This window comes from Odocoileus virginianus, chromosome 30 (genome assembly GCF_023699985.2).
Source record: "Odocoileus virginianus isolate 20LAN1187 ecotype Illinois chromosome 30, Ovbor_1.2, whole genome shotgun sequence".
In the NCBI taxonomy this organism is placed as follows: Eukaryota; Metazoa; Chordata; class Mammalia; order Artiodactyla; family Cervidae; genus Odocoileus; species Odocoileus virginianus.
Genome location: NC_069703.1, coordinates 43,033,180 through 43,104,170, shown reverse-complemented (window position 1 = coordinate 43,104,170; position 70,991 = coordinate 43,033,180). Strand labels below are relative to the sequence as shown.

The 70,991-nt window shown below is 48.6% G+C and overlaps 1 protein-coding gene and 1 long non-coding RNA gene across 3 annotated transcripts; both read left to right on the top strand.

Annotated features, from left to right (window-relative positions):
- Positions 1-15,591: 15,591 nt before the first annotated feature.
- Positions 15,592-52,088, top strand: TRIM62 (tripartite motif containing 62). 2 transcript variants are annotated; one of them, XM_020896038.2, is made up of 6 exons: positions 15,592-15,689; positions 16,120-16,643; positions 31,110-31,205; positions 36,232-36,488; positions 37,560-37,675; positions 49,578-52,088. In XM_020896038.2, the coding sequence occupies exons 2-6, from the start codon at positions 16,236-16,238 to the stop codon at positions 50,126-50,128; spliced, it is 1,428 nt and encodes a 475-aa protein (XP_020751697.2). In that variant the 5' UTR covers positions 15,592-15,689; positions 16,120-16,235; the 3' UTR covers positions 50,129-52,088. The 2 variants fall into 2 exon arrangements, with proteins under 2 accessions (XP_020751697.2, XP_070315212.1); XM_070459111.1 differs by lacking the exons at positions 15,592-15,689; positions 16,120-16,643 and adding an exon at positions 17,119-21,697.
- A 3,193-nt stretch (positions 52,089-55,281) lies between these two features.
- Positions 55,282-62,730, top strand: LOC110138704 (uncharacterized). Its single transcript, XR_002314274.2, has 4 exons — positions 55,282-55,728; positions 58,695-58,817; positions 60,730-60,878; positions 62,328-62,730. It is a non-coding gene; the product is annotated as an uncharacterized lncRNA (long non-coding RNA).
- The last annotated feature ends 8,261 nt before the right edge of the window (positions 62,731-70,991 follow it).

The window sequence follows — 70,991 nt, the reverse complement described above, 5'->3', positions numbered from 1 at the left end:
TTGTTTCCCAATACAAAATCTGCTGTCATCATTCTTTGTTTTTCTGCATGTAGTGTGTCTTTTATAAAAAATTATTTTATTTATTTATGATTTTTGGTTGCACTGGGTCTTCATTGCTGCATATAGGCTTTCTCTAGTCACAGCGAGTGGGGCTACTCTCTAGATGTTGTTCAGGGGCCTCTCATTGCAGGGGCTTCTTTTGTTGCTGGAGTACAAGCTCTTGGCAATCTTCCCAGGTAACACTAGTGATAAAGAACCTGCCTGCCGAGGCAGGAGATGCAGCTTCAATCCCTGGGTCAGGAAGATCCCCTGGAGGAGGGCATGGCAACCCACTCCAGTATTCTTATCTAGAGAATTGCACAGACAGATGAGCCTGGCAGGCTACTTACAGTTCAGGTTCATAGGTCGTGAAGAGTTGAACACCACTGAAGCAACTTAGCATGCACACCTGCGCAGGCTCTAGGCACTCTGGCTTCAGTGGTTGCGGCTGGCAGGGTTTGTTGCCCCAAAGCATGTGGAATCCTTCCGGAGCAAGGATCAAACCCGTGTGCCCTGCATGGGCAGGTGGACTCTTGACCATCAGACCACCAGGGAAGTCCCAGCAGTGTGTGTTCTTACTCTGACTGCCATGAAGATTTTCACTTTATCGCTTGTCTTACGCAATTTGATATGATATGTCTTGTAATTTTCTTTATGTTTCTTGTGTTTGTGGTTTATTGAATTTCTTGTATCTGTGAATTTATAGTTTTCATCAGATTTGGAAAATTTTCAGACATTTCTTCAAATTGCTTTTGGTCCCTCCTCTTCTCCTCTCCCTCCAAATACACATATGTTAGGCTGCTTTAAAGTTATCCCACAGCTTGTTTATGCTCATTTCATTTGTTACATCTTTTTTTTCTTTGTATGTTTTATTCACAAATCTTTTCTGCAGTATCAAGACTGTCATTAATTCCACTCAGGCTATTTTTCAACTTAAACATTGTAATTTTCATCTCTAGAAATTTGATTTGGGTCTTTTTTATATCTTCCATGACTCTACTTAACATACTTAATCTTTCTTCTAGCTTCTTAAACATATGGAATTCAGTTATAATATGTGTTTTAATGTCTTTGTCTCCTATTCTATCATGTGTCATTTCTGGGTAGTTCTGATTGATTTTTCTCTTCCTGATACATTGTATTTTCCTCCTTCTTCACATGCCTGGTACTTTCTTATTGGATGCCAGACGTGAGTTTTACCTTATTGGGTGTTGGATCATTTTTGTATTCTTATAAATATTCTTTAGCTTTGTTCTGGACATGGTTAGGCTCAGTTCAGTTCAGTTCAGTTGTTCAGTCATGTCCGACTCTTTGTGACCCCATGGATTGCAGCACACCAGGCCTCCCTGTCCATCACCAAATCTGGAGTTTACTCAAACTCATGTCCATTGAGTCAGTGATGCCATCCAACCATCTTGTCCTCTGTCATCCCCTTCTCCTCCTGCCTTCAATCTTTTCCAGGATCAGGGTCTTTTCAAATGAGTCAGTTCTTTGCATCAGGTGGCCAAAGTATTGGAGTTTCAGCTTCAGCATCAGTCCTTCCAATGAATATTCAGGACTGATTTCCTTTAGGTTGGACTGGTTGGATCTCCTTGCTGTCCAAGGGATTCTCAAGAGTCTACTCCAACACCACAGTTCAAAAGCATCAATTCTTCGGTGCTCAGCTTTCTTTATGGTTCAACTCTCACATCCATACATGACCACTGGAAAAACCATAGCTTTGACTAGACAGACCTTTGTTGGCAAAATAACATCTCTGCTTTTTAATATGCTGTCTAGGTTGGTCATAGCTTTTCTTCCAAGGAGCAAGCGTCTTTTAATTTCCGCCTACAGTCACCATCTGCAGTGATTTTGGAGCCCAAGAAAATAAAGTCAGCCACTGTTTCCCCATCTATTTGCCATTAAGTGATGGGACTATATGCCATGGTCTTAGTTTTTCTGAATGTTGAGTTTTAAGCCAACTTTTTCACTCTCCTCTTTTACTTTCATCAAGAGGCTCTTCAGTTCTTCTTCACCTTCTGCCATAAGTGTGGTGTCATCTGCATATCTGAAGTTATTGATACTTCTCCCAGCTGTCTTGATTCCAGCTTGTGCTTCATCCAGCCCAACATTTCTCATGATGTACTCTGCATATAAATTAAATAAGCAGGGTGACAATATACAGCCTTGACATACTCCTTTCCTGATCTGGAACCAGTCTGTTGCTCCATATCCAGTTCTAACTGTTGCTTCTTGACCTGCATACAGATTTCTCAGGAGGCAGGTCAGGTGGTCTGGTATTCCCATCTCTTGAAGAATTTTCCACAGTTTGTTGTGATCCACATAGTCAAAGGCTTTGGCATACTGAATAAAGCAGAAGTAGATGTTTTTCTGGAACTCTCTTGCTTTTTCAATGATCCAACGGATGTTGGCAATTTGATCTTTGGTTCCTCTGCCTTTTATAAATCCAGCTTGAACATCTGGTTAGGCTACTAGGGAATAATTTGACCCTTTCAAAAGCTTTGCTTTTAAACTTTTTGGACAGGATCAGAGTAGTATTTAGCAGATTACTGCGGTAACGCTATTTTTATTTCTCTACTCAGATTCCAAAGAATTATGATATTTTCCTCTCTAGTTGGTGGAAATGGCCTTATTACTAGCTATATGTGAACTCTGAGAATTTTTTCCTCAAATCCTTCTGGGAGGTCCTTTCCCCTGTCGTGGGTCATGTCCTCATATGCGTACACTGATCAGTACTCAGTACTGGGCATCTCTCCCCTAGTTGGTACTTTGTCCTGTAAACTCTAGCTTCCTTGGCCTCCCTGGACTCCCTTATCTCAGGGCTCTGTCTCCTGATCTCAGGAAGTCCTCTAGAGTCTGTCTGAGATCCCTCTCCTGGCACTGTGGCCTGGAAACTTTCTCTAGGCAGTAAGGTGGGGCAACTACAGGGCTCAGTTTGTTAGTTTCCCATCTCTCAGAGATCACTGCCCCTGGTAGCCTCCTGTCTTATGCCTTGAGAACCATCACTTCATACATCTTGTCTAGCTTTTCTTAGTTGTTTCAAGCAGGAAGGTAAGTCTAGTTCTTGTTATTCTATCTTGACTGGAAGAGAAGTCTTTTCCACTGCGTTTAATTTTCTTCTTTTTGAAGTTCATCCTTTGTAAATTCTTGGAGCAAAATTTAAGACAAGATTCCCTTGTCTCTCGGTCTGTGAATCTCTGAAAATTTCTTTACTTTACACTCACATTTAAATGCTAGTTAGCTGAATGTAGGATCCTAATTGTTTTTCTGTTCACTCTGAAGTTTTACTCCACTGGCATCTATTGTTGCTGATGAGAAAATGGCTTCAGGCAGAAATCATTCATTTATGGATAACCTCCTTCCTCTCTAGCAGTTTTTCAGATTTCCCTCTTTATCTTCATTATTTTCCAGTTTCTTTACAACATCTCTGGGAATGATATTTTAAAAACTACTCAGAACTCAGTGTTTTCATTTTAGGGGCTCATTTTTCTTCATGTATAGAAAATTCTCATTATCATTTCTTGAAATGTTTCTTCTTCCCTATTGTCTCCATCTGGGGCTGATTAGATAAGTGTTGGAACTTCTTGCTTTCTCCACCATGACTTTTAATTTATCTTTCATATTTTCCTTTTCTCTGTAATATTAGATAATGTTTACTGAGTACTTACTATGTGCTATAAGAACTATAACTCAGTGATAAGAACCATAAACTCATTTAATCCTAATGGTAATACCATGAGGGCTTCCCGGGTGGCTTGGCAGTAAAGAATCTGCTTGCAGTGCAGGGGACCTGGGTTCGACGCCTGGGTCGGGAAGATCCCCTGGAGGAGGAAATGGCAACCCACAACCCAGTATTCTTGCCTGGAGAATCCCTTGGACAGAGGAGCCTGGTGGGTTATAGCCCACAGGGTCACAAACAGTCAGATACGACTGAAGCAACTTAGCATGCAAGGCCTTATAACTAGAAACAGAGTTGAAATTTAACCCCAGGTGTGGGGTTTCAGGGCCCTGCACTCGGCCGATATTCTCTGCTAGCTGTCATAATTTCATCTCTTTGTGCTGCTTTGTGCTACAGCCTGGGTGATGTCTTCAGGCCAATTCAAGTTTACTAATTCTCTCTCCAGCCTAATGTCTAGTCTACTTTTCAAAACACGAATGAGTTTTCAATAGTTTATTTCTACTATCTCTATTTGGTTCTTTTTTTATTAAAAAAAATAGAAGGCTGTATGCCTTCTATTCCTAATTTTATCTCTTTAAACATACTTCTATTCATATCTTTCAGACCTTTCTGTTTTGGGCATGTGCACCATTCAGAGCTCCCTTCATTAAAAAGAAAAATTCACCCCATTCAACCACAAGGGGTGCAGTTAGCTGACAACCTGGGACTATTAGTATCTTTACGACCTGCCTGGGCTTTTGAGTTGAGACATACTCTTTCTTGACAGTCTCCAAGCAATGACTGATTAGAAATAGGGAACTAGTGTCTTACCGTTTTTGTTCAACATGGGACTCCTCCAATGTGTAATATTTGCTCTGTAATTCCCCTTTGGGTTAGCAGCCAAGGCTTTGTCAAGTCTGCCTCACACCCAAGGCTCTCACTGCCCAGTCTTGCTTCCTCCCCTCTTATCCTTCATAGGCAACACCCCAACTCCTAACTCCAATCCTGCCTTTATTTTCTGGAGGACACAACTAACACAGCATGTGAATTATCCAAGTTGTTTTCATCTTCTAACTTTTATCTCCTAGAAGTCTTTCTCTTCTTTGTAATGTTTTACTAGTAGGAGCTGATTCTAAATAAATCCTATGTGCCCTAGATTGCAGAGGAGTACTTTGGGTAGTTTCACAAGAAACTCATTCGTTTAACCTCCATTACAAATTTTCTTTCAATTTCTTGGTTTTCCCCTATCACCGACACGACCACCATTATATTATTAATACAAACTTAACCCTCACACCCACACTATAGCAAGCTGTGATTACAATTATTCCCAGGTGACTCTTTTCTGCCTACAGCTTTTTATCTCAGCTATATTTGAAAATACATTTATTATATTTTATCAATCATTTCTATTTATTTACAGTAGGAGGTGAAAGGGACTTTTTCACCGGAGTACCCCATACTTACTGAAATCAAACCCCAAAACACACAGTGAGTATATGTAGTTGGTTAATTGCATGTGACTGGTTTCTCTAGTCATCCTATCTATTTTTGTAACTTTTAATTTTGAAATAATTATAGAGTCTCGGGAAGTTGTAGAGAAGTCTTGCATGTTATTCCTAGTTTCCCCCCAATCAGGAATCTGCATTTTAACCAAATAATCAGATAGATGTAGATGCTGTCAGTTCCACATGTGTATCTCTTGGACCTTTCCTAGCATCTGTCCGTAACCAGTGATGCTCAGAGTTGGTATATAAAACACCTCGTGGGGCTTCCCTGGTGGTTCAGTGGCTAAGACTCTGAGTTCCGAATGCAGGGGGCCTGGGTTCCATCGCTCATCAGGGAACTAGATCCTACATGCCACAACTAAAGATCCCACATGCTGCAACTAAGGCCTGGAACAGTCAAATAAATAAATATACTTTTTAAAAAACCCACCTGCCTTACCCCTCTCATGGGTTATTTCTGAAGAACATGTTTTGTACCATTTCCTAGAGTTTCCCTGCTGGATGAAGCTTTGATTACCAGCTGTGATAACTGGTTGTCTTCCTTTCCTTCATCACCTCCCACTTCTCTCCCAATGCAACCGACACTTCCCAAATAAGTGAACTGAACTCAAATCCTTGTCAAATCTGGACAGTCTGTACCAGGAGTGGTATTAGGAATCAGATCCTTAGGATGGAATTCTAGAGTTGGGTCACCTGCCAGTCAGGGGCAACAGGACCCCATTGTTGGAAGTCCTTGATGTGCCTTGAAGTTGGTCACCTTCACTATAACAGGTGACCAACTCCTGTTATAAGGACTCTCATCTGTGGTGAATGGGGGACTCGGATACAAGTGTAAGGGGGTGTGATGGTTTATATAGCCTCTCTAACATTTGAGAGATATGGAGGCCATGTAATTAAAAGAACTTATGGAATTTGTTGGTTAAGTACCATTGATGTGATGAAAAGAAGAAAATGACAGGCTGTAACTAACTAGCCAACTAACAATCTAGGGCATAGCGCAAGAACCAGAAGACTTCTATGACAGCATTTAATGATCTCCTAATCTCCTCAGCTGGAGGGAAAGCCAGGACCAGGACCCAAAGATTAGAGTGGCAGAAGTGTCCCACTCCCCTTTGTTGGAGGGTAAGAGGCTCCCTCTTCTTGCCTAGAGACCAGGCAGAGGCCTCACCTGAGGCAGATATGTTGCAAGAAGGATGCTTGCCCTCTCAGAGGCCTGCTACTACTTCCTCTCGTCACTTCTGGGCTAATCACTAAGGTCCAGTCCTAGCATAGCACCACTGAGGATGTACTACCTCTGCTTGAAGACTTCTACCAAAAACAAACAAACAAAAAATGCTAATAAGTAATTAGCATTGTTATCTGACTAATAAATAACAACAGCAGTCTGAGAATGGATTTTGAGGGAGTTGAGTTAGGAGCAGAATGGAACGTGGCGCTGGATTACAGAAGTTTGTTGAGATGGAAGTACTTTCCTGGGTCTCTGGATCTGTCATCCTGGCAAAGGCGCTTGGAGCTAGGATGGCTCCTTGAAACTTGAAAAAATTAATGATCTGGGTTCAATCAGGAGACGGAAACCTCAACTCTATTTTAATAAAATCTAGTATGGATAGAGGAGCCTGGCAGGCCACAGCCCATAGGGTCACGAACAGTCAGAGGCAACTGAAGTGACTTAGCACATTGCATACACATAAAGTATTAAGTAGGTATAGTGATATTAACTAGATAACTGGAAAGGTAAAAAAAGTGATTGCTAAATTGTCACAAAGGCATAAATTACAACAGCAGATGCTATGTCCAAGAGTCATGAAATAAGGTAAGAGGGTGGAATTACAAAAATTGAAAAGCTTAGAGGAGGGATTCCAAAAAACTGAAACTCAGACCTCCAAGGAGAGGAACCAAAGTGTTGCAAACTTGCTACAGAGTGCTGGAAAAACTGCAAACTAGATTCAGCGGTCGCAAAGGCGCTGCTGTGCTAGAAGGAAGAAGTCAAATCCCTCCTTTGTGCTTTAGCCTTGTCAAAACCCTGCTGCACTCCTTATTGGCAGGGCATAACGGGGAGCAACTGGAGATGCTGACATATGATTTTCTGAATCCTGGCTCCAGTACTAGACAACAGGGTACAGCATTTATGGTGTAGTGGTAAAGAATCTGCCTGCCAATGCGGGAGACACAGGAGATGCAGGTTCAATCCCTGAGACAGGAAGGTTCCCTGGAGGAGGAAATGGCAACCTGCTCCAGTATTCTTGCCTGGAAAATTTCATGGACAGAGGAGCCTGGCAGATTGCAGTCCATGGGGTTGCAAAGAGTCGGAGATGACTTAGCAACTCTGCAAGCAGGCACATGTAGCATTTAGGCAATAGTTTAACAACTGACAAAAAAATAGCTACAATCAGCCATAAAGCAACACATGAACTGCCAGAACTGGAGGAAACAGTTAAAAGGTACAGAGAAGCAGGCTCCCTAGAAGAAAAGCATTACCTAAAACAAGAGGACCCTCTAGCTGAGATGTTCCCAATAAGCTGCTTTCACTGATACTCACTGGAAATGAGCTTATGAAGGGGACACTGGCCCCCTGGAGCAGCTCAGTGGTGGCTGTCCTTTCCAAGCTGAGGATGGTACGGGAGGATGCTATGCACCTGGACTCTGTAGTGTTTATATTAATGGTGTGACAGTGGGATTCCAGAACAGCAGAAAAAAAAGAAAAAAAAAAACAGCAGAGGCCAGGTGGCAGCACTTAACCATCAGAGGCAAAGTGGATGGAAGGTCTCCCAAGGGCCCCTGACCCACAGGGATCTGAGGGATCGCTGATAGACCTTGGAGTTCTAAACTTGGTTCAAAAGTGGAGGTGGCCTGCGCATAAAAGTCAGTCCTGGGCAGTGGTGACGGTTTGGTTGGTTAATCAGGAGCCTGCAAAGGGAGAGACTGAAAACTTGGAGTTATGGAAATCTGGAGAAGCAGCTTGTGGATTGACCTCGGAGAGAAGTTACAGAATGTATGGATCTCAGGCTCCTTTCAGTGTCTACTGGACAGTGCCCACTGCAGAGGAGGCATGGAATAGGCAGGCAGAGAGCACAGTTCACCGCATAGAAATGAGCCATCCTCTCACCTCAGAGCATACACAATCGGCCAGTGAACCAAATAGCCACGGCAGCAAGGGTGGAAGCCATGCATGGCCTGAAGGCATGGGCTCCCTCTCACCAAAGCCAGTCTAGGTACTACTACCTGTGCTCAATCTGTCAGAGCGAAGACGGACGTACTTGATAGGGTACCACCCCTGAAGGAGGGCACATGGCGCCCTGGAGGGCTCCATGTAATCAACATGGAGGTTGATTACAAAGAACCCAACCATCCCAGAGGGGCCATGATTTGTCCATGACTTCTTGGGATTGATGCAGTTTTGTCTTCTCCGTTCATAATCTCTTGGCTAGCATTACTATCTGAAGGTTCCCAGAGTGTCTAATTTATCATGATGGGATTCCCTCAATAACATGACCACGGAGGAAGTGGGCATGACCATATTAACCACTGGTCCTACTATATACCATATCAACCAGAAGCTGCCATCTTGAGAAAATATTGGGATAATCACTTGAAAGTATAACTAAGGCATCAGCTAGAAGATAGGGTCAAGATGCTGTCCTTGGTCTATCCTTCAGCCAATAGCCATTACATAAATACATGCTGTATTCCTGATCAGTAGACTATACAGTTCTGGGAACCATGGAAGTGGCCCTTCTCACCTTTATTCCTGGTGCCCCTTTTGGCAAATTTATGCTTCCTATCCCCAAACCCTTAGGCTCTGCTAGACTAGAGATCCTATTTCCTAGAGGGTAAGAGAACACTCCTACCAGAAGCCACCATAATGGTTTTTACTAAATCTAAAATTATGTATGCCTCCTGGCAACTTTGAGCTTCTCATGTGAGGAGAAGTGCAGGCAAAGAAAGGAGTTACTGAACTGGCAGGAGTAAGTGACCCCAGCTGACTCAGGTGAAAGGCGTCTAGAATGGGTGGCAGAGGGACTTCCCTGGAGGTCTAGTGGTTAAGAATCCTTCTTGCAATGCAGGGGATGCAGATTCAATCCCTGGTGGAGGAACTAAGATCCCACAAGCTGTAAGATCCCACATGCTATGGAGCAACTGAGCCTGTGTGCCACATCTAGAGAGTCTGTATGCCACAATGAAGAGCCTGTGTGCTACAGCTAAGACCTGACACAGCCAAATGCATTTTTTTTTAATGGGTGGTAGAAAAAAATAAAAAATAAATAAAATGGGTGGTAGAAAAAAATAAAAAAATAAAAAATAAATAAAATGGGTGGTAGAGAAGGAAGCTGATGAGCATCACTTTATCTCAGGACCAACAACAGCAGTGGCATTTTGGCTTGTTCTACTAATCCTCCTATTGTCTTTAAAAAAAAAAAAAATGACTCGTCACCATCTTGAAGAAGCAGGGGCAAGACGTGAAACTTGAAGTGGGGTGCTAGTTGATCTGAGGGTGTGTAAGAAGGAGGGCCGTCACAGATACTACTGTTGCCGTGTCCTTATCCTTCAGCCCCGTCAGTGGGCCAGCATGTGTACCGTGGCTGAGGGGTCTTCTCTCCAGAACTGTAGGAAGCTGCCTACATACATCACAGGTCACAAGTACTGGGGAGCAGGCTCAACACTCAGAGATGGTGTATAAATGCCCAGCTCCCTCGTCCTTGGGGTGCGATCACTGTGAGGCATGTTTTTTCCCACTTCCTAGAGGCTTCCCTGCAGGAGAAATTGACACTTGCCCTCTGTGCTAGCTGGCTTAATAGTACAGCCATAGGGGGCTTCCTCCTGCTCCCTGTATCACTTTCCCACGTCTCTGTAGTGTTACTTAAAAACACCTCCCAAATAAACTATTTTCTCAAAGTCAGCTCCTGGAAGGCCCTATGCTAAAGACACATTGTGGCTCAAGAGAAGAAATGATTTAGAGAGTGAACTCATTTCTATTTTTAAAAAAATCTCTCTTAAGAATTACCTTAATTTAAAAAAATCTCCCTCTCCCCCTCCCTCTTCCCTTCTTCCTCGTGTGTGCATGTATGCATGTGTATGTGTGTGTGTTTATGTGTGATAAACGCCTATGAGGATATAAGCCAAGTATTAACAATAGTTCTTTCTGGGTGGTGTAATCATGAATATTTCAAAGTTTCTCTTAATTTGTCTCTGTGTTTTGTTTCTCTGCCACAGCAGCTATGTATTAGCAGCTATCTTTAATTGGCAATTAGGAGGTTATTAGTGAGTTCAGTGGAATGGTGGGGAGCAGGGCCAGGCTGCCGTGGCTGATGAATGGCAGGGGAGGGTGGGCAGACAATTCTTCCAAGAGGCTGCACTAGAGAAATGCAAGAAGAAATAAGGTGGTCGCTCAAGACAGGGGAAGTGGAGAGAGGGCTGTTTTAAGAGAAACTCCAGCCTGTTTATAGGCTGAGAGTAAGTAGTCAATGCCAAGGCAAGAAATGAAAATACAGGGTTGAGAGGCAGAGAACTGATGGAGTCAGATCCCAGAGGAGACCTGAGAGGATCCAACCCAGGCCTAGGTGGAAGAATTAAGGCAACTTCATCCTCAGACTAGAGGAAAGGAGCTGAGGATGAATCAAGTTATAAATGCACTGACTTCATTCCAATTGTTTATTTTACACTCAGCTTCACTGCACAAAGGATGGATACAGGCTGAAGGGGAGTGGATGCTAAGAAGGCCCCCTGGAGGGACTTTTCTCCTAGTATGGGATGCAAGGTCCCCCACTGAGAAAGAAGCAGGGGCATGTCTATGGGACTTGAGGAAACAGGCAAAGGTTTGGTGTGGTGGGGAAGGGAAGAGAAAGGGAGGCTAGCTGGATAGCTTATAAAGACCAAAGGATAGAGCTATGGGCCCAGATGTGACCCAGTTCCAAGATGCACAACTGTGGAGTCTTCTCTCCAGTATCTAGGGGTAGAAAAGTCTGTGCCTTTTACTTGCTCTGGTTTGAGGCAAGTCACGTCTCCCCTTTGAGCTGCAGTTTTCTCATCTGCAAAGGGGGAGAAAAAGGACAAGTCTGGAGGGCTGTTGCGAGGATTAAATAAAAGTCATGGACACCAAGCACCTGACACACGGAAGCGGCCCAGTCCACGTTCATTCTCTCGCTGCTCCCCCTTTGACAGACCTGAGCCAATGTTGCTTGGTGTGCTACACATTCTCTGAGCTCCGGGGCTCAGTCGTGTCCGACCCCGTGGACTACAGCCCACCAGTCTCCTCTGTCCCTGGGATTTTTCCGGCAAGAATGCTGGAGTGGGTTGCCATTTCCTCCTCCAGGAGATCTTCTCAATCCAGGGATCAAACCTTCATCTCCCGCTTTGCAGGCGGATTCTTTACCACTGAGCCACTGAGGAAGTCCTCAAGCCAATGTTACCTGGAGGGAAAGGGGCATGGAGTTTGGTACCTCCTATTGATGACTGCTGTTAGACACAACTTTAAGCACAAGTGACTCTTGACATTCACATAGTTATGTTCCACTAAGTCACTGCAGAGACTGAAATAGGGAATGCTGAATCATTGCCCCTTGAGGAAATACAGAGGCAGGTTCCTGGGAGCGTCTGGCCGCATTTTTGTCAACCAATCAATACATAACCTTGTTTTAAGTGTGTTTCTGTTTAAAAATGCCTTATTTAATATATGTTGTTGATTCACTAACGTTGAACTCATGGCCAGCAGCACTATAACTTATGCCTGAATGAAGCTTATCAAACACACTCCCCCAACCGCCTCCAACCCCCAAGGCCCATCGCAGCCTTGGTGCACTTGAGAACACGGGACAGCACTTTAGTGCCATGCTTGGGAGTTATTCTAAAACAGCAAAATCACCAACAAAAAGACCCAGAAGTGAGAAAAAAAAGTGGCACTGAAAAGATCATAAAAAGTTGATAGTATGAGAGCTGAAACAAGAAGACTGGTTCCACCTCTGTTGTGTATCAGACAATCTAAATGTTTGCTACCCTGGGCCTGTGTGTGTCCACAAATGACAATGAAAACACCTCAAGTGTTGACTGGGGGGCGGGGGTTACAAGTAAATTTGAGGGGCAGGCGAATTTGCAAATACAGAAGCCATGAAGATGAGAATCAACTGTCTTTTTTTTAATTGAAGTATAGTTGATTTACAACGTTATGCCAATCTCTACTGTATTGCAAATCTTTCTTTCTGATTATAAAATTAAACAACAAGCAAACAGAGCTATACAGTGTCATAATTAAAGTTCCCCTCACCCTAGCCTACATGTAAACACAGTTAGGATTGCTATAGTGGTCTACAGACTTTTGCTATATAAATGCCTGTGAGCATGCATAGGGCTGCATGTGCCCATGTCCATGTATCTGTGTTTATGGGGTCTCCTTCTCCCTTTTTTTTTTAATCACTCAACAACATCTCTTGGATAGTGTGAAAAATAATTTTAACTCCTGATATTATTCTTTAGAGTATGAATAGAAGTGGGTGGCATACCCTGCAGTCAGGATCACAAAGTCTTGATTGACCTCTCAGCCACATCAGGTTGGAGAAACATATCCAGAAAGAGCAATGACTTGCCAAACAAATATAACTAACAGCCTTCAGGAGTGTAGTGCCCAGTATCTTAGTGGAAATGGGGGTAAATTCAGAAGAACAACAACTCAAAGGGCAAAAAGATTGAAAGCTGGAAAGAATTGTGATGGGTCTAAGAGACTGCAACTTTCAGCCAGAGAAAACCATGTTCTATACTCTTTAGAAGAGACTGGTGCTAGATTAAGAGGAACTTAGCTATTGAAAAGATTTAGACAATAGCATAAAAAGTACCAAAGCCTCTTCTAAAAACAGCTATAGGATAGCATGGGGTAGACTAAGCTGCTACAACAGAGCCCCCAAAACAAAGGCTTCTAGAAAGTGGAAGTTTATTTCTCACTCTCTGGTCCACATTGGTGGGTGGTCCACTCTACGCAGTTGTTCAGGAGCCCAGGTTCCTTCCTCATCTTTGCTCTGTCAGCCTTACTGGAGCATTACTGAAGCTGGGTTCCTTACACGTCTGCGTTTCAACATGAAAAGTCAAAGTGGTAGTTGCTCAGTCATGTCTGACTCTTTGCAACCCCATGGAGCCCACCAGTCTCCTCTGTCCATGGGGTTCTCCAGACAAGAATACTGGAGTGTGTTGCCATTTCCTTCTCTGGGGGATCTTCCTGACCCAGGGATCGAACCCAGGTCTCCTGCATTGCAGGCAGATTCTTTACCATCTGAGACACCATGAGGGAAGAGGAAATGGAACACAGAAGAGCACGTGCCTTAGGACCATTTCTATTATATTTTATTACAAAGGATTTAGTCACAAAACCACACTCAGCTGCAAGAGCAGCTGGAAAATGTGGTACCTAGCAGACTCATCCTTTCTCCAGCTACTATATTGCTATAGAAGAGGACAGATTACATACTGAATAAATGAAGCCCACTGCTTCATCCATCATCAAGCCTTTTTTCATTTCAAATGCTTCAATAATTTAGACCCTGCCCTCTTTGTAAAAAAAATGAAGGTACATATCAGTGGATCATTTGGGATTCTTTTGTTTGCCAAGAGAAAGCACAGTGCTATTAAACCTGCTTAAGCAATAAGACGGACCATCTCATATATCCAGAAGTCTAGACTCTCCATCAGTGTACCAGCTCCTCTTCCCCAGCATTCTCCCTGCCTCTGTCATGTATTGACTGCATCCTCAGACTGGGAGCAATTCCAAATATCACCACCAAACACATACAAGTCCATCCAGCAAAAGGGGCAGACTGGTTTTGATAGGGAAGAGACGCTTTGCAGAAGCTGTCTCCTTGCTACAAGATTCCCCTTTGGTATTTAAGGCCAGACCTGCATCATATGTCCAAACCTAAGCCATCACTGGCAAGAGGAATGTAACCATCATGATGGATTTGGACTGAACAGGACTTATTCCTAGAACAGGACTGGGGTCAGCCAACCCTTGGTCACATGGGGAAGTGGGGGGGGCACCTGAACAAAATCAGGGCTCTGACTGCAAGGAAAAATCCATCAATAGTGGTTACATGAGCTACCAATTTATTTCTGGCAATGATGGAGACATGAAACCAGCTAAGGATGTGATGGAGGACACATAAACAGCAGAGGGGTAAATGTCAAGCTTTTTCTTAAATTGTGCTTTGATAAAGTTTAACGCCAGTGAAGATGTTGCTGGAGGAGCCAGAAACGGGGGAGCCACCTTCATGCCTCCTTCTTTCTCACTCCATATTCAATCCATTACAAAATTTCAGAGTGTCTATACCTTCAGTACCCTGTCTTTCTCTCCTTACCCACTGTCATGGCACCAATTCAGGTCTCATCACCTGCAGGCATGACGACATTAATCTACTGCTGCCCAGTCTCTCCTCTTGAAATCCACATCTTTGCTACTGTTACTAAGCTATACACCTTCACTGTCCACAGAGCACTGCACATATGCGGGCAAATCAGAGAGTCCGCTTTCATCTTGCCGACGGGATAATAAGCATCTCCTTGACTTCCTGAAACCCACATCAGACCAGGTCAGTCCCCTGCTTGAAAGCTCAATGCTTTCAGAAAATCCTTCAGCAAGACCCTCAACGCTCTCCACCACACTCTAGCCCCTTTTCCACCCAACCCCAACAGTAGAGAATCATTCACACTTCCCCAAAATTTTCCTTCCCTTTCACACCTCCATGCTCCTGCAGATGCTGCCCCCTCTGCCTAGAAATCCCTTACCCCTCTCCATCTGGCATGCAGACCAGCTCTCCTATTACTCTTTCTCCCTCTTCACAATACAGCACTCATACTATAGCACTCCAGAGATGCTTGCTGAGTGGAGACAACTCCTCGGGTCAGATATTAGTCAGGGCCAGGACTTTCCAACTTCCGCCACTAGCACTGCTTATGAAAGTGAAGAGGAAATGGGACCCCAGGGCTTAGAAGTGTGAGGGTCTTGAACTTGCTCTAACCAAGCAGGGTATTTCTAGAGTTTTATCTTTACATTTTATGCAAAAGTTGTATTCTACGCAGATTAAACAAATACCTGTATTTGTTTTAATACAAAATATTATTTTTCACCAATCTTCACATTGATGATCCAAAAAGATCCTATACTCCTTATCCTCTCAAATTAGCGGGCCCACTTCTCCCGCCCCCCACCCCCATCCCCCACCTCCGCCGCAGGGACGCCAAGCGAGACCTGGATGTTGTTCCAAGTGCAGACCCTGAAGGAACAGCTGGCTTTCGCACCCCTGGGAGCTGGAGAATGGTGGGGGCGGGGAGGGGTTTCGCAGGCTGGAGTCCGGGCCCTGCCCCTCTTCTCCCCCGCCCGCCGCGAGGGCGGAGTCACTGGGTCCCCGCCCGCGGGGGCGGGGAGGGAGCCGAGGCCGCCGGCAGCTTTGGCTCGGCTGGTTCCGGGTTGAGAGACTGCGCTGGGACCGAAGCAGTGGCCTCCGAGCCGGGTAAGAGGCCGCGCGGGGACTGGTCTTGGGGCCGGGATCGAGCAGCTGAGCTTGCTCACACCCCTCCTCTCCTCTGCCAGGCACAGCCGAGGGACGGCTCTTCCCCCTCCTCGAGAATTCCTCATCCCCAGCTTCTCCCCCTCCCCCCACCGCACCCATCCTGGCATTACAGCCCCCCAAGGCCTCCGCCCCCCTCCCTGATCCTCTTCTCCCAGCACCCATCCCTCGGGACTGCCCCCTTCCCTAGACGCTGCTTGCTAGGAGCACCCTCCCTCAGACACCCACGGCCCCCTCCTTCCAGCACCCATCGCTCCGGGTCACCCACTACCTCGAGACCACCTTCCTGGGCTCGCTTCTCGGATAGTCTCTACCCCGGACCTCTTACTCGCATTACCCCGCTCCCGGACAACACCTCTTCCTTCTCTTGTAGCTCCTGCTTCTCCGGGCCTGCTCCTGGCACCCATTCCCAGGCTGCCCCCGACAGCGCCGCGCTCTCTCCGCTGCCCCCTGCATCTCGGGGGGACCCTCTCCACCGCCCCTGGCGCCATGGCATGCAGTCTCAAGGACGAGCTGCTTTGCTCCATCTGTCTGAGCATCTACCAGGACCCGGTGAGCCTGGGCTGCGAGCACTACTTCTGCCGCCGCTGCATCACCGAGCACTGGGTGAGGCAGGAGGCGCAGGGCGCCCGCGACTGTCCCGAGTGCCGGCGCACGTTTGCGGAGCCCGCGCTCGCGCCCAGCCTCAAGCTGGCCAACATCGTGGAGCGCTACAGCGCCTTCCCCCTGGACGCCATCCTCAACGCGCGCCGGGCCGCGCGACCCTGCCAGGCACACGACAAGGTCAAGCTCTTTTGCCTCACGGACCGCGCACTGCTCTGCTTCTTTTGCGATGAACCCGCGCTACACGAGCAGCACCAGGTCACCGGCATCGATGATGCCTTCGAGGAGCTGCAGGTGAGCTGCTCGCTCGGCCTGGGGGCGGGGTCGGGGCGGGGCCGGGGGCGGGGTCAGGGCTGGACCGCGCGGGCAGGGCCCAGTCAGAATTGCCATAGGGCGGGGCCTCCGGCAGGGTCAGGGCCCTATCAGAATTAGGACGGGGCGGGGCCGCGGCGAGGAGGCGGTGTTGAGGGTGGGGCCTTGAGCCGAGTTCGCCAGGCTGGGTCTCAGACCTGAAGCAGGAGGTGCTGGGGGAGAGAGCACCAATGGAGTGGGACGGCGGGGACAAATAGGATCAGAGCTGTACTGGCTGGGGCAAGGTTAGGGACGGGGCCGAATCAGAGCTGGGCAAAGGCAGGGCCACTATGGGAGGTCCTAGAGTAGGACCTGGAGACATTGCCCACGTAAAAATGGTTCAGGATTGAGTTGGGGACAAAGACACAGGTGGGGAATGGGAACAAAGTCGGGACTGGACAGGGGGTGGGGCCGCCGTCCGAGGATGTGTCTGGACTAGACATTGTAGCTGAGCTGCAGGCTTTGGGGCACGAAGACCTTGGGGATTCAATCAGGTATGCATCAGGACCTGGGGATCAGTACTTGGGCTAAATCACTGGGCAGGTCAGGGTTAAATCTAAGAGAGGGTCTAAATGAGGGTCAGCAAACTGCTGAGAGATTGGATTTGGGTGCCAGGGGCTAGAGAAAGGTGTGTGAGGGTCTAAGATTGGGATCAAATTCAGATACTGTAAAAAATCGTTCTGAGTTGAAATCACAGTAGAGGCTAAATTGAGAGAGAGGATAGACTCAAGATTTGTGTAATAAGACCCTGAGGTGAGGTGATTCAAGAAAAGAGAGCGAGTGGACCTCTAGGAGTTTCCAGGGACTTTTAGTGACCTCTTTAGCTCTGTTGCCCACATCAGGATCTTGAGGACTATGTGAAACAGTATATGCAAGGTAGCCTGATCATAGTCAGCCTAGGACTGTAACTGATCTCCCTGCAGCCTTCACATCCTCACTGACCAACTCCTGTTCAACTCTCAAAGCCCTGCTTAATGCCCTGTCTATGTAAGCCTTCTCTAAACTCCAAAACAATAACATTAGCACTGCAGTCTTTGTTAATAAGTATAATATTTTTAAAAAATAGTGTTCCAGGAACTTCTCTGATGATCCAATGGCTAAGACTCCACACTTCCAAGGCAGGGGGCTGGGGTTGATCCCTGGTCAGGGAACCAGAGCCCACACACTGCAACTAAAGATCCCACATCCCATAACTAAGACCCGGCATAGCCAAATAAGTAAATAAAAATAAATATTAAAATAGTGCTCCAAGATTAGCTATAATTAGGAAATAAAGTACATTCTCTATACCCTCCTTGGAGAATTCTCAGTGTACATTTGCATATTAAAGGCTTGGAGAAATCTCGTAGCAAAGAAACCCATCTTGCTGTGTTTAATAAAATGATTCCCAAGCTTTTGTGAGCCTGAAGTCTTTTTCTCAAGCTAAACCATTTAAATCTAGCAAACCTTGTGTCTTTGGCCTCAGGATACCAGACTAGCACACAGTCCCCAAGAGAAGGGACAGTCTCTTAGTCATCATATCTGTGGACCTAAAGCCTGGCCCAAGGCCTGGCCCACAGCACATATCAGTAAAGGTTGAATGAATGACCAGCCCTGACCTAAGTTGGTCCAGACTGTAGAGCCTTTGGAAGCAGGTTTTTGACTCCTTAAGCAGGAGCTAAATGACTATTTTCCCTGTTGTAGAGGGTCACCCACCTTATACATGAGTCTCTGTGAGCCATCCTGCATCAGCAGATACCCTGGTCCTAGGAGAAATGACCCTTTTTTCACCTCATCTGCTCCTTGTTCCTTTAATTCCCAAACCACCTCTGACTCCCTTTCAGTTTGGCTGTTTGGGGATGGAGAGCAAGGGCTGGGGGCTCTGGGAGCTGGCACAAGGATGGCATTGGCCCTCTACTTTCAGAGCCCCTTGTGCCAGGCTCTGGTGTCTCCATCTCCCCGTCTATGAAGTCACACAAACAGGGAGAAGGAGAGAAGCTTGGACAGGACTGGGCGCAGGTAGTAAGAGTTTGGAGGGACTCTGTCTGAAACCATCTGTCCATCCTCTTCATTATGTAGACGTGCAGACAAGTCCAGAGAGGTGATGCGACATACTCAAAGTCACACTATCAGACAGTGAGAGGGCCAGCCTAGAAAGCTCAGCCTGACCCCAGCCAGAGCCTGTCCCTGCTGCTCAGCCCCACCTCTCCCTGTCTGACTTTCTAGCTAGGGAGAACTCCCTTCCGACATTTGAATCCCCTGTCTGCAAACCAGCAAATCCAAATTATGGTGTTGTAGGGGTTTGTTGTCTGTTCCATGACCTGGGGCAGGCAGGAGAAAGTGAACATATATTTTATCCAAACGTTTATTGGAACACTGTCATTCTTGGGTGAAAAGAAAAATAAGACTGCTACTCACTCACCCTCTAGTGTACTGTCCTGGGGTCGGTCACATTTAGGTTCCAAACCTTCCTTCAGCCCTGTCTGTCTAATCGGCACATCTCTTCACGGAAGCCTCCAGGCTCTCGCCTGTAAACTGGCATCAGAATGATTCTTTCCTCCCAGGATTTTCATGAGGCTGACCTGAAATGAATCTGCTATTGAGATGCCTGGCACAGGTTAGGGGCTGGGTCAGCACGCACTCCCATCCTTTCTCCTTTTGCATATGAGACCTCAAGTGCCCAGCTGGGCCATTGCCCAGAGCTGCCTCTCACCTGAGAAGGAGGCCTTGTTTTGGTACCTCCTTTGGGCTTGGCAAGAAAGTGTCAGAGAAACATCCTCCCCCGTGGAGAAGTAAGCTGCTGGGTGAGGCTCAAGCCACTCCCCATGACTCCCGCTCTGTTTATGGGGAAGTGGGGCTCATTAGCTATTTATGCACTGGAAATGAGACTGGGCTTGTCTGTCACACCCCCTCCTCTCCCAGCAGCTGGTGGCTTGTCCCCAGGGCTCCTGAGGTCTGGGCTGGGCCCCTCTCCTGGAGAATAACAGACTCTGAGCCAGCAGGGCCTTGGAGATCATCTGGTACAAACTTCCTTTGACAGATGGGGAAATGGCAGAGCAGGGAGGAGAGGATCCTCCCCTTTCCCAAGGCCTTGAGGCCAGAGGAGGCTACTCCTGGCTCAGCAGGAGTCTCCTCACACCTCCCCTCCTCCTAACAGTTAGCCTGGAGCTATTTTCATTTATTATAAATCCTAGACGCAGCAGAGCAGAGAGGTAAAGGGCTCTGGCTTTGTACTCAGGCAGCTCCAAGTCTGCAGTACCATTTCTGGCTGTGTGACCTTAGGAAAGTCCTTATCATCTCTGAGCCTCAGGAACCTCCTTCACAGCATGGGAATACTGGTGTTGAATTCAATAAGATGACATTGGCCAGAAGTTGGTACTGCACTTGACACATAGTAAGCACTCAATAAATGACAGTTCTAGTATGTTACATCATACTTGGCACTATTAACATTTGGGGCCAGATAAGTCTATGTTATGCAGTGCTTCCGAGGTGGCACAGTGGTAAAGAATCTGCTTGCCGATATAGGATGATGCAGGATATGCAAGTTGGATTCCTGGGTCGGGAAGATCCCCTGAAGAAGGAAATGGCAACACACCCCTGTATCCTTGCTGGGAGATCCCATGGACAGAGGAGCCTGGCAGACTACAGTCCATGGTATCTCAAAGAGCTGGACACTACTGAGTGACTGAGCGCTCACACACACAAGTCTATGTTATGCAAGGCAAACCTGTGCACTGTGGGCTGTTTAGTAGCATCCCTGGCCTCTACCCACTGGATACTAGTAGCATGATCCACCCCAAGCTCTGACAGCCAAAAATGCCTTCAGGCTTCATCAAATATCCCCTAGGGTCAAAATCACACCAGGCTGAGAACCTAGGCCTGGAGAAGTCCTACTCAGCTTTCCAGGCTCAGCTCAAATAGCCCCTCCTCTGTGAAGCTTTCCCTGACCTACCAAGTAGAATGGCTTTGTACCCCAGATTCCAATACTGGGGTCAGATCCTGGCATCATCACCGATAAACTGTGTGTCCTTGATCAGATCACTTCACTTCTCTAAGCCTCCACCTGCTAACATGAGGATAATATGACTATCATGGGAAGGATGTCGAAAGGGTTAGGGTCGTATCAAAAGTGCCTGACACTGTGCTTGGCACACAGTTAGCAGTAGCAATTTTTAAATATCTTTATTTTTTCTGAGTATAAAATTAACATAATAAACAGAGCTATATAGTGTAAAAGTTAAAATCCCCCCATAGTCCCACTCCATGGAAAAATAGGATTTTTTCTTAAAGATTTGTTTACAGTTCAACAGAAATTTTGTCATGTAAACAGCGTGTGTGTGTGTGTGTGTGTGTGTATGCCTTCCCTTTTTTTTCACTGCTGAGCACTGGACCACAGAGCAAAGTGGAGGGAAGGGGCCACCATCTCAGAAGTGCTTGGGGCTTCTCAGTCAACATTACTGAGTTCTAGTCCACTGCCCAAGAATGTGCTAAGCACTTTTCGTGTACTGACTCATTTAATTTTTTTTTTCCATCTAATGTTTTTCATAACACCCTGTCAAGTGGGTACTGTAATTTACTCTTTTTACAAATAAGGAAACAGAGGCTCAGAGGAATTCAGTGACTTGTTTGGTCATGCAACTGGTAAACAGCAGGGACAGGATTTGAAGCCTGGCTGAGTGGACCATGCATGGCCTCTGAGCTGCCTCTCAGGGCCAGGTGGCTGTCTCCCCAACACCCTGCCTGTCTTTGTAGTTCAAGTGTAGAGGGTCAGGCTGCGGACACCGTCTGCTTGTGCCAGCTGATGCTCCAAGGGCAGGTGCTGAATGTCATCTTACTCGGGCACAGCATCCGGCTCTCTGGCCATCTCAGCTTCCTAACCTCCAGGCAAGGGGTTGGATGCAGTCCCAGCCACCCCCTCCAGGTCTCATGTGACCGCTGGAGCCTTTCCCAAGGCCTCCTTCATGCCAAGGGGGACAGCAGTGGATCAGCCTTGGATGGGAGCCCTGAGGAGTTGGGCATGGGGCTCCAGAGACCCCTGAAAGAACAGAGCTGAGAGGCTGAATTCAAATCCTGATGCTGCCTTCTTCCAGCTGAGCAGAAAGTGCTGCCTTCTCTGCACCCTCTCCCAACCTGGGAAGTGGAAATCAGAACACAACATAAAGAGGGAGAGCGAGTTGCTGCCTGTCCAGAGACAACTGGTGTGAAGGTGCTTTATTTGCTACTGTGGGCAGCCGGGCTGTCTGTGTCCGGGGGACGTGGCCTCTGCTGTTACTTTTTGCAGGAGAGGGCAGGACTTGTGAGCACAAAGCAGGCTCCATGGGGGCAAGGCTGCCAGTGAGTCAGACCCACGGCCACAGTTGGCATCTCTACTTCCCTCTTCGCAGGTGTGTGTAGGCAACCAGAAAAAGCCCAGTTCATCCAGAACACCTTGGCTGAGCACAGGTCACGGGGCTGAAACTCAGAATGGAAGCTGGGGACCCCAGGACGTTTATTTTCTAGAGAGGAAAGGATCCGGTAGGAAGTGACAACAGAAACAATAACAGCCCTATAAAACATGAGCCAGAGTGTATTGGACCATTGTTATGTGCCAGGTACTGTTATGGGTCTTGAATCCTCACAGAAGCCCTTTTTCTTTTCCCCACTCCCCGAGTGGGACTAGGATCAGCCCCATTTCACAGATGAAGATGATGAGGCTGAGAGACTCAGTAACTTGCCCAAGATCATGCTGCAAGTAGAAGGCATAGCTGGGTCAGACTCTGGTCTGTCTGACTCAGAATTCTTCCCCCTCACCAACACCACCCTAACTGCCTCAGGGAACATCCAAATGAGGCCTCAGAAACCGTCCGCTTCCATCCTTTCCCCACTGTGCAAATGGGGAAACTGACTTGCCCAAGTTTGGTCCAGAGCCCAGCTCCCTGGAATCTCAGCCCAGTGCTGTTTTCACAGCATCATTTACTTTCTGGACCTTGAATTCTGTTTGAACACGGGGAGGTGGTTGTCAAGGATGTGGAGATGGTGTCCTTCTGGGATTCAGAGATTTAGTCAATACCTTACTCAGTTGATACTCCTCCGCTGGCTCACTGAGGGCCAGGTCCTGGGCCCAGGAGAGAGCAAGACAAGCTTGGCCCTGCTGTGGTTCCTGGGAGACAGGCCCATAAGCTGCAGGGTCATGTCCTAGGCTCCTGTGGCCACAACTGAGGACTGGCCAGGTTCCCCAGCTGACAACTGGGTCTTGAGAACAGAGAGGGGAGACGTTACAGAGGGAAAAACAACACCCATGGTCCCATGTGCAGAGTGCCAGGGGCAGGCACCTATTCTCACTTCACCCTCACAGCAGCCCTAGGGGATAGGTCTCATTGCCCCATTTTTCACATGAGGAAACTGAGGCTCAGAGGTTGTGCCTAAGGTCATGCAACCAGTACATGCTGCTGGCCAGAACTTGGACTCAGATGATGATCTGAGTCAGCCAGGGACAGGCTTGAAGGTGAGCGGGTGGTTCATTGTGACTGGAGAGGGAAGGGTGGGAAAGGGGCTTGAATGCACCACCCCTACCCAAGGAGCATAGACTTGATCCTGGAGATGTGGGGGAACTAGGAACAGGCTAGAGCAGGCAAGGCTGGCCTGGTCAGTGTGCCTTAAAGGGCGGCATGTGGGTGTGCCTGGTGGGCAGCCTGGAGGAGGGGGCAGTATCACATGGTGCTGCCCTGCCAGAGACCGTGAGGCTCAAAGTGGACAGTGTAGGCTCAGAGGCCAAGAAGATGCATCAGGGTTCGGGCTGACGGAAGAAACAGGAGCATCGGGGGTCTGCGAGTAGAAGAGGGATCTGGAGGAAGGGAGAGAAGAGGCAAGTTCAGTTTGCCCGTGTGAAGATCTGGGGCAGATTTGGGCCAGAGGAGGGAAGAGAAGGCAGTACTGGGTGCAGAGGAGGGGAGGAGTCTTGAGCACCAAGGGGTCTTGAGTACCTATAGTGAGCCACGCCACGCTGGGCCCTTTCAAGGGTCTCATTTTATCCTCATCACATCCCCCGCCAAGTGGCTCTGGTCCTCATTTTATAGATAAGGCTCTGACGGGAAGATGTGATAGACCCAAGGACATGCAGCCAGGATTTGAACCCAGGTTTTTCTGACACCCAAGTTCATGCTGTTACCACCGGGCAGAACGGTGACAGGGGTGAGAGGGTCCCTGAAGCCAGTGGAGATGGCTTCTGGCAGCAGCTTATCCTCTGGGCTGGAGGAGGGACGGCCTTGCAGTCAGGGAGGTCTGGCCTTGGGGGCCTGTGAGCCCTGGCTCTCTGTCCTCCCCCTCAGCTGCTGCCCCAGGCCTGGCCTCTCTGTGTGCGCGCAGGAGCCCCAGAGTCTCTCGGCTGACATATTTGCATAATTGTGTGCTTACGTCAGCACCAGCCCTGACTCTGCCCCCTCTCCAGCAGCTCTGCCCTCAGGAGGGTATCTCCCCACCCCCATTCCTGTTCTGCCCCAGCGTTGATGGGGCCTGCAGAGTCCAGCTCCCCCAGGCTGACCTCCAAGACCAACTCCGCCCCACCACCCTGCTGCTCTCATCCCAGCCGGCCCCACTGGCCTTTCCAGCTGGGCACTCCACCCACATACCTGGCTCCGGCCACCCCCAACTGCCCCTCACTTCCTGCACACACCAGGTGTGCCTCTACCCAACCAGTTCTCTCCACCTGGAATGCTCTGGCCCCACCCTGGAGACTAGAAGGGACCCTGCCCAGCCATCCATCCATCTTCCCAGATCTTTACGTCAGAAATATACCCTCTCTAAGAAACTGCCTATTTCACATACAATTATAATTATTGTGATGCTAATGACAACTACGAGTGAGTGACTGAGCACTTCCTGGGCCTCCGGACAGGTCCTGCATTAAGTCACTTAATCCTCACAACAACCACAGAGCCGGGGCTGTCATTAGCTGTACTTGATAGATTTTGCAACTGGGGTGGGAGGGAGTCACAAACACTGCCAGGTTCCTAGGTGTTCCCTCCGTGTTTATCCTGTTCTCCCTTGCAGTCTACCTGTTTCTATTTCTGCCTCTCCTACTAACTTCAAACTCTCAAGGGCAAGGGCTGTCTGCAGCCCCCCAGCCCCCTGGAGTGGCTGGCCCAAAGCCTGACTGTGGGTGCCCAGATGTGATTACTGTATTGCTGATAGAGGGACCGAGTAGTTTCCAACATGGATTTTGGAGTCACTCGGATCCCCACTCCTGATTCTCACAAACTCTGTCACCTTTGGCACACTGCCTGACCTCTCTGAGACTCTGTTTCCCCCTCTGAGAGACTGGGGTGTCAAAGGCACTAATCTCATGAGGTTGTTGTGAGAATTAAGTGACACGCTGCCTGTGAAATTCAAACCTAAACCGCATCACCTCCAGACCCGGTTCTGAGCCTCCGGGAGGGTCAGTGTCCTTCCTCACAGTTAGCTCTATCACTTAGGAGTTTATCAACAGCTTCCTGTTTCCTGTCTGACATCTGCTGGGAGGAGATTTCCCAGTTGGTTCTCTGTCAAGCTGTGTGGCCATGGGCCACTCAGTCCCTTTTTCTTGGACTTCAGTTCCCTGTTCTAGAAATCCAGATGGCTGGACTAGATGGTCCCTGGGGCTCCTTTCCATTCTGGCCATGTGAGGAGGAAAGGAGGGCCCTGACACAGCAAACCACAGGGACATGGAGAAGTGACCCAGGAACCTCACATGGGACATGGTGGCCCCCTGTCTCCCAAGCACCCAGTGTACGCCAGGCCCTCCACTGTAAGGCTAAACACTTCTTACCGTTATCTCACTTCACACTTCCAACCCTAGGAGATATTGTTATCCCCGTTTCTCAGATGAGGGGCTGGGGCCCCGAGAGGTTAGGGTCCTTGCCCAAGATCACACAGCTAATGGATGACAAAGCCAATCTCCTAACCCAGGGGGTCAGGTCTAATCCCAGGTCTGGAAGGAGTGAAGGCAGGGTGAGTAACAAAGCCCAGGCTGCCTCCTCGTCCTGCTCTGTGGGTTCTGCGTTTTGTTCTTCCTAACTTAGCTGTTCCCTCGGGATCTGTAGCCCATCTGAGGAGAGCTGTCAGCCTGGGGACTCCACCCACCCTTTCAGAGGTGAGCCCTGACCCAGCCCAGCCTTTCCCCAGGGCAGATTCAGGATATAAACTCTGTGCCTGGCCCTCTCCTAGGTACTGAGGGTGTGAAAATCCTTCAGTCCCTGGCCTAAGAGCCTATATCTCAAGGGGAAGACTGACAGGTAACCTTGCTGTTAAGATGCAGCATGTGCCAGATAGTGTTTGAGGGAAGGCTCTGCACACAGGGGATTGTCTGGACAGAATGGAGCTGAGATATGGATTCTCAGTGGAGGTGAGGTCTGATCTAGGTCTTCCGAGATAAGCACTAGTCTAACAAGTAGAGAAAACCATGTAGCTGAGCCTTCCAGACAGAGGGAACAGTATGTATAAAGGCCTGGTGGAGGGCACTGCAAGTTCCTTCATGCATCTAGAGCAGCACTGTCCAGTAGAACTTTCTGGAATAATGGAAGTGTCCTGCATCTGCACCCTCTGATACTGTAGCCACCAGTCACCTGTGACTGTTGATCACTTGAAATGTTCACCCTAGTACAGCTGTTGTTCAGTTGCTCATCCATGTCCAGCTCTTTGCAACTTCATGGACTGCAGCACACCAGGCTTTCCTGTCCCTCACCAACTCCTGGAGCTTGCTCAAACTCATGTCCATTGAGTTAGTGATGCCATTCAACCATCTCATCTTCTGTCATCCCCTTCTCCTCCTGCCTTCAATCTTGCCCAGCATCAGGGTCTTTTCCAATGAGTTGGCTCTTCACATCAGGTGGCCAAAGGATTGGAGCATCAGCATCAGTCCTTCCAGTGAATATTCAAGGTTGATTTCCTTTAGGATTGACTAATTTGATTTCCTTGCTGTCCAAGGGACTCTCAAGAGTCTTCTCCAGCACCACAGTTCAAAAGCATCAATTCTTTGGTTTTCAGCCTTCTTTATGGTTTAACTCAGTACAGCTGAGGAACTGAATTTCAACTTTATTTCATTTGAATTTAAATAGCCACGTGTGACTAGCAGTTACTGCATTGAATGTTAGGTCTGGATGAAGAGAAAAGGCTGCAGAAGAAATCTGGGGCCAATACTGAAGGGTCTTGAATGCCACATTCAGACTTGGTGCCCTTTTCCCCAGCATGTGTGTGCTCAGTCACTCAGCCATGTCCAACTCTTTAAAACTCCATGGACGATAGCCCACCAGGCTCCTCTGTCCATGGAATTTTGCCGGCAAGAATACTGGAGTGGGTTGCCATTTCCTACTCCAGGAGATTTTCCTGACCCAGGGATTGAACTGGTGTCTCCTGCAGCTCCTGCATTGGCAGATGGATTCTTTACCACTGAGCCACCTGGGAAGCCCTCTTCTTCCCAGACAATGTGGAAATCCTGCAGAGGGACCTGGGGGAGGAGATGCAGGAACACATCCATCCTGGAGAACCGTCATCTCAGCTGCTCTGTGAGGCAGGGAGGAGCCTGGAGCCATGGTCCAGAAAAGAAGTGATAAAAACTGAACCAGGGCAGTGGGTATAGAGAGGAGAGGACAAATTCCAGGGCTAGCCTGATGACTGATTGGATTGGTGGCTGGGCCATGTCAAGGGTGACTCCTAGATTTCTGACTTGGGTGGCAGCAGGGATAGGGGGTGTGCCCTGCACAGAAATGGGGAACATGAGAGAAAGGGCAGTTTTGGGGTCCCATACCACTATTCCAGCTTTCACTGTGATGTAAATGTCTCTGTCCCTATCTCCCCCCAACCCACCCAGCCCATCTACATACCTTCTGAAGCATGATGGGTTGGGACTCACCCCCATCCTTCTCCCTGTCGTTGACACAGCAGCATGTGGGGCCCAAGGAGGCCTCATTCAGCACATGTTTGCGGAATGGACGAATGAGTGTTCCATTGCTCCCGGGATCCTGTTGTTCCCTGACCCTGAAAGCAGGGAGGAATTTGGCCATGTCCCTGGGGTGCCCTGAGCAATGTGAAGAACGTGGCCTCCAGGGCAGTTTTCTCAGAGAATCTGAAGAACTGCCTGAGTGGTTGGGTCTATGAGGGCAACCAAGGGAGAGAGTTGTAGCATTTGCTTCATCTCCTCAAACTCTGCATCTCAAGCAGACTGTCCCAAGCTGGACAGACCCGAGGCCATCAGGGAGAAGCAGTCATTCTGTATTCTTAGGTGAATGTGATCTATCTATTCCAGTGGCTCAGATGCATGAGAATCTATGAGGAATGACTTCCAACTGTTAGTAATAGAGTGTTGCCCAAAGTAACTGAAATTAGATGAGGGTGTATTTCTCTTCCACGTAAAACAGGTCTATAGGAAAGGAGCCCAGGCAATGGTGTGCCAGGGCCAACTTGCCCTGGTTCCTGAGAACTAACTGCAAATCTTGTCTCAGCTCTGCGTCTGATGACCTCACATGGAGAGCTTGAAATTGGCTTTGAGGGAGCCTTTACACCATGGAAATTGGCCAGCACTATAAACTGAGGCTATTTATCTTTTTTCCAGAGGGCAAGCTTCCTAGCACATCCCGAGTGCAGTGATGGTGTGGCTACCCCATCAGGGACCCAGGTTGCTTCTTCCTTCTGTTTCACTGGGTTTGGCCTGTCATGTCCATCTTTCTGGTTGCCTTATGGCCTGAGATGGTACTGGAGTTCCAGTCATTATGTCTGTGCAAGCTCTCTACTCCCATAAAACTAGCTATTCCGAGTTTTCTATCTAACTTGTATTTTCAAGGCTGGCTCCTCTTCATCCTTCACTTGTCATCTGAGGTGTGCCCTCCACAGGGAAGCCTTCTCTGACGCCCTACTAAATTCATCACCCATCCTACATGGCTTTATTTTCTCTAGAGCATAGACCATGTATGCATGCTAAGCTGCTTCAGTCATGTCTGACTCTTTGTGACCCTATGGACCGTAGCCCACCAGGCTCCTCTGTCCATGGCATAGACCATAATAGTTAACTATCTGAAGGTTTCCCTGGTGGCTCAGTGGTAAAGAATCTGCCTACCAATGCAGGAGATGCAGGTTCAATTCCTGGGTTGGGAAGATCCCCTAGAGAAGGAAATGGCAACCCACTCCAGTATTCCTGCCTGGGAAAGCCCAAGGACAGAGGAGCTTGGAGGGCTACAGTCCAGGGGGGTCACAAAAGAGTCAGACATGACTTAGTAACTAAACAACAATATTATCTGTCTTCCCCACTAGACTGGAAGATCCCTATCAGTAGGGACTATGTCTGTCTGGTTCTCTGCTGTGTCCCCAATGCCTCACACTGCCTGGTACATCATAATTGCTCAATAAATATTTGTTGAGTGAATAAGGGATAGTAAGCACAGATCATTTTGTTTTATACATGCTTCCCTTAGCATGTCATTGTGACCATTTTCTCACGTTGCTCTCTAGCCTGTAAAATTAGTTGGATTAGATGTTTTCAAGGGCTCTCCCTGCTCTGATGAGACAGGAGAACAGGAGGTGGGGGTGAGCAGGTAAGTCAGCTCCCTGGCACCACTCACACCCCAGGCTGACTAGAGAGCTGGGGCCAGAGGCTGTTTCCATGGAGATTCACTCCCAAAGAAAACTTCCTTGAGCCCCATTTCAATGCCAGGCCATTGTTGGGTGCAGGGGAGATAGAAAATGATAGGGTAGGCCTGCCCTGCATGGGGATGGATGAAGGACAGTCAGGAGAAAACCAGCTGTGATACCATGGACTGAATGTCCAGAAGTACTGGAAGCCAGGGCTTCCCAAGTGGTGCTAGTGGTAAGGAACCCACCTGTCAATGCAGGTAGACATAAGAGACACAAGTTCGATCCTTGGGTCAGGAAGATCCCCTAGAGGAGGGCATGGCAACCCACTTCAGTATTCTTGCCTGGAGAATCCCATGGACAGAGGAGCCTGGCAGGCTGCAGTCCATAGGGTCGCACAGAGTAGGACATGACTGAAGCAACTTAGCACACACACATGAACTGGGAGCCATCCATCTCTGTGCCCCATTCATTCATTTGAGAAATAATTATTGAGGCCCTACTGTGTGCTGGGCACTATTCTAAGTGCTGAGGATAGAACAGTGAACATGTCAGTCAAGATTCTTGCCTTCCTAAAACTCACATTCCAGTGGAAAAGAGGAACAGTAAACACACTGTCAGATAAATAAGCAAGATCATGGAGACCACAAAACAGGATGTGATGGAGGGTGGAAAGGATGCTACTGTGCATGGTCTGGTGAGGCAAGACCTCTCAGAGGAGGCAGCATCTGAGTTGTTACGTTAATGCTACAGGGGAATCAGGGGAGGATACCTGAGAGTGAAGTGCACCAGGCAGAGGAAGCAGCATGTGCAGGCACAGGGTTGAAGCAAGCCCAGAGTGTGGGACAGGAAGAAGACCGCTTTGGCTGGCTGGGAGTGATGGGGGAAGGATGGTGGAGACAGCAGTGGGACGGGCATGAGGGCACTGAGACACCTGCTTCAGGCACAAAGCTGAAGCAGGTGCCCCCAAACTCAGTAATCAAGAGGAATAATTCGTAATGAAATTTTTAAAAATCAAAATTAACGTCCAAAAAAACTGCATGATGAACAAAATATCAGATTTGTAAATAGAGACAAGATGACCAGCCATGACTTACTGAGCCATATTGGAACCAGAGGCAAAGGAAAAATTAGTCATAATGATCCTGTCCTTTAAAATTTTGACATGTTGTCTATCATGGATTTTTGTTGTTGTTCATTACTGAAGAAAATTGACACCTGGTGTCATGATCATGGTCTCCAGAACTAGACTTCCCGAGTTCCAATTCTGGCACTACCCTTCCACTCTTAGCTGTAAGTTTGGGGGCCAGTTTCTTGGCCTATCTGTATCAGTTTCTCCATTGGAAAATGGAAATAATAACAATGCCTACTTCAGGGTTACTGAGAGGATTAGATGACCCCATACAAGCTAAGGTCTGAGAACAGTGCCTAGCCCACTGGAAGTGCTCAGAGGATGTGGGGAGTTAGTCACAGCCTTGGACAGTGGTACGGCCTTGGTTCCTGCCAGAGGATTCTAAGCAAGGAGTCTTGACCATCAGGGGGTCAGAAAGTATGTGGAGGTGGATTGGAGACTGGGGGACCAGAAGCTCCTAGGATGGCCTGAGTGGAGGCTGTTGCAAAACTTCGGATGAAAGATGGGAACAGACTCTGGACATACTTGGGAGACAGACTCTACAGGACTTCGTGGTTGTTGAACTGTGATGGGAGGAGGGTGCTGGGGCAGGGGACACACAGGGCCAGGTTAGCTTCCAGCGCCTGCAGCAGTCAGGCCTGGGCTCTGCATCACCGTTACCAGGAAATACCGGGCTGGCTCTGGCCTGCTCCGCGATTCCTGTCTTGTCTGTGTTCCAGAGGGAGCTGAAGGAGCAGCTTCAGGCCCTTCAGGACAGTGAGCGGGAGCACACTGAAGCGCTGCAGCTGCTCAAGCGACAGCTGGCAGAGACCAAGGTGAGCCTGGCCTGGAGGTGGGGGCGGGGCTGGCGGAGGTGGAGGCGGAGCTTCGTGGAGGCGGGGCCAGTTGGGCACTTGAAGGGCGGGGACTCGAGCCTGCTGCGGGGGCGGGGCTTCGAGGGCCCCAGCTCCAGTTGAGAGGAGCGCGGAGGGCCGAGGCTGGGGCTTCTGCAAAGGGAAAGGGAAAGGGACCTTCTCCCAGATCACGGAAGGAAAGGATTTGGGCTGGTGCCCGGGGTTAAGGATAGGATCCTCGCTCCCTGCTTTGGGTGAAATTTGAGATGGGGTCAGGGACCCTCTAGGAAAACCCTGATGTCCTATGGGACTGGAAGAAGGTACCTAGTCTCTTTTCCCTCTCCTGTTGTTAAACACACCCATTTTTAAGTTAGCAATCCCTCCAATCTCTTCGAGAGAATGTTCCCTCCAAGTCCTCCTGATGATCTGTGGCTCAGCCCTGGTATAATCTCCTCTCTGAAACTCGGACCGTGAAGATATAAAGAGTAGGGGCAAACCCTGCAGGCTTTAAATACGATGGTCTGAAAAGAAAAGTCTTTTTCCTTGACCCGAGAGGAAGGCTGTGGGTTCTGATCCAGGCACTCCATGCTGTGTGAAGTTTGGGTAAACTGCAAGCTTTTCTGCAATCTTAATCTTTCCATCTGTGCAGCAGGGACTCTGCCAGGCTCTGTCCAGCCATGCTATTCTGGATCCTAGCACACTTCCAAGGGGCTCCTTCCAAATCCTCCACAGATATCTCTCTAACTGAGCAAGGTTTGCTTTGCTCTCCGCTGTCCTTCTGTCTGCTAAGCTTTTAGGTGATTTCATTGTCCTGGTAGCTCAGGGGTAAAGAACCTGCCTGCCAGTGCAGGAGACAAAAGAGACGTGGGTTCAATCCCTGGGTCAGGAAGATCCCTTGGAGTAGGGCGTGGCAACCCACTCCAGTGTCCTTGCCTGGAGAACTCCATGGACAGAGGAGTGTAGCAGGCTACAGTCCATGGAGTCGCACAGAGTCAGACACGACTGAAGTGACTTAGCACACACAGCATAGCACTCCATTTGCTGAGATGCCGCTGCCAGCAGCAGCTGGAGGCGCGCCTTAGGAATGTTCTGGGCCTCCAGAGGTCACTGGAGAGGCCCTTGGAGATCCAGACTTGTGCCCCAGCTTGGCTGCCAACCCACTGTGGGGTCTCAGGGAGGTCATGACAGACATTTCTTCAGAGAACATTCTGGAGTGCCTCCAGGCAGGACCCTTAGTGGGCAACAGATGAGAAACAGACCCAGAACTCTGGCATCGTTGCTTCTCACAGCCTCAGTTTCCCCACCTGCATGGGGATCCAGTACCTCTCAGGTGAAGAGAGCAAATGGAAGCCTCTGTCTGGGCGAGAGGGGAATATTATAATCTGTTTTTCTCCCCAGCATTCTGTTCTTCTCTCCAACCACCGCCCCCCCCCCCATTGTTTTTCTTCACTGACCTCTTCCTCCCCTGCCTTCCTGTCCATCTGTCTACCTCTGGGGGGTCCTGTGGGGCCACCTTCCCCTCCAGTTCCCCCAGCCCTGCTTCCTGTCTGGACTGGGGTGTTTATACAAGAAATGCCTATGGATGCTTTGGAGGTCATATTTCACCTGGTGCCTGACTCGGCTCAGCTTTCTTGTGGCGCCTACCCCTCTAGTGGCCCGGCTTGAGGGCCTGTCTGATCTCCCTCCCTGGGCCCAATGTTTTCCTTGGTCGGCCCTGACCGAGTGACGCATTCTTGGCAGGGTATTTTTCTGAAACAGCCCCAGCTCCTCCAAGCCCAGTGTGTTCCCAGGGATGTGGTGGGCTGAGGTGGGGGCTGCTTTCCCAGTCGAGGCACTGAAGGGATTGGGGTTGGGGCAGGACTGGCTCTGTCCTAGAAAAAACTAGAAAAAACTAGAGTAAATGGGGCACACCAGTTTAGCTGAATCTTTCTCTGTGCTGGGAATTGTGTTCCCCACCCATTGTCCTGCTGAACTGCACAGAACGTCACCTCCATGACCGCAGGATTCCCCAGAACCTATACACTGTCTAGCACACAATAAATCAGTTCAGTTCAGTCACTCAGTCGTGTCCGACTCTTTGAAACCCCATGGGCTGCGACACGCCAGGCTTCTCTGTCCATCACCAGCTCCTGGAGTTTGCTCAAACTCATGTCCATTGAGTCAGTGATGCCATCCGACCATCTCATCCTCTGTTGTCCCCTTCTCCTGCCTTCAATCTCCTCCTGCCACAATTGTGCCTTCAATTGTGCCTGCTGCCACAATGATAAATAGTTGTAGAACAAATGAGTGAGAAAAAAACACCTTTTGAAGTAGGAATTGTTGTCTCCATTTTAATAGCAAGGAGACTGAGGCATAGAGAGATTGCGGGACATGCCTGAGGCCCCATGGCTAGTAAGTAGCTAATTGAGAGCTTACTGTCTAATTCTGTCAGATCATAGAGCATATTCCAGCCTCATGCTGGGTTGTCCTCAGCAAGATCTCTGGCTCTGTGGTCTGCAAGCCGGAGAGGCCTAGAGAACCCATCAGGGACATACTTAGGCCTCCTGGGATGGCTGTCACTCTGATGTTTCACTTCTGAGCTGCCCTCTCCCAGTTTCTTTCTCTCCTCTTGTGCTGGAGACACTAGGCCCCCACCAAGAAAGATGATGGAGTCTGCACCCACCTCTGCAAATCAGTCTTGGGCCAGACCCTTCCCTCCTTCACCATTCAAGCAGATTCTGCCCATCAACCTGTGCCAGGCCCTGGGATGGGCACAAAGAGTGCAGGGTTAAGAAAGATAAAGATGTCATTCCTATCCAGGAGTGGTTCGTTCACTAGCTGGGAAGCCACATAAAACATGCGGCAGCATATTAAGAATATTTACAAAATGCTGTGGGAACATTTAGCCTGTTTAACTGGCTGCAAAATTTAGGGAAGGTATCCCAGAGAAGGGAGCTTTTGGTCTGGGTCTCACAAGATAAGTAGGAGTTTGCCAGTTGCATAAAGCATTTGCTGGGGGAGGGGTCCACTCTAGGTCGGTAGACTTACAGTGCAATGGCACTAGAGTGGTAAGTGAGATTAGAGTGAGGACTTTGAATTCCAGACTAAGGAATTTAGCGCTGTACTAGTCATCAAGGTGCCAAGAGATGTTCCTGAACACAAGACTGACTGTGACCCAGTTTGCACTTTAGAAGGATCACTCTGGCAGCAAGTTTGTTGGCAAAGATTAGGTGTAGTTGACACGTTAAACCAGTGAGTTGGTGGAACCCATGGGCATGTGTGGAGGAGGCAGGTGGAAAGATGAATGTGGCACTCAGGAGACACGTAAGGCCTTCAAGAAGGATGGATCTGGAAAGCAGCCTCAGAGTAGTGGGAGTTGAAGATGAGGGAGGGCATGTCATGTATGAACAAAAGGAGCCAGGACTGGATGAGTCCTCAGGAACAGGGATGGCAGGGAGGGAGCAGCCACAGAGGTGGGAGGCAAACCAGAATTCTCGATTAGTAGAGGCTGGCCCTTGGGCCAAATGCTGCTGCAGACTGGCTGAGGAGGAGCCAGAAGGGCTGGCCATGAGATTTAGGGTTCTTTGGAGGCAGCAGCAGATGGTCCAGGGCAGGCATGCCCCATCTTCCCCACCATGACCTGCTGCTGCAGGAACCTCACCTTCCCTGGGTGAGGGGGCTCCAAGGGGCCACAGGCAGCCTGGCCCTTCGTCCCCAGCCTCTCCCTTCACCACCCTCTTTGTCTGCCTGGCAAGCTGGGTGGGCATGCGCAGGGAGGCTGGCCCACTGCCAGCAGCTCTTCCTGCCGGCCCACAGCCACGACCGGGAGGGAACAGGCCCTAATTGAGCCTTTGTGGAGCTTCCCACAGAGCCCTGGGCACTGAACACAGCGGGGTCTCTGACTCTGTGAACTCCCAGTCAGAATCCCACAAAGTCAAATTGCAGAGGCAGGCCCCACACGCTGCTGCCGCTGAGCAGCACTTTTGTACCCTGTGTCATCCTGCCTCTTGCTGTCCCCTCGGCCCGTTCCCCGCCTCCACCCCCAACTGACATCCTGCTCACCCTTCAGGCCCCAGCTCAGCAGCCATCTCTCCACGAAGACTTCTGGGATGTGCCTGTTCCAGTGTTTAAATAACCAGGCTCTGGGGCTGCACCTCAAACAATGTCATGCGCTTTGTGAATCTCCCCTCACTTACCGTAGCCCTGCAATGTCATTGTGTAACCCTCTTCCCAGATAAGAAAACCAAGGTTCAGAGGTATCAGGCAGCTAAAGTTGCCACAGCGGGAGACTCAGTGCCCTTGGGCACCAAAGCTTTGCCTTTTACCACTCAATCCCTTCCTGGGCCTGGCAGTACCCTGGGGACAGAGAGAATCAATCAAGTCCATGCTTGTCTTTCTGTGACAATGGCTTTAACCCACAACTCTTGTTCCCTAGCAAGAGGGTCTGGGGGTGCTGGGACAGGGTGAGTGACCCTGAAACTTTGCCCAGTACATTGCCATTTATAAAGCTCTCTGACATCTGTGATCTCCTTGGCATCTTTGCTTAGGCTGCATGAGTGATGTTTTTTAAAAAATAAAAATTTCACTATCTCCTAGACTGAGCTCAGCATCTGCTCCCTGCCCATCCCGCCACATCTCTGGCCCACTTCCTCATCCCTCCTGTCCCCAAGCCAGAAATCCGGACATCATCCTCACACCTGTCTCTCCTTTACCCCACAGCCAGCCAGTCTGTCACCAGGGCCACCGAGGCTCCCCCTACAGATACCTTTCAAGCCTTGTCCGTCTGCTGCTCCTCTAGCTCAAGCATCATTGCCTCGCCTGGACCACTTCATTTGTTTCCTAATGGAGACTATTTGTTGTCCTTGATCAGGCCAGCTCTCTTCTGCCGCCATGCTTTTTGCCATTTCCTCACTGAACGTACCTTTCCCGCCCTTTCCTCTCTGCATGCCAAGACCCTCGGTCTCCTCCTCTCACACAGTGATCACCCCATCCATTCTCCCTGACTAACCTCTGATGACCGTGTCCACAGTCTTCCACCAAAAGCCTGCGGACCACCATCGGGGAGGCGTTCGAGCGGCTGCACCGGCTGCTGCGGGAGCGGCAGAAGGCCATGCTGGAGGAGCTGGAGGCAGACACGGCTCGCACGCTAACCGACATCGAGCAGAAAGTCCAGCGCTACAGCCAGCAGCTGCGCAAGGTGCAGGAGGGGGCACAGATCCTGCAGGAGCGGCTGGCCGAAACCGACCGGCACACCTTCCTGGCTGGCATGGCCTCGCTGTCCGAACGGTGAGTGCCTGCCTGCCCCAGCGTCTTCTCCAGATGGGTCACTCCTCCCCAGCCCCTGTAGGATGGAGGGCTGGTTAGCAGAGAAATCATTCATTCAGATCTCCATCAAACACACAGGACATCTGCTCTGTGCCATAGCCTGGGGTGAAGGCTTTGTGTACGCACACTATTTTATACATAATATTTATAATCCTATAGGATATTACTTATTTTGTGTGATTTATGTTATAAATATACATTTTATACTATTTATTATAATATCTTTTTTTTTATTCCCAACCAGCCCCTTGGAGGTCGTTACTACTGTCATACCTATTTCACACATGTAGCAACTGGCCAAAGCCCTTCATCTAGCACATGGGGGAGCCAGGATTCAAGGCCAGGTCTCTCTGGTTCCATGGCTACCTTTAATAATAATACTTGGGACTTCCCTGGTGGTCCAGTGGTGAAAACTCCACGCTCCCACTGCAGGGGGCATAGATTCGATCCCTGGCTAGGGAACTAAGATCCTGCATGCTGCGTGGCATGGCCACCCCAAAATAACAAATAAATAAAATAATAATAACACTTAATTATTGGTTTTCCCTTGTGGCTCAGCTGGTAAAGAATCCACCTGCAATGCGGGAGATCTGGGTTCGATCCCTGGGTTGGGAAGATCCCCTACAGAAGGAAAAGGCTACCCACTGGAGAATTCCATGGACCAAATAGTCTATGGAGTCGCAAAGAGTTGGACACGACTGAGTGACCTTGACTTTTATTTTCAATGACCAGTACTGAGAGCTGATGTCATGTATTGTGTTGACCATGAGGCACACACCGTGCTAAGTGTTTTACATGCATTAAGCTGCACAGTGCTCACAAGTCTAGGAGGCAGGTGTTATCATAGTACCCATTTTAAAGATAAAGAAACGGAGGGTGATAGCTAGAGAATTAGGAAGTGGTAGAAGTAAGCACTTGAGTCTGGGTATGGCAGACTTCCCACTCATGGCCTCGCCCTATGCCAGCGACCCTGAAGGTGCTGGGACAGGAATCTAGCCCCCAATGTGGTCTGCTCTCTTGCTCCCTTTCCAGGCTCAAAGGGAAAATCCACGAGACCAACCTAACCTATGAAGATTTCCCAACCTCCAAGTACACAGGCCCCCTGCAGTACACCATCTGGAAGTCCCTATTCCAAGACATCCACCCAGGTAAGGCCCTTCCTGCCACTCACCAGAGGGCCCAGGAAGAGGCAAGGATCATCACAGGTTGGAGCTAGATGGGCCACTGCCCAGTCCAGCCCCCCGCTCTACACACAGCACAGGGGCAGGGCAGAGGGATGGGAAGGGTGCCTTAATGAGCACCTACTATGTTCCGGGGCCTGTGCTGGGCACCTGCAGTAACTCAACCCAGGGAATCTTTATACTGATACAACTCCAGGAGGTTGGTTCTACTAGTGTGCCCATTCTCTAGATGAAGAGACTGAGGCTGTGGGCTGTTCACTCATTCACTGTATGAGTACAGAAGAGATGAAGCACCTACCTCACACCAGGCACTATTCTAGGTACTGAAGATAAAGCAGTGAACGAAACAGGCAAAACTTCCTACCCTTGTGCATCTCAGTTACATCCTAGGGTGAGAGAGAGAAAGAAAACAAAATTAAATAAGTAAAACACATAGTTTATTAGATAGTGATAAAAGATAAGGAAGGCAGCTAGCAGATGTTGAGGCAGGAAAAAACATTTGGTAGGGGATTCAGTCAGAAGACCTCCCGGAGAAGGAGGGAGTAAAGACCTGAAGGAAGAAGAGTGAGCCATGTAGATACCCTGGGAAGAGTGCTCCTGGCAGTGGGACTAGCAGGTGCAAAGGTTCTGAGGCAGGAGCACGCTGGGCATGTTCAGGTCAGAGTAAGGAGACCAGTATGGCTGGAGTGGAACGAGTGAGGACAGTGGAGCTAGCAGTAGCCGGACCATGAGGGCCTGTGGGCCCAGGTGAAAGCTTTCAATTTTATGCTGAGTGAGATGGGAGTCCTTGAGGATTTGGGATGGTAACATGAAGTAACGTGAGCTTTTAAGTTTTTAAAGGATGCCTCTGGCTGCTGAGTTGAGAATAGACTGCAGGAGTAAGGGGTAGAGGTTAGGAGACTATTGCAGTAATCCAGGCGAGAGGTGATGCTGGCCTGAAGCAGGGTGATAGTAGTGCACATGGCAAGACGTGACTGGATTTAGGATCCATACTGAACAGAGAGCCAACAGGATTTTCTAACGCATTGGATCTCAGATGTGAGAAAGAGAAAACCGATAAGGAAGGCTAGAACAATTTTGGCTGAGGTGACTGGGAAGATGGAGTTGTAAGCATGTGAGGCTCGTGATGCCAATCAGATGTCTCAGTGCAGATGTGGAGAAGGCAGTGGAGATGACACGTATGCAGTTCAGGAGAAGGGTCTGGGCCAGTGGTGTCCGCATGTGGACGGTACCGAATGAGCCAGGATGAGATCACCTAGGAGGTGAGTTGAGGGTAGAGAGAAAAGAGAGAGGACCATGCTAACAATTGGAGCCCTGGGGCCATCCTAGAAATCAAGGACAGGAAGGGGACCCAGTCAAGGAAACCGAGAAGGAACAGCCAGAGAATAGGAGGGAGACCTGGTCCATCCTGGAAGCCAAGTGGAGAAAGTGTTTCGAGGAGGGGGAGTGGCTGGTGGCGGCCAGGCTGCAACACCAAGTGTGGGAAGATCAGCACTGACTGTTCTCTTGGTCTTGATGGCCTTGACAGGAGCCACTCTGGTGGAGCAATGGAGGCAAATCCTGATTGGAGGCCATCCAAGAGAGAATGGGAGAGGAAGTGGAGACAGTGCTTTCAAAGAGTTTTATTTGTGGGAAGGAGAGAGAATGTGGCAGCAGCTGTTTGTTTAAGATAGAAGAAATGATAGCATGTTTGGGGGTGGAGCAGGGGGGCTTCCCTGGTGGCTCAGCTGGTAAAGAATCCAACTGCAAAGCAGCAGACCCTGGTTCAATTCCTGGGTTGGGAAGATCCCCTGGAGGAGGGCATGGCAACCCATTCCAGTATTCTTACCTGGAGAATCCCCATGGACAGAGGAGCCTGGTGGGCTACAGTCCATGGGGTTGAAAAGAGTTGGACATGACTGAGCGACTAAGCACAGCATGTGGGGGAAGGGGGGCACAGAAAAGATGCAGTAGAAAAAGGTAGAACTGAGGATGAATGAGAGAGAATTGCTGGAGTGCCGTCGGGTGTGGGGTCCACCCCAGCCTCTGCCGGCAGCCCAGAGAAGGGAGAATACATGGGCACCAAAGCAGAGGGGCAGGTGGTGGAAGCTCATGGGAATTCTCTTCTGATAGCTTTGCCTTTCCCAGTAAGGTAGGAAGCAAGGTCATCCACTGGGATAAGAATGGACTAGAGAAGGTCACGGGAGGTGGGCTGAGAGGGGAGAAAGTCTGGAATGGATTTCTAGTAGAGTCAATAGACCCTGGGGCTCTGAGATCAACACCTTCCCAACATTACACAACCTACCAGGGCATCAGAGTCGAACCTATTGGCAGCAGGGAGCCTATGTGTTGAGTCAGGTGCAATGTCCTATAGAGAGGAGACAAGGATGTAGAGGGGACTAGTCCCTAAAAGGTAGACACTATTATTATATTTTAGATGAGGCAACTGAGGCACACAACTGTTAGGAACTGTTCATGGTCATAACCTGGTAAATGGTACAACCAAGATTTGAACCAGAACCATCAGACCCAAACGGTGTGCCCTTCCCTACTAAGCCTATCAGGCATTCTCTGGCCTCATACCACCAAACCAGGAAGGCTGCTGGGGAGGCCGAGGCTCAGAGAGGCTCATTGATTTTCCCAGGTCACACAGCAATCAGATTTGCACCTGTCTGGATTCATTCGTTCAATCTACAAACATTGAAAGTCCTTTGATGCACGTTCAGGAGAGACAGATGGGACAACAGACCCTAACATTCTATGGGAAAACGGCCATGATGAGGGACTTACACGGGGCCATGGGAGCCCAAGAGGCAATAGGAAGCTCTGGATGGGTCAGGGAAGGAGCCAGGGGAACACTGAGCAGATGGTGTTTGCACTGAGCAATGAAAACTGAAGGCTTTCCCACTCGGGGAGGGTGTGGCCTAGAGATGACTCCAGACAATCCCTGGCATTGAGAACGATATACGCAAAGAAGCATCCCAAGATGCTCATGATTGGCCTCCAGGTACAAATGGAGAAGGACTGAGGACAATCACTGAGGGTGTGAGTGCTAGATAGGGATGGGGCTCCCCTCTAGGTGACTGAAGGCCGCCTCTGATGCATCATGACCAATTTCACAAAGATGAAGGGATACCTCCTAGTACCCTTCAGTCTGGATCTGTGCCCTCATTGACAAAGCAGGCAGTAGTTGGGGGAAGGGCCCCATTTTCCAGCCGACTGGGTAGGGCTCTGGACTAACCTCCTGGTGTAGGGGTGGGGAGGTCTCTGTGTGCTCCCAGCCTTGGAGGGACCTTCACAGTGGGACCCAGCAGCGTGAGGGCCACACATGGGTGAAGCGGCATAACTTAAGGAAGCAAGAAGCCCAGCCAAGGGTCCTGACCCCTCCCCTGACCCAGGGAAGCCCCTCAGGCAGATGGTCTCAGGAACCGATTTATCTCAGCTGCCACCTGCCTCACCCCCATCACTGCTCAGTGAGGCAATCCAGGTAGTTAAACCTTATATATCAAGGCACTGTGACATCTGGGCCCTGCCAGTCTCTCCTTCTCCCTCTATATCACACCCAGACACACGGAACCATCTTCAGGTCTTACATTAGTCACATTCCCTCTCCTGCACACTTTTCTCACTTTTGTACAAGTGAGAAAACCCTCGACACAAACCTCAGACTTTGAGAACTAACTCCTACTCTCTTTTACATCTTAGTTTATAAACACCTCCTCTGAAATACCTTCCTGGATTTCTCCAGGTAGCCCTAGGCTTTTCTGGTCTTGCTGTCTTATTAATGTCTGCATGGCTGTCTCTCTTGCTAGACTGTGAGCTCTGAGAGGTCAAGGGCTGAGTCTGATTCATCACTCTACATCCCCAGCAGCTAGTGCAGTAAATGTTTGTGGATGATTGAATAAAGAAATGAATGAGTCCTGGTCTCAGTTCTGTTACTAGAATACCCTGATATTAAGTAGGTGCTCAGTGATTATTTGTTAAATGAAGGAACTTGCTGCACATCCCTGAACAAGTCCCTTCCTCCCTCTAAGCCTCTGTTTCCTCCTCTATTATAGAGATACTAGTGTTCCCTTCTTGACTCCCCCACAAGAGAGCAAACGGATGTGGGAATTTGCTGATTGCCCCAGGGCAGGCTTTCTCAGCCTCAGAACTATTGACATTTGGGGCTGGATAATTCCTTGTCTTGGGAGCTGTCCTGTCCGTGGTAGGATGTTCAACAGCATCCCTGGTCTCTACCCAACTAGATGCTACACACACATACACACCCAGATATGACAACCAAATATATCTCATTCATTGTCCAATGTCCCCTGTGAGGCAGATCCACCCCAGTTAAAAATGACTTCCCCAGAGAAAGCAGCCTGTAGGAGGGGGCAGAGGGAGCCCCAGCATGTGCTCCGAACATCCTGCCGAGGATAGCAGCCCCTGGGGGTTCAGAGAACAGTGACCTGGTTAGCCGGGCCTCTTCCTTTGTCTGTAGGGCCTATGAAGTCACTCTGGCTCTTCTGCCAAAACCAAGGCCCTTTATGTCTAGATGGGAGGGGCAGGCGCCCCCAGGGACCTAGCCCTGGATTCTAGCAGCTTCCTGCCTACCCGCCTTCCAGTTCAGGCTTCCTACTAGGTCACCAGAGAATTTTATTTAGCACCTGTCACTCCCCTGCTCTGGAACCTCAACTCTCCACCTCCACCCACACCCCTGCCCCACCCCTCAGCTGACACTGGAAACCCTCCTCCAACTGTCTGGCCTGACTGCCCCATCTCCCGGGCACCAACTTCCTCCCCACCCAGGACAAGTGGCCATTGTCCAGAGGACACCAGACGCTGCTTCTTTTGCTCCTGCCACCTCCCTTTCTGGGCTGCTCTCTCCCCCACCCCTGCTTATCTGAATCCAATCATTTTGGGTTCCAGCATATTCACTGTCAAGCTGTGTGACCCAGGGCAGATCTCCACTCTGTCTGAGCCTGTTTCTTCATCTGTGAAACAGATGGCGGAAGGTGTGATTTATCACCCAGGGGAGGTAGGAGAATTAAATAAGATTATTTATTTGTGATAATAATCCTGGAACTTAGTAAATGCATGATACCTATTTCTTACGATTATCACGAATCATCAGATGTTTCCTCAGTCTTGCTGAACAAGCTTTCTGGGGCCACATAAAGGAAAGAACATGAGTGAAAAGACCTTAGCTTGAATTCTGGTTTCACATCCACCCCAAGTGGCAAATTAAGCAAGCCACTTAATTCAGAGAAATCTCCTTGGAACTTCAGTTTCCTCTTCTGAGAAATGGGTACAGTAATTTGTGCTGCTGGGGCTGCTGTGGTGGTCTCATGAGCTAGAGAATGTGAAAGGTTTTTTTTTAATGCCCCACTGGGTGCAGCTGAAGGTCTGAGTAGGCAGGAGGAATCAGACTTTTTAAAGGCCTGAGTAGAGGAAAGAACCGATGGAATTTCTTGCCCTGTCAGGCCTCAAAGTTGCTGTCCTTGAGAACAAGGAGGCACAAATGACTTGCTACCCAGTCTTTGGAGCTGCTGGACTTTGGAGTTTCTCTGCTGCTTGGGTCGCTGTGGTATGTGGTTGATGGTGACCAAGAGATAGATCCTGGGTCCCCCTGCAGTCCATGATCCTTCCTGCATGCCTCTTGACCTTGAGGTCTCAGTTCAGGTCAGTCGCTCAGTCCTTGCAACCCCATGGACTGCAGCACGCCAGGCATCCCTGTCCATCACCAACTCCCAGAGCTTGCTCAAACTTCTTTTTTTTTTTTTTATTAGTTGGAGGCTAATTACATTACATCATTACAGTAGTTTTTGTCATACATTGAAATGAATTAGCCATGGATTTACCTGTATTCCCCATTGCTCAAACTTCTGTCCATCGAGTCAGTGATGCCATCCAACCATCTCATCCTCTGTCATCCCCTTCTCCTCCTGCCTTCAATCTTTCCCAGCATCAGGGTCTTTTCCAATGAGTCAGTTCTTCAAATCAGGTGGCCAAAGTATTGGAGCTTTTCTAAATGAAGCTTAACATCTGGAAGTTCTCAGTTCACGTACTGTTGAAGCCTGGCTTGGAGACTTTGAAGCATTAATTCACTACCGTATGAGATGAGTGCAATTGTGCAGTAGTTTGAGCATTCTTTGGCATTGCCTTTCTTTGGGATTGGAATGAAAACTGACCTTTTCCAGCCCTGTGGCCACTGCTGAGTTTTCCAAATTTGATGGCACAGTGAGTGCAGCACTTTAACAGCATCATCTTTTAGAATTTGAAATAGCTCAACTGGAATTCCATCACCTCCACTAGCTTTGTTCATAGTGATACTTCCTAAGGCCCACTTGACTTTGCACTCCAGGATGTCTGGCTCTAGTTGAGTGATCACACCATCATGGTTATCCGGGTCATGAAGATCTTTTTTGTGTAGTTCTTCTGTGTATTCTTGCCACCTTTTCTTAATATCTTCTGCTTCTGTTAGGTCCATACACTTTCTGCCCTTTATTATGCCCGTCTTTGCATGAAATGTTCCTTTGGTATCTCTAATTTTCTTGAAGAGATCTCTAGTCTTTCCCATCCTGTTGTTTTCCTCTGTTTCTTTGCATTGATCACTTAGGAAGGCTTTCTTATCTCTCCTTGCTGTTCTTTAGAACTCTGCATTGAGATGGGTATACTTTTCCTTTTCTCCTTTGCCTTTCACGTCTCTTCTTTTCTCAACTATTTGTAAGTCTTCTTCAGACAACCACTTTGCCTTTTTGCATTTCTTTTTCTTGGGGATGGTCTTGATCACTGCCTCCTGTACAATGTCACAAACCTCCATTCATAGTTCTTCAGGCACTCTATCAGATCTAATCCCTTGAATCTATCTGTCCCTCCCACTGTATAATCGTAAGGGATCTGATTTAGGTCATACCTGAATGGTCTAGTGGTTTTCCCTACTTTCTTCAATTTAAGTCTGAATTTTGCAGTAAAGAGTTCATGATCTGAGCAGTCAGTTCCTGGTCTTGTTTTGACTGCCTGTATAGAGCTCCTTCATCTTCAGCTGCAAATAGAATCAGTTTGATTTTGCTATTGATTATCTGGTGATGTCCACGTGTAGAGGTTCTTCTTGTGTTGTTGGAAGAAGGTGTTTGCTATGACCAGTGCATTCTCTTGGGAAAACTCTGTTAGCCTTTGCCCTGCTTCATTTTGTACTCCAAGACCAAACTTGCCTGTTACTCCAGGTATCTTTTGACTTCCTACTTTTGCATTCCAGTCCCCTATGATGAAAAGGACATCTTTTTTGGGTGTTAGTTCTAGCAGGTCTTGTAGGTCCTCACAGAACCATTCAATTTCAGCTTCTTCAGGATTAGTGGTTGGGGCATAGACTTGGATTACTGTGATATTGAATGGTTTGCCTTGGAAACGAATAAAGATCATTCTGTCATTTTTGAGATGGCATCCAAGTAGTGCAGTTCTGACTCTTTTGTTGACTATGAGGGCTACTCCTTTCTTCTAAGGGATTCTTGCCCACAGTAGTAGGTATAATGGTCATCTGAACTAAATTTTCCCATTCCAGTCCATTTTAGTTCACTGATTCCTAGAAAGTCAGTGTTCACTCTTGCCATCTCCTGTTTGACTTCTTCTAATTTACCTTGATTCATGGATCTAACATTCCAGGTTCCTATGCAATATTGCTCTTTACAGCATCAGACTTTACTTCCATCACTAGTCACACCCACAACTGGGTGTTGTTTTTGTTTTGGCTCCATCTCTTCATTCTTTCTGGAGTTATTTCTCCACTGATCTCCAGTAGCATATTGGGCACCTACCAACCTGGGGAGTTCATCTTTCAGTGTCCCATCTTTTCGCCTTTTCACACTGTTCATGGGGTGCTCAAGGCAAGAATACTGAAGTAGTTTGCCATTCCCTTCTCCAGTGGACCACGTTTTGTCAGAACTCTCCTCCATGACCCGTCCGTCTTAGGTGGCCCTACACATCATGGCTCATAGTTTCATTGAGTTAGACAAGGCTGTGGTCCATGTGATCAGTTTGATTAGTTTTCAGAGATGCTTAAATGGATGGAGAACACACCTGGAGACCAGATGGGCTGCCTTGGCTCCTGCTTTCTGTTTGTGTAAAACAGTGTCACAGGACCTAGAAAAGAGCTCTGACCTTTAAAATGTTGAACCCCAGGGGTCAGGATTTGTTCATTCTCAGGAAAGTCTGGCACCTCTCCTGAAAATAAAGGATGGGTGAAGAGTTTGCCAGTCCCCATATGGGGACTGACTTCTCAGAGTTCAGTTCGGTTCAGTCGCTCAGCCGTGTCCGACTCTTTGCAACCCCATGGACTGCAGCACACCAGGCCTCCCTGTCCATCACCAACCCCTGGAGTTTACCCAAACTCATGTCCATTGAGTCGGTGATGCCATCCAACCAGCTCATCCTCTGTCATCCCCTTCTCCTCCTGCCCTCAATCTTTCCCAGCATCAGGGTCTTTTCAAATGAGTCAACTCTTCACATGAGGTGGCCAAAGTATTGGAGTTTTAGCTTCAACATCAGTCCTTCCAGTGAACACTCAGGACTGATCTCCTTTAGGATGGACTGGTTGGATCTCCTTGCAGTCCAAGGGACTCTCAAGAGTCTACTCCAATACCACAGTCCAAAAGCATCAATTCTTCAGTGCTCAGCTTTCTTTATAGTCCAACTCTCACATACATGACTACTGGAAAAACCATAGCCTTGACTAGATGGATCTTTGAGAGAAATGTATCTGTCGTCTCCCCGGTTGGGTACTCTCTGGTCTAAAGGCTATTATTCCTGCCAGCCATAGTCTTCGGGAGCATAGAAGGGAGGACTGAAGACAGGACCTCTCTTTATAAGGAGGTGGACCTCAGCCCAGGTTTTAGGGTGCCTGTTAAGAATCAGGTCACACCCTCAGCCTAATAAGGATGCCAGGCCCTGCCCTGAGCCTTGCCCTTTGGGCTATTGGGCCCTGCTAACTGTGGATCAGGTCCCGCCCCCAGCCCCACCTCCACTGCTGGAAATGACCAATGAACAGCAGACCCCGCCCCTAGGTCCATCCAATGAGTGGCGGGTCCTGTCCCTTGCGGGTCCGCCCCCAGGAGTTAGCACTCAGTTCAGTAGGGATTTCCTCCATCCTATAGCTTATCCCTGTCGGCCCAGTCTCAGAACCACTGAAAACCCACTTGGCTGCCTCCTGGAGTGCCCTCCGCACTCATCAGTGGCACTGGAAGCGCCCACGGTGCCCTACTTAGACGTAAGAGTATGGAGCTGAGCCCTCCAGCGTGCTAGTCTCTCGCCCCTTCCCTAGCCCCGTCCTTCTTCTCCGAGCCTGGGTTCTGCCTATCGCTGGTCTCCTCAGATCATGCTGGCACCTCCGATATAAGACCCAGTTTTCCCCGGGGCACTCACGACAGCTGCCCACACCTTGGCATTGTGCCCATCTCCTGTCTCTCTTGCCCCTCTGCCACAAACACCTGAGTATGACCCGCATTCCACAGCCAGAGGAGTGGCCCCATGTGTATCTGATTAGATTTTTCTTCTCTCCCGAGCTCCCCCCCACACACATCCCTCCGACACCCCCTCCACCTCCTACCTCTTGACCCCATGGTGGGAACACCCACATTCCGTGTGGCGGGAGCCTTCTGGTCTGACAGGCTGCACTGTGACCAGAGGACAGGGTGAAACGTTCCTCCACTGACTCGGCGTCCTTCTCATGGCTCCCCTCGTCTGTGTCTCTGGATAGAGAATTATGTTTCCTTTGACCTCTCTATTCACAGGGCTAATTGTTTCCATACAGCCCTCTGGCTTCTAAGAATAGGAAAGGAGAGTGTAAAACTCAAGACTAAATTTATTCCTGACAGAGCTCAGCGAAGGAGCTTGCTCTAAGTCAATGGTCAGCTTTGTTAGTCGTCTGAGAACAGGAGCACAGTTGGGGGACTGGCTGTCACTCCCTGTTAGAGATGATGGCCATCACTGAGGCATTTTACTTCTCTGCATACACGCTACCAGCAGAGGTGGCTGAATTTGGAGGTGACGCTCAAGCCAAGCATCATCACAGCCCCGCTCCACCAGACAGCGAAAGCACCAGAGAGTCGGATGGAGGAGTCCCTCCTTTGCTCCAAGGAACTAGTGACAGAATTCCTTCTTCTTTTCTCCCCTGTCTTGCCCTGCCATGGAAATGTTCATCTAGGCTAACAGGAGCCAATTCTTGGTTCCTTCTTCTGGCTAGGTATCAACTCCTTCAGGGGGGCAAGAGTAAACAGAGTCCTTGACAAGAGTTCATGAGACTTTGAGAGCCAAGCCTGCGAAGTCAGTGTGGCCACCTCAGAGCTGGGTGCCCCAGCCTGCCCAAAGACCAACACAAGCGGGGTCAGTTAGATTTGGTGAGCCTTTCTGGAAACCTTCCCCACACCAGGCTGTGGGGAAGATTTTATATGTCAGTATGTAGATGCTGGGCACGGGGCACACCAGGGAGAACCTAGTGGGAGAGCACGTAGTCCTTGCCTCCTGGTGTACATGATAAGTTATGGACACAGAGGACTATCCCAGGTGTCAGGAGAGAGGCACAAACAGAGTTGAGAAATTTCAGAGGAAGCAGCCAGGAAGGGTCTCCTGAGGATGGGCGCTGGAATTGAGCCTCATAGGGATGATTACAAGAAGCAGAGGTGAGGTGGAGGAGGAAAAAGTCTGGGTGAAGGTTTGGGCCTGACTGAAATGGGAGGTGGTGAGTGAGAGGTAGGCAGGAAGAGAAGGTTGGGGCTGGATTGCACCTGGTCTTGATTAGTCCTGGCTCTGCCAGTGTTTGTTTGTGACCTGAGACTAGTCAAGTCTCCTCTCTGGGTCTCAGTTTCCCCATCTGTCAAATGGGAGAATTGGCCTAGAGTCAGTGGTTTTCAACTTTTTCAGACCCATCATATACTTTTCATAACAAATAATTTGTAATGACTCAAAATTAGTATGACCTTCTCACAATTTCAAGTATATATGCACCCATATATATGTATATAATCTATGATATATATAAAGGGAAAAATAAAAGGAAAGTATTTATAATAAAATATTGTATATGTCAATATGTAGATGCTCACTCACAACCACCCCAGAAAACATAATGAATGAGTCAGGTGCTCACACCATAGGTAAAACACCATTCTACCTCAAATGCAGTCAAAATAGGTCGGCTATCTTGGTCAGTGGTGTTCTTCTTAGAGATGTACTTTCAAAAAAAAGCGAACAATTCTTAGTGAAGTTCCAGACAAAACAAATTCGGTCTTCCCCCAGTTTACAGGGTAGCTGCATTTCAATATATTCAGAATATATTAAAACTGTACAAAAATTATTTCATATTTATGTGTAAAATGGAGTCAAACTGTAGTTCTGGGTCATTGTAAAGATTTTTTCATCCACATGAATGTCTGGGGGAGCATCTGAAGCTTATTGGTGGGGGACATGGGACCACCTGCACATTTCATTCAGGGTGTTTAGCATCCCTGGATCCTACCTATGGAGACAACTCAAACACCCCCACAAGTTTCCAGATTACTCCATAGGGTGATTATCCAGCACCTGAAGAATCTTTAAACTCCCTCCCAGCTCTGAAATCATCCAATTCTGGACCTCATTCAGGTTTACTCAGCAAATTTTTGCAGAGTACCCACTGTGAGCCTTGCCCCTGGGAAATCATCAGTGAACAAGCTGCCATAGCTCTTGTCCCCTACAACCGAGTTTCAGTCCAAAAGGCTCTTACCTGTCACCTTCCCGTTTTACAAAGGAAGAAGCTGTGATGTATTCAGCATCACACAGCCTCCTGGGGGCAGACCAGAACCTGGCCTCAGGGAGGCACCATAGAATGGGTCCACAGCCTTCTCTCCACTCATCTCTTCCTCCCGCATCCCCGCAGTGCCAGCCGCCCTGACCCTGGACCCAGGCACCGCCCACCAGCGCCTGATTCTGTCTGATGACTGCACCATCGTGGCCTATGGCAACCTGCACCCACAGCCGCTGCAGGACTCGCCCAAGCGCTTCGACGTGGAGGTGTCGGTGCTGGGTTCGGAGGCCTTCAGTAGCGGCGTCCACTACTGGGAGGTGGTGGTGGCAGAGAAGACCCAGTGGGTGATCGGGCTGGCGCACGAGGCCGCGAGCCGCAAGGGCAGCATCCAGATCCAGCCCAGCCGCGGCTTCTACTGCATCGTCATGCACGACGGCAACCAGTACAGCGCCTGCACGGAGCCCTGGACGCGGCTCAACGTCCGCGACAAGCTCGACAAGGTGGGCGTCTTCCTGGACTATGACCAAGGCCTGCTCATCTTCTACAACGCCGACGACATGTCTTGGCTCTACACCTTCCGCGAGAAGTTCCCGGGCAAGCTCTGCTCCTACTTCAGCCCCGGGCAGAGCCACGCCAATGGCAAGAACGTGCAGCCGCTGCGGATCAACACCGTCCGCATCTAGTGCGGTGGAGGGCGACCGTGGGTGCCTGGGCTTGGTCACCAGCAAGAGCCCTGCCCCCAAAGACAGGAAGCCTGGACTCCAACTCAGTGGGGCCACCCCTGAGATCTCAGGCCTGTTGTTTACCCTTCAGCCTCATTTCCCCATCTGTGAAATGGAGGTTGTGCTCCGTGACTCCGAAAATCTCTTCCAGCACTGATGTTCTGTAGCTCTGACCTTGATGGGGATGCAGTTGTGGTCCAAGAACCAGACGAAGTTTCTCCTCATGGCAGCCCCCGCCTAATCCCTCATCCTCCTCTGGCGGGCAGGGGACTGCATCCCTGTGTCTCTTTCCCGCCCCCATGCCCTGACCTCAGGATGTGTCAATGTGTTGCCAGCAGTTGGCAACTGCAGAGAGAACCCTCCTATGCTCCCAGGCCTGAGACTTGCCCCTGACCAAGCTAGTGATGGGCCGTTTTGTCCTTGATCACAACCCATGGTGGACACAGGTGGTAGCTAGTCCCAAAGTTGCCTGAGAACCCCCCTCTCCTTCCACCCCTGTACCAAGAGTTTTATAGCTCCTGATTTTCCCATTTATCTGTGGGTAAAAATGATATTGGGCTTCCCTGGCGGCTCAGTGGTAAAGAATCCACCTGCAATGCAGGAGATGTGGGTTTGATCCCTGGGTCGGGAAGATTCCCCTGGAGAAGGAAATGGCAACCCACTCCAATATTCTTGCCTGGGGAATCCTATGGACAGAGGAGCCTGGTGGGCTACAGTCGCAAAAGAGTCGGACATGACTTAGTGACTAAACAGCAACAAAAATGATGCTGTGGCCTGTGGAAGGCACCCAGTAGTTGAGGCCACATGTTTCAGCCAGCTAAGCCCACGGGTCTTAAGGCAAGAGGATGGCATACACCAAGGCTCATGTCGGACAAGCATCACTGGATAGTGGAGGTCCCCAGCTGCTCTGAACTAAGGTCCAACCAGGCCTCTTGACCTGGTGAGGGTGTAGTGAGGCTGGGGAGAGCAGTTGTTTAGGCCCTGAGCACTGGGGTGGGCTGTTGGCTTGGCCACCCCCCATCAATCTTGGCCTCTGTCTCGGTTGGGATACTATTGCAGAAAACATGAGCTGCTTTAGCTTTTTTTAATTAGACAAAGATTTATTACCAGGTCCCTAGCGGCTTTGCAGAATGACTGCAAGGGCTGGAGGAGCCGACTCTGCTGAATTTCCAGGAACAGCTCCCAGCCGCCAAATTCATCACATCTGCTATGACCAGGAACGTTGCTCCCATCGGCAGGCAGCCACTGCTCAGAAGCCGCTGGCTGCAGAACTGTGCTGTCTCTGCTACTGTCCATGCCAGTAAATGGTGTCCTGAGGGCTGCCTCTCTCCAGGCAATTCGGTTTCCAGATCCAGATCTCTACAAGGGATTCTGTTTGGGGAAACATAAATCAGATCCAGAACCTTGGCTGCAAGGGAGTCTGGGAAATGTACTTTTCTTCTTTCCAGCCTCATCCATACAAAATGGCACAATACAAGAAAGTGAGAATGTGTGTTGAACAAGCTCACTTTCAGTTTTTACTGTTGGAATCCACCTCTAGGCCTTGGCTTTGAGGCAGCAGAGCCTCTAAGTGTCCTGCTCCAAGGCTATGTCCCTGTCCAGGACAGGCGCCCCTAGAGTGAGCCTGCAGAACCAAACTGAAAGCCTCCCACCCTAGGCTTTCCTTTCTAGTTTTGGGGCCTAGATTCTGAACTTGGGGTCTTTGATCATACCCATCTCGAAGGAGCCAGACTAGCTGAACCTGGGGGGCTCCCACCTCACAACCGCTGCCCATGGGGTCCTCCTTTGGGCAGGAGGAATCCTCAGTCTCACCCCACCCATTCAGCTACCAGAATCTGGGCAACCCCCAGCAGTATTTTTATTTTAAATGTTATCCATTTTGTGAGTTATGATGAATTTGTATTAAATTAAAGTTACAGGCTGTGAGTGGTCAGTGCCATTAATTTTGACACACACAGAGGCCCATCTATCCTGGCCCAGGCAGCATACATAAATCAACATGGCTAATCCACAAAGCAACCCTGCTGAGTAGCACCATGCCCATTTTACAGAGGGGGAAAGTGAGGTTCATAGAGAGGACATGACTTGCCTACAGTCCCACATCCTGCACTAAGTGGATTTAGAATTGAGCCCAAGGCACTCACACCACAACTTACCAGTCAGGGAAAACTGTCAGCCTTGGCCTGGAGGAGGGCATGGTGGTAGCCTTGGAAGCAGAGAGGAGCTCATGAGACAGTGGCAAGAGACTGGGCCCTAGAACCCCACAGACCTAGGCTTAAATCCAGGCTCTGTCACTGTGTGCCCCTAGAAAAATGAATTAACTTCTCTGGACCTCAGTTTTCTCACCTGGGAAATGGGGATAATCACACCAATCTCACATGATTTGTTATAAACTGCAAAGTGCCGTGCATTTAGGGAGGGCCTGCCTGTCACTCCAGCTGCCTGCCAGAGTCAGTGCCTAGAACTGGGCGGGTTTTCTCAACCTCTGGGCTGGCTCTGCTCCTAAGGAGTCTTCTTGTGCCTTGTGAGGGGGTGTGGGACCACCCAGGCCAGGCAGTTCCCCAGGTTCTCTATGTCAAAGGAGGTCCATCCCACCTCCACCTGGCCAGGAGTCAAGGCCCGGCATGTGGATGCACAGGTGTGTACACTAAGGAGAAAGGCTGCTGGGGCCCCCTAGAGCTGTGCAGTGCAGCCTTGGAAGCAGGACTTCTGGGCCTAGTCTCAGTTCTGTGCTGACTTGTTTTGTACCCTGAGGGTCCTTTCCTCCAACTCCTCACCTACAGAATGAGGCAGGTTAGACCGGGTGCTCTCTAAGGCGCCAGGTTTGGATCTTCACCTATACCTGGAGGCGGGGAGGAAAGAGAGAGGGAACTACCCAAGTCACTACTTGTTTGCAGTTCTTGGAAGATGGACATGAGTGAGGAGGAGGAGGGGCTGTTGGAGAGTGCAGAAGGACAGGTGTCTGAATGGTTGACAGCGCCCCAGTTTACAGAGAAGCTGTAGGGAGTGAACCTGGGACTAGAGAACCCCATAACCCCCTCGCACCATACTTTCAGATCGCTGTGACTCCTCCCAAGCCACACTCCTCTATTTTGCTCAGGGCATCTGTCCCCTGGAGGAGGAGTACCCTGTCCACGGTCCTTCCTTCCCCTTCCCCCACTCAGGCTCAGCACCTTGTCCCAGAAAGGCTGCTTGCTGCCCCATCTTCATGCCTGGTTTCCGAGTGTCTGGGAGTGCAGGGATCTAATCTGAACACCCAACTGGGGACTCTGGGAAATCAGGGGACCTCCAAGAGGTATGAAGTGTCCAGAGACTTCCTGAATGAAAGAATTTGCGGTTGTCAGTATAACACCAGGAACCCCACATTTAATACAGGTAAGTGAAGAGGGGAGACAAAGGCAGTCCAGCCTTGGGGTGGAAGCAGGGATCAGCAAGGATCTTCCCCAGGGCAGGAAAGAACTGATAGAATGACAAAAACCCCACTCACAACCATGTTCATGGTCAGCAAGCGAAGCAGTGGGACTTTTTGCACCTTATCTAACATTGAAATAAGCCATGAAGTCAGTATCATTATCTCAGAATTTGAGCAGGGAAACACTACTTCCCAGGGGACCCTTAGCCAGTACTCAGTAAAGCTGGAAATCAGACTCAGGCCTGTCCAAGGCTAAAGCCCAGCTCTTCACTGGCCTCCCTGGAAATGTTTCTCAACTTTGAGAACAGCTTCAGTGACAGGCAGCAGCCACTAGAATTGTGATCCCCATGGGATTCAAGGCAGGAACTTAACCCAGACTCCACACCATTGAATTATGCAATTGTGAGTTAAGTTTCACCCATAGACTCCACCTTATGTACCTCCCAGATCAGAGGTGAACTTGTGAAGGCACTGTGTGACCCGGAGCGGGTCTCTCTCTCTTTCTGGACCTCTGTTTCCCGATTTCTATCAAGGAGGGGTTCAGATTCTAGCTAACTGATTGCCAAGGCAGTGGTTCTGATGGTCCAGGATCCTGCAAGTCTTATGTTGGTCCCAGGGCTTGGCCCACTCAGCACCTAACAAGGCCATCAGCTCTGAGTCTTTCTCTCTGGGGTGGCAGCAGGAACAGAAAACAACAGAGATAAGGTCTCCTGGCAGCACAGTCTCAGCTCAGAGGCTCTGGGGATGGGCCTTCCCTCCTGCCAGAGAGGCCATCCCAGGAGGCTGACTGCTCACACCTGGGCAGCCTTCCTGGCTTCATTCCCCTCCTGTCTGAGTCTTGGCTCTATTCACTCTCCCTACATGCTCCACCGGAACGTAAGTTGCAAAGGACCCTGTGCAGACAGAAAGGAGTGGGATGAGGCTGGGGGAGGGGCAGTGTGCTGACCGAGGTGCTGAATCTTCATTCCCAGGAGGGAATGGTCATTTCTCCTTACTCTGGGACATCTATAATTCTAGCCAGTGCCTCTGGGGGAAAAGGAGTGCTGGGAAGCAGAGGAGAAATGAGAAGGAAAGGGAATGAGAGAGGGAGGGAAGGAGAAGGAGAGAAAGAGAAAAGTAGAGACGCATTTAGGAGCTATAGCCTCTAAAAAATAGCAAGAGACAGGGACTTTTATTTTGAAATATGCTCATTTTCCTTTGTTTTTCTTTTCTATCTGGTTTAAATAATGTGCATTTTTGTTTACCCTAGATAGAGTGTAGAACAGTCTTCCATCTTCTTTCAAAATGTTGACAGTTCTATCATATTTCTGACTGTTACAAAATGCTCCCCATTCACCCTAGGAATTCAGTGAAGTAGGGGAAGAGTGGCCACTTTGGACCCGAGGACCAGGGGGCTTCCTACTCTGATGTCGTGTCAAGGGAGGGCCTTTCAGGAGGCTAGAGCCAGAGGCACAAGGCCCAGGCCCTGGTGAGCTCCCCAAACCGTGGGCTGCAATATGATCAAGCCTGAATGCTCAAGGCACCTAGGAGCTCCTCCAGCCCAATCCAGAGGCCCAGAGAAGGTTTGTTTCTAGTTCAAGGTCATATAGCACATGACAGAGCCAAGCTGGGGAACCCAGGCGAGGAAGAGGAACAAGCAGAGTCAGGAAGTCCTCTCTGGGTGGAGACAGCCCAGTTGAGCATGCTAGTCAGCAACATAGACTCCAGGATGGCTGCTAAGAGACCAATGGCCTCAACTCCATCATTTCACAAGTAAGAAAACAGACCAGGATGGGAAGTCACCAGTCCATGAGGCAGAGCAGGCCCAGACCCAGGTCTCCAGACTTACATGCAGCCTTTAATCTCCCCCCTGTGGATTCTGATGCCTCCTCCTACCCCCTGGGAACTTGGAGTCAGAGCCAAAGGAGAAGGGGAGTGGCCTGGGCCCCTGCAGCTCCAGGCACCAAGGGCTGGTTACCTTTCTCCATCCTCCTCCCGGAAGAGAACGGAGAATTGGCCTGGACCCCAACAGCCCCTCCTCCAGGGCAGAGTCAGTCGGTACCTACCCACACCTGGTACCTCCCTTACTGGCAACAGAGTCCGGAGCTAGTAACAGCCACAGCAGGGACAAAGCCACCTGGGCAAGTGCTGGAGCCACTGGGAGTCACAGGTAAGAGACGGCACTGGGAGTGATGGCCCAAGGAGGTCCCCTGATTCCACGGGGATTTGGGATTTTTCTCCTAAAGAAGGGGCTTTTGCCCCCTCTCTCCCTGTAGACTGAGCCCCGGGGCCTGCTTCCTGTGCTCACTGCAAACCCCAGGTGAAGTCCCTCGATGACTAAGCTGCCACATATACAAATCAGGAATGGGGTCCCAGGCTCAGCAGCTCTTCTCCTGCCCCTGGGAGGAAGGAGAAGCAGATAAGGGCCCCAGGAAGTCCCAGGAAAAAGCAGAGACCAGCTGGAGGTGTGTGCATCTCACAGGTGTGGACTGTGAGCCAAGATCTAGACAAACCTGCTAAATCTGGAGTGGACCCCCACTTGAAGTCTGACCCACCAGAGACCCTGGACAACTCCTGGCATAGCCACCTTACTGATGTCCACTTTTCGTTTGTTCAGTGGAAAAGAAGGGTGGCCCTGAGCTATGGGGCAACCTCCTATTCTAAGGTTCTAGCTTGAGACAGCCTCATGGAATTTGTTCAACAGTCTCTACCTGCTTCACCTTCCCTCTTCTTTAGGGGTCTGCCTCTGTCATACTTCTTGAATGCCCTCCTCCACCCCTTTTATTCCTCCATCAAGACTTACCCTCCTGTGTTCCTTGGAGTAACTGACTTGTGGTTTTCGATGCCTCCTTCCCTGACCTATGCACATGTATAAAGAAACCTCTTAAAGAATAGCTAGTGGTGGGATTCCAGACACCACACCAAGATAATAGTGGGAATAGGAAGGTAGAGGAGACCTCCACATAGGCAGCAATACAGTAGCAATTACTGTGTGGGCACAGATCTGGCCAGAAATGACCATGACTCTCATGTACTGAACCAATCCAAGTCCTACTCTTGACCCAGCCTGCAGCCCTCCCTCACCAGCATCCAACAGGCTAATGGTGACACAATATTGCCTTTCTGTTTTGAGGCTCTCCTGGTAGAGGAAATAAATGATGATGTGTATAATATTAGCATCAGAGCACACAGAATATTAGGATCAGGACTTCCCTTGTGATTCAGTGGCTAAGACTCTGGGCTCAAATGCAGGAGGCCTGGGTTCAATCCCTGATCAGGGAACTAGATCCCACATGCCACAATGAAGATCAAAGATTCCATGAGCCACAACTAAAACCCAAGGCACCCAAATAAATAAACAAATATTTTTTAAAAAAGAATATTGGGATCTCAAGTGAACAGTGTGGAGCAGATTTTGGTCCTTAACACTTCTGCTTTTGTAATGCCCATCTACCTCCTAGAATATCCTTGCCCTTCTTTTTCTTCCTGTTGAAATCTTACTCATCCTTCATGTCCCATTCAAGGTGAAGCTGTCCTGATCATTCAGGTCCAGTGGAACTCAATGTTCTGCACCCTTGAAGCACTTTGGGTCTCCCACTACCACTAGACCATGAGCATCGTGAAGCAGGGATCATGTTCCCTGGGGTCATGGGTGAAGAGAGGGTCACAGAAAATGTTTGCTGGGGAATTCCATGGTGGTCCAGGGGTTAAGACTTTGCCTTCCAATACAGCGGGTGCAGGTTCAATTCCTGGTCTGGGAGCTAAGATCCTATATGCCTCAAAGCCAAAAAATGAAACAACATAAAACAGAAGCAATATTGTGACAAATTCAGTAAAGACTTTAAAAATGATCCACATCCAAAAACAGAATTTATGAAAAAAAGAAAGAAAGAAAATATCTGCCGGCTGGAGCTGGTTAGTGTCCAAGCTGGAATTGTGGTTAGCGTCCAAGTTGGGAGGGAGCATAGAGACCAGGGATGGCTCCACCCCAACCCTCCCTAAAGATGCCCAGGAAAAGCATACTGACACACCCCCAGCCAGGCTCTGCCCAGAGAGAACCAGGAAGAGCCGGCAAAGACTAGGAACATTGCTTGATTGTCTTTTCTTTTTTTTTCCCCATTATAAAATAACTTCTGCTTTTTGCAAAAAGATTACAATAGACATAAGCCTATTAAAACAGAAAGTCCCCTCATTCTGCTCTCAGGAGTCAATACCTGTTTACAGTTTGTTGCAGGTCCTTCCAGGCATTCTTGTTTATACATCAACAAAGATAGCTTTTTCCTTAATAAAAATATGTTCATTTTTAATTTCCTATGTGTTCTGTGCATGGATGCATCGTGTCTGACTCTTTGCGATCCTGAGTTCTGCAAATTCCTGCAATTTGTTGGTCAAAAGGCTTCTTCATTTTATTCTATTTTAAAATTTTATTTGTTCATTTATCTCTGGCTGTGCTGGGTCTTCATTGCTGTGCTCGGGCTGTCTCTAGTTGTGGTGAGCAGGGTTACTCCCTAGTTGCCGTGCACCAGCTTCTCATCATGGTGAATTTTCTCGTTGTGGTGCATAGACTTTGTTGCCCTGCGGCATGTGGGATCTTCCCAGCCCAGGGATCAAACCCATGGCCCCTTCATTGGCAGGCAGATTGTCCACCGCTGGACCATGAGGGAAGTTCCTTGCTCATTTTAAATGTCTTGCTTTCCTAAGTAAATGTTTTTTCTTATAACATGTTCATTGTAGAAAAATTGTGAAAAGACAATTGACAAAAGACTCTGTGTGAAAAGACACACAGAGTACATATTTCCTGTTAGCCATTTTTCAGAGATAACCACGGCTCATGTCTAGGTGATTAGGTTTACAGGTTTTTCCCCATGTGAGTACATGTGTTTGTTTACAAAAATTGGAACACACTCTCCTGTTGTCCGCTAGTTTACTTTTTTTCTCCACTTAATAGATTGTGTGCATTTTTCCATATTGTTGAATAGTCTTCTACAGCATCAGTTTAATACAATAAGGTTGCTTGACCTTGAGGTCCCCCAGTAGCCTTTTTCCTGACTCCCCTTCTGAGTAGGGATCCTGCTGCAACAATGAGCCAGAGCCTGTTGCACCAGGGTTTAACCTTGGCCTGCCCCCTACTTTCAGGAAGGAAGGCCTGGGAAGGCCTTGAACACCTGCCGCCTCCACCACTCCTGGGAGAAGGTCCCAGCACCCCACAGATGGGCTCAGGGCCCCCCTGTAACATCTCCACCGCCGCCCACCGCTGCAGTAAGTAGACAGCTGTTCCTTCCTCCACTGCTCTCCTGGACCCTGGGCTCCTTGAGTCCTGGAGGGTGGGGGACTTGGGCAATTTCAACCTTGAGGTGGAGTAGGGAGGCTGGAATCAAGTGGAAGGGGAGGGGCAGAGTGCCACTTGTCCTTGTACTTCAGCCAGCTCTTCAGCCAGCTTTTCCTCCTACTGCTGGGACTGGGGGAGTAACAGGGGCAGATGAGGGTCGGGGGGAGGGTGGGGGAAGGAGCTGAGCCACTTGAAAGTTTTCTGGTTCCCAAAGCAAATACCCAACTTCCCAGCCCAAGCCCATGCTCTGCCCCAGGAATTTACCAGCCAAATAGTAAGGAATTAAGTGTGACCCTGGACCAGACTCTAATCCACTTTTTGGGCGGGAGGTGGGGCGGTGGTTGGGGGGCCTCAGTCTCCTCTCCAACGTACCACGTGGTTCCTAAGGCAAATTCCCCACTCTGAAATTCTGTAACCCAATTCAAACCCATGTTTTGCCAAATGCTCTCTTTTCTCTCCAAGCCCCTAAAGACCTTGTGATTGGTTAAATTTAATTGTGCACCAGGCCTTGTTTGAGGGATCAGTAATATAATGCGTATTATTAGCTGTCAACTTATTTAATCCTCACAACAAGCCTAAGAGGAGGTACCCACTTTTATCCCCATTTCACAGATAAGAACACTAAGCCCAAACAGTTGAAATGATTTTCCACATTAAATGGTAAAGCTCAGATATGAACCCAGGGCTGTGGGACCTCCAAACCTACGTTCCTCATTATCATCCCAACCACATACCACCATGATATGTATGCAGAGATCATTCTTCCCTTGCTACAGTTGAGGAAACTGAGGCCAGAGAGGGGAGGTGAATTCCTCAAGGTCGTACAGTGTGTTCATGGCAGAGCTAGGTGAAGCCAGGCTTTCTGCCTTCCAGCCCACCCTCACCTCCTGTATTTCCCTGGCTAGCGTTCAAAGAGGAAGCTGCTGAGCCAGAAACAGCCCTTGGACTGGAGTCAAATGCCCAGAACTAATCGGGGCAGTCAGGTAGAAAAGGTTATGTTTGTTCACCCCAGCTTGGTTCTACCCTCCTCTGGCTCAGTTCCGGGAAGTGTTGACTTTGGGCAGGTCCCAAACGAGAAAAGGTGACATTACCTGTGGGTGGGGGAGGGCTGGGCCAGAGGAGCCCCTTCCCCACTCTCCTCTTAGACAGCCCCACTGTGCTCTCCACTCCCTCACTCTGCCATTCAATCACTTACCTGACAAACCCGTATTGAGCAGCTGCTATGTGCTGGCGCTGAGATGAGCAAGGACAGGTTTATCTCAGGTCTCCATCAAAGAGGTGATAGTGACCAGACAGTCACAGCACATGCGCAGAGGGCTGGGCTTGGACAGGAGGGGAGAAAATCAGAGGGGCCGCTGGAGGAGGTACCATGGAAGTTGAGACCTCCAGCATGAGTGAGAGTTGGGGGCAGTGTTCCAGGCAGAGGGAACAGCATGTGCTAGGGATAGGAGGCCAGAAATGAGATCATGTGGTTAAAGCATTGAATGTGAGTCAAAGAGGCAGCCTCTGCATCTCAGCTTCTTTATCTGGCAAATGGAGATAGCTTGCTAGTGGGCTAAGACACGGTATGTAAAGCACCCTGTGTTATAGCATGACTCCTCTCCCTTTTAGTCTGCAAACATGTGCCTAGCACCAAGTGCCAAACACTGGGGGAAATGAACTACTGCCTGCTTGTCCAAGGCCACCCAGTCTTTGCCTCCAAGCCTGTGATTGCTCTGTACCTCCTTCAGACCTGGGGCCCCAATATTATGTGGGCCCCAGCTACTGAGGGCCAGGGCACAGCCTGCCCTTGGGGAGCACTCCACTACCCCTGCCCTGATGCCTCTGCCCCTTCGTCCCCAGATGTGGGTGGCCTGCAGGCTGCAGTGATCATCATCCCAACCCTGCTCTCCTCATCCACTCTGCTAATCGTCAGCTTCATCATATGGAAAACTTGCCGCCGGTTGTCTCGAGTCACCCGCCCCCGCCTGCCATCCACATGAGGGGCCCAGGTAAGCCACTTAAGCACCTTCAGCACAGGGGGGTTCTAGATCAGTTTTATTCTTTGTCTCCCGTAAGAGAAGAAAGTCTCCTTATTGTCTTGAGGCATAAGGGATGATGTGCTGAGCTGGATAAAGCCTCACAGAGGCCACAGCCACATGTGTGGCCTCCCAGTCTCCTGTAACTTTGTCCAGGTTCTGTTGGATGTAATCATCAACCCTGCAGGTCAAGGAAGCCCATTCTGCATCCCCTGTAACTGTGACTCTGGGTGACTATGAGACCAAGGCTACCCTTGGCCACACACTGCCCCCCTACCTCCCAGGGGTGCCCCGGGGAGGCCTGGTGGGGCCTCCACAGGGAACCTGACCAAGGAGCAAAAAGTCCTCCTCCTGGGACTGAAGGAGAACGCTCCTGGTTTCACCCCAGTTGTGGCGTGGCTTATCACAGTATCCAAGGCTTGCAGTCCTTCAATCTTTCCACTTCTCATATCTCTAAACACTCGCACCGCCAGTGCTTTCCTGAGGTCATGGTGTTTCAGCTTATTCTATGGTTCTTAGAGGGGAACATAGCCCTACGGCCCCTAGCAGGCAAGGCTTGGATGGCACGGAAATTGCCAGGAGACTCCTCATCTACCACCTGAGACCTGGGATTCAGAGGAGCAACAAAGTGAGGAAACTGGGTCTCACGCAGCTTAATAAAAAAGCCCAGAATTCTCACCACTGCCCTAAGATCTTGGGATGTCTGTTCTGATTGTCTGCCAGCCACAGGTTCACAGCGTCTTACATTCATCCGGTGGTACCCAGGTGTGTAACATGTGCCAGGCATGCCAGCTGCTGGGTTTATGACAACAAATGAGACCCAGACTAGAATCTAGTGGCTGTTACAGAACAACGATAACAGAGTGTGAGAAGTGCTTGGATAGGGTACGGAGTCTAGCGGAGTGTAAAGAAGAGACCAACAATGAGCTAGAGCAGGAGGGAGGGTCAGGGAAAGTTTCCAAGAACTGGCATCTAAACTGAGACCTGAAGGATGATGGGAAGTTGCTGGAAGGAAGGTGGGAAAGGATAGTAGAGGCAGAGAGAACAGAAAGTACAGTGTAAGGTGATGGCAAACTAGTTTTATAAATGCAGTTTTATTGAGACATAGTCACGTCCATTCATTTACGTATTGTCTCTGACTGCTTTCGCTTTACACAGCAGAGTGGAATCGTTGTCACAGAGACTCTTTGGCTCACAAAGCTTAAAACATTTACTATCTCGTCCTTGAAAGAGAAATATTGCTGACTCCTAGAAGTTAGAGAGCTTATACTGCCTCTTAGGAACATAGTGGTGGTAGGGTTGAGGGCGAGAACTCTACAATAAGCATCTCACAGCGCGTTCTTCTTCTCTTAGTCACTGTGGATTGATCCAGAGGTAGACACACCTGATTTACACTGACCTAATCAGATTCTCTCTTCCCAGGAGTTTCAATTGTGGAATGTGACACCCAGAAATAGAGCTGATTATATTCATGCCTGTGAACCTCTGCTGCTGAGGCCCCTGGAGCTACCCTGATCCTTTCGAAGACCCATTCATCAATAATCCTTTTGATTCTGAAAATCCTTGCAATCAATCCCCCAAACCTTTAATTTTCATTTCTTTCAGAATCAGTTTGTTACTTTTAAAGAAAAAACTTTAGCTAAAATTAACAGTGAAGAGAGATGAAGCTGGTGGGGTATACAGTCAGCATAGTCCAGTGTAGGTATAATATGACCCACATATGGAATTTTGTATTTTCCAGTAGCCACATTTTAAAAATTGAAAAGAAGTTAGTGAAATTAATATTAACAATGTGTTTCATTTCACCCAATATAGATAAATATTATTTATCATTTCAGTATCTAGTCAATATTTTTAAATTGCTAATGAGATGTTTTACATTCTTCTCTTTGAACCATGTCTTTGAACTATGGGGTGTATTTTACACATATAGCATATCTCAAATAAGACTGGCCACACTTTGAGTGCTCCATAACCACAGGAGGCTGGTCGCCTGCATAATGGATAGCACAGATTAAGATATTCAAGGTGATGAAGGACCTGCTAAGAAGTCCTGGCCTCATTCTGAAAGCAGTGGGTATCCCCTGAAGAGATTCAAATCTAGAAGTAACATGATAAAATATATATGTAAGTTTAGGAAGATCACTCTGACTTCCACTTATAGAATGGACAGGAAAGGAATTGAAGCTCAAGTTAGGGAAATCAGTTAGGAGGAGCTGAAGAGAGAATGAGAGGTAAAGATGTTGATGATAGACTTTGGTGGCAGCAGCTGAAATATTAAGATGCAGTTCACCTCAAGGGAGGCTAAGGAGGCAGAAGTGATGCACTTCATCTTCATTGCTAACCCAGCACATAACATTTATTTCCCACCTGCACACTTCGTGTATCTCCTTCCCATCACTCCATCTCACATATCTTCCCCCTATTCTCTCTGGCAACCAAAGAGGCAAATCTATGATATTTAAGGCATAGTCCCCAGTAGTTATGACTGCAAAGTGGTCCACAACAGGAGATCAATCAACAGATGTGTCTTTCCTCCCTCAACGAAATCTCCTCTGAATGCTCTTGCCCACACCTAACCACTGATCCTGAAATTTGAAAGACAGGAATATTGGCCCAATCTAAGATAAACTGGAAGTCCTGTCCTAGGAAGTTTCCAGAAACCCTAAGAAGAGCTTTCTGCTGCATGGGTGAAGGAGGAAGGTTATATTTAACCAGGGTTGTGGTTTTGCTTAGAGAGTATACATACAACAAATAAAAGAGGCAAGGAAGTAGTTGGTGAATGCAAGGGAATGATGATAAAAATAACCATGGAATTTAAGCTGGCATGGGAATCTTTAAGAGATATTCATAAAAATTCCAGTTCTCCAACCCCACCCGTTGCTTCTGGACTTTGGGAAGAAATGCATTTTTCTGTCCATTTGAGGCAGGTATGACCATGTGATGAGATCTGGCCAATTAGATTACAGATTCTGCTGCTGCTGCTGCTAAGTCGCTTCAGTCGTGTCCAGCTCTGTGAGACCCCATAGATGGCAGCCCACCAGGCTCTCCCATCCCTGGGATTCTCCAGGCAAGAACACTGGAGTGGGTTGCCATTTCCTTCTCCAGATGGAGCATTTAATTGCCAACAAGACCCTCCAGAGTTCTCTTTTCCCTGTCACATAGTGACCAACATTATTTGAAATGGTGACTTTTCCATCAGCCTGGATTTCTGACTATGAAAAGCAGAGCCCTCTCTTGACCCACAATGTTCAAGTTGTGCGAGCAGGAAATAAATCTTTCTTCATTGTATTAAAGCTTAAAATGTAAGCCTTAAATATAAACCTGAAACATTGGGATTGTTTTGGTATTGCAGCACCACATAGCCGAGCCTGACTGATATAACTAGAAGAGAGGACATTAACAGGGAGGGAGAAAATGCAAAATACAAGATTAATGTCAGTTCCTGGCACTGAAGATTGATGGAGTCAGAATAGGAGAGAGGAAAATAACTGGAAAGACATGAGGTATTGTTTAGAGTGTTAAATTCATGGCAAGGTCTAGGACAAAATCTCTGAAGCAAGAAACTGAGAGAACAATGTCAGAAGGATCATCTCTGTGTATATTGAAATTGCCAAAGATTAAGACAGAAATAACGTCGAAGAGAGTTAAGAGGCAGAAGCCAAAATTCTTACTGTTTGTCTTCCCGCAAGGAAGGTATGAATGCCATGAAGGCAAAGACTTTTGTGCTCACATTTATGTCCCCAGTGCCTGGGACAGTGCCTGCCACAGAGAAGACACTTAACATATACTTGCTGAATGAATGAGCAGAAGAAGGGGAGAATAGTACACCATACATTTTGACAAATAAATCTAATTCAGGCAAAAGAGCTCTTTCCAGTTCTTAATCCTTTGATTCTGTTTTTTTCCACAATACCTTTCCCCAAGACCACAGTGACTGTTCTCTTTGTCCAAGAGTCTGCTTGTTGATCTATCTTCTTGTTGCCAGAAATCTCAAGGAGCTACTTTTTAAACTTTTCCCCAGAGGCTTGCATGCTGGCAACTCAACTAATACCATCCCCCATGTTACAAAACACCAGTGTTATTTTCTCCTCCACCTTCTCCCTCATTCCCACATCCAACTTCATTGCCAAATATCTTTTGTTTATTTGAGACCTATCTCAAATCCATCCACCCCTACAGCCAATGCTCCAATCCAGATTCTCATTATCTCTTCCCTGGCCTAGAACAAGTGTCCCCTCCTAATCAGCCTGCTTTCTCTTTGCTTCCAATCCCTGTCTATTATCTAGTTATCTACTCCTGCATTAAAATTACCTTAAATATTTGTTAAAACTTAAAGCCACAAATATTTATTATCTCGAAGTTTCTGTGGGTCAGGAATCTGGGCATGGCTTAGGCAGTGCCTCTGGCTCAGGGTCTCTCACATGACTGCCAGCAAGTGTTGACCAGGGCTACAGTCATGCCAATGCTCACCTGGAGGAGGATCCACCTTCAAGCCCACTCATGGCTATTATAAGCCCTCAAGTCTTTGTTACTGGACAGAGACATCCATTTCTGGACACCTAAACCTCTCCATAGGACAGGACAGCTTGTAACATGGAAGATGTCTTCCTCAAGAGCAAGTGAGCAAAAGAGGGTACCAAAAACAGAAGCTACAAGTTTTTTTTAAATAATTTAATCTCAGAAGTGGTAACCCATCACTTCTAACATAGTCTATTCATTAGAATGGAATCAACAAGCCCAGTCCATACTCAAGGAGAGAGAATCATATCAGGGTGTGAATACTGAGGTTTGAGATCATTGGGGACATCTTGGAGACTGCATACCACAACCTCTTCACGGCCTTTAGTGAGCCACCTAAAGTGCAAAGCTGATTTCTTCTCTCCCTTTCTCAGAAACTTCTGTTAACTTGCCAACACTACCACACTGCCCTTCATAATATGCCTCAATCACTATTTCATTCTCATTTTCCATTCTGCACTCCAGTTCCTAAGAAAGTGCACCTAATTATTGCACTGCTAGCCCTTTCCACACCATTTCCCTAGTTTGGAAAACTTCCCTCAGCCTTCTCAGGCTTTTCTATCTGGTCAACTCCTACTTTTCCATCAAGGTTCCTGCTTCCATCCACTGCTTCTGCCAGGTCCACCCTAACTCTAGCAGGCGGTTTCATCTATCACTAATCAGACCTCGCTTGCAACCCTCTATTTTCCACTAACACACAACTTACCAACCAAGTTATAATTATTTCCATTTGGATCTCTCACAGGATCTCAGATTCAACACATTCAGAAGTTCATTTCTGCTGACTTTTATATCAATGAGGTTTAGCAGGAGTGGATCTTCCAGCCTCACCATCTTCAATGGAGATGTATGACAGTGAAAAGTGTTAGTTGCTCAGTCGTGTCTGACTCTTTGCCACCCCATGGAATTCTCCAGACAAGAATACTGGAGTGGGTTGCCATTCCTGTCTCCAAGGAATCTTCCCGACTTGGGGATCAAACCCGGGTCTCCTGCACTGTGGGTAGATTCTTTGCCATCTAAACTACCAGGGAAGCCCATCTTCAATGGAGATGTATAGAACAAGTTATAGAACCTCACCATCTTGATTGGTGTTATTTAAATGCCTAGAGAGCAGTCATTTGGTATAGGGTCTTAATAAATAAACACCTGTGGGTCTCTAAAGACAATTATGGTCCCCATAGGATTCCACAGGAAGAGGGCTGGGTGAGTATGATTGAGAAGTTTCTCCAGAGTGGGCGGAGCTGCTTCCCTACCTACCTCCACTAGTAATTAACACTGTCTATTCCAGACAAGTTACTTCATTTCAAAGTCTCCGTATCCTATTTTATAAATGGAGATCACCTAAGTGGTTCCTATGGTGACCACGGATCAGCTGTTGCTCTGAGTATTTTAAACATGCTAACTTCTTTAATCTTCAGAATTAGGGTATGAGATAGGTGTATTATTTCATTTTACAGATGCACAGGATTCCAGGATTCCAACACAGGAATCGGAGTTCCTGTTATAATGTCCACTTCACAGGCTTGTGCAGGTTAAATGAAAAAGATGAGAGTGAAGGGGTAGGGCAGAGCATGGCACACAGTGAGTATCGTTTTGAAACGTAAAACACATTGGCCTGCAAGTCAGGAATTCATTCAAAGCCCGTGATTTCCTGCGTGAATTCATCAGGCGTCTCCTCTAGGGGGAGAAATGGATGAGTGGGGAGGACACTGAGGACAAGCATCCCAAGATCGGTAAAGCTCTCACGTCCTGTTACTCATGGATACTCCTATTTTGCAAGGCCAAGTGGAAGTAGCTGGTGGGCAAAAGCCCACTTCCGGTGTTACTGCAGGCCTTTCTAGCCGAGCAGGGGCCCGCTCGCACCCTTGCCTGCCTCCTGTGTCCCGGGAGGACCCCTTGCCGGTGGGGGCCCTCCTTCGGCAAAGGTTCGATTTTCCATTCATGCAGGCTGCGAGCTCTGTCTTTTCCTTCAACCAGTGGACTCGGCTGTCTTCTCGCTGTTTGGTAAAGTTCTCCTCCACCCCGGCAGGGGGCGCCAGAGCGCGGGGGCTCGAAACCTGGGAGGCTCTCTGACACGAAAGTGACGTCACGACGCCGGAAATCCGTGTCTGCGGGGACTTGGGATGAGACGGGTAGGTCCCGTGGCTGGAAGCAGAGCGACCAAGGCTAGTTTAGGCGGTGTTTAAAGGTATCGTTTCCGCTCCGGATAGACTCCCGAGACTCAGATGAGAAAAGTGAGATTCTAGCGGCAGGGAGTTGTTCATATTCCAGCGAGAACCTCTCCCAGGACCAGCGCGCTTCCCACGCGACTCCTCGGAGCGGAGGGACGTCCTCGGGGTGGTTTGCTCCACCTGAGAAGTACCCTGAGGCAAGGGCCTCTGGAATACACCCATTGCACAGATGGGGAAAACGAACCCAGAGAGAGCGACTTGCAGGATCGGGTTGCCGGATTGAGCAGCTAAAACGCAGGACGCCCAGTTAAAGGTGAAGTCAGATAAACAGCAGCGTTAGTACATGGGTCATAACGTTTACTGAAAAAGTAGCCGTCGTTTTTCTGAATTCAGCTTTAACTGGGCGTCCCATATTTTACATGGTAATCCTACCCCAAGGTCACCCAGTCGAGTGGAAGAGCAGAAAAAGCTATTGAGATATCTTGTATCCCTCCCCACTTAAGATTCACTGGTATGTGGACCCGCGCTCCTCCTGGGTAGTAATCCTGGAAGCCTGCAGGGCCCCTCGTCTTTTCCAGTTAGTGGCCTGCCCTTAGCGGGATCTAGGCTGCTGTTCAGGAGCTGAGGAGAAGGGCCTGAATATTCCTGCCTCGAGGTTCAGGGATAAATCCCTGCCACCCCATCCTCCAAGATTAGTTTATTCAAAAGACACTAAGCACTAACTTGGTGTCCAGCACAGACTCAGGCTCCAGATGATATTGGCAAGTAGGAAAAACATTCCCTCTGTTTGTGGAATTAACAGGTTTGCAGGAAGACAAGAAAAATTACAATGCACTGTGATCAACAGTTCTTTTATATGGGTGAATACAGAGCAGTGAAAGTGCAGACATGCAATTCACAGGTATAGAGTAAAAGAAAAGGGATATATCCAAGCTGAGACTTGAAAGATTTGTTCAACTTATATGTTGGACATTCTGTGTAGGGTAGTGTTTTAGGTGCTAGAAAAATGGCAACAAAAATAAACATATCTCTGCCCTTAATAGTTTCAGTTCAGTCGCTCAGTCGTGTCCAACTCTTTGTGATCCCATGGACTGCAGCACACCAGGCTTCTCTGTCCACCAACTCCCGGAGCTTGCTCAAACTCAAGTCCATCGAGTCGGTGATGCCATCCAACCATCTCATCCTCTGTCATCCCCTTATCCTCCTGTCTTCAATCCTTCCCAGCATCAGGGTCTTTTCCAGTGAGTCGGTTCTTTGCATCAGGTGGCCAAAGTATTGGCACTTCAGCATCAGTCCTTCCAATGAATATTCGGGACTGATTTCCTTTAGGATGGACTGGTTGGATCTCCATGCTGTCCAAGGGACTCTCAAGAGTCTTCTCCAACACGACAGTTCAAAAGCATCAATTCTTCAGTGCTTTCTTTATAGTCCAACTCTCACATCCATGCATGACTACTGGAAAAACCATAGCCTTGACTAGACGGACCTTTGTTGGCAAAGTAATGTCTCTCTTTTTTAATATTCTGTCTCAGTTCAGTTCAGTTGCTCAGTCGTGTCCGACTCTTTGCAACCCCATGAATCACAGCACGCCAGGCCTCCCTGTCCATCACAAACTCCTGGAGTTTACTTAAACTCATGCCCATCGAGTCGGTGATGCCATCCAGCCATCTCATCCTCTGTCGTCCCCTTCTCCTCCTGCCCCCAATCCCTCCCAGCATCAGGGTCTTTTCCAATGAGTCACCTCTTCCCATGAGGTGGCCAAAGTATTGGAGTTTCAGCTTCAGCATCAGTCCTTCCAATGAACACCCAGGACTGATCTCCTTCAGGATGGACTGGTTGGATCTCCTTGCAGTCCAAGGGACTCTCAAGAGTCTTCTCCAACACCACAGTTCAAAAGCATCAATTTTTTGGTGCTCAGCTTTCTTCACAGTCCAACTCTCACATCCATACATGACCACTGGAAAAACCATAGCCTTGACCAGACGGACCTTTGCTGGCAAAGTAATGTCTCTGCTTTTTAATATGCTATCTAGGTTGGTCATAACTTTCCTTCCAAGGAGTAAGCGTCTTTTAATTTCGTGGCTACAGTCACCATCTGCAGTGATTTTGGAGCCCCCAAAAATAAAGTCTGACACAGTTTCCGCTGTCTCCCCATCTATTTCCCATGAAGTGATGGGACCAGATGCCATGATCTTAGTTTTCTGAATGTTAAGCTTTAAGCCAACTTTTTCACTCTCCTCTTTCACTTTCATCAAGAGGCTTTTTAGTTCCTCTTCACTTTCTGCCATAACGGTGGTGTCATCTGCATATCTGAGGTTATTGATACTTCTCCTGGCAATCTTGATTCCAGCTTGTGCTTCTTCCAGGCCAGCATTTCTCATGATATACTCTGCATATACATTAAATAAGCAGGGTGACAATATACAGCCTTGAGGTACTCCTTTTCCTATTTGAAACCAGTCTGTTGTTCCATGTCCAGTTCTAACTGTTGCTTCCTGACCTGCATACAGGTTTCTCAAGAGGCAGGTCAAGTGGTCTGGTATTCCCATCTCCTTCAGAATTTTCCACAGTTTATTGTGATCCACACAGTCGAAGGAATATGCTGTCTAGGTTGGTCATAACTTTTCCTCCAAGGAGCAAGCGTCTTTTAATTTCATGACTGCAGTTACCATCTGCAGTGATTTTGGAGCCCCCCAAAATAAAGTCTGTTACTGTTTCCATTGTTTCCTTATCTGTTTGCTATGAAGTGATGGGACCAGATGCCATGATCTTAGTTTTCTGAATGTTGAGCTTTAAGCCAACTTTTTCACTCTCCTCTTTCACTTTCATCAAGAGGGTCTTTAGTTCTTTGCTTTCTGCTCTAAGTGTGGTGTCATCTGCATATCTGAGGTTATTGATTATTTCTCCCTGCAATCTTGATTTTCCAGCTTGTGCTTCATCCAGCATTTCTAATGATGTATTCTGCATATAAGTTAAATAAGCAGGGTGACAATATACAGCCTTGATGTACTCCATTCCCTATTTGGAACCAGTCTGTTGTTCCATGTCCAGTTCTAACTGTTGCTTCTTGACCTGCATACAGATTTCTCAGGAGGCAGGTCAGGTGATCCGGTATTCCCATCTTGTGAAGAATTTTCCAGTTTGTTGTGATCCACACAGTCAAGGGCTTTGGCATAGTCAATAAAGCAGAAGTAGATGTTTTTCTGGCACTCACTTGCTTTCTTTGATGATCCAACAGATGTTGGCAATTTGATCTCTGGCTCCTCTGCCTTTTCGAAATTTTAGAATTAAGAGCTTAATTCTAATTAAATGTATGTCAGATGATGAGCTATGGGGGGTGGGAGGAGGTGAGGCTATGGAGGGGATCATGGGATAGTAGGGTGGGAGTGGGAGT

What these genes read in the sequence shown, in the direction of transcription:
- TRIM62 (XM_020896038.2), top strand. Translation starts at nt 16,236, where the DNA reads ATGGCATGCAGTCTCAAGGACGAGCTGCTTTGCTCCATCTGTCTGAGC. An exon ending in GACAGCTGGCAGAGACCAAG is followed by an intron (nt 31,206 to 36,231) that starts GTGAGCCTGGCC and finishes CCGTGTCCACAG; the next exon opens with TCTTCCACCAAAAGCCTGCG. An exon ending in ATGGCCTCGCTGTCCGAACG is followed by an intron (nt 36,489 to 37,559) that starts GTGAGTGCCTGC and finishes CTCCCTTTCCAG; the next exon opens with GCTCAAAGGGAAAATCCACG.